Source organism: Motacilla alba, unplaced genomic scaffold (genome assembly GCF_015832195.1).
Source record: "Motacilla alba alba isolate MOTALB_02 unplaced genomic scaffold, Motacilla_alba_V1.0_pri HiC_scaffold_28, whole genome shotgun sequence".
Taxonomy (NCBI): Eukaryota; Metazoa; Chordata; class Aves; order Passeriformes; family Motacillidae; genus Motacilla; species Motacilla alba.
In genome coordinates, this window is record NW_024037374.1 from 4,140,123 (window position 1) to 4,199,385 (window position 59,263).

General features: G+C 52.0%; 3 protein-coding genes across 3 annotated transcripts; all 3 read right to left on the minus strand.

Moving 5' to 3' along the window:
• Nucleotides 1–5,864: 5,864 nt before the first annotated feature.
• Nucleotides 5,865–10,333, minus strand: LOC119696279 (NUAK family SNF1-like kinase 2). The gene is made up of 3 exons (XM_038126004.1): nt 10,328–10,333; nt 6,790–7,101; nt 5,865–6,584 (listed from the first exon to the last, which is right to left on the minus strand). Exons 1-3 carry the CDS (start codon nt 10,331–10,333, stop codon nt 5,865–5,867), a joined length of 1,038 nt encoding a protein of 345 aa, XP_037981932.1.
• A 20,965-nt stretch (nt 10,334–31,298) lies between these two features.
• Nucleotides 31,299–33,133, minus strand: LOC119696280 (serine/threonine-protein kinase pim-1-like; the record flags this gene model as incomplete). The annotated part of the gene is made up of 4 exons (XM_038126005.1): nt 32,828–33,133; nt 32,637–32,687; nt 32,065–32,431; nt 31,299–31,399 (listed from the first exon to the last, which is right to left on the minus strand). Coding segments are annotated over exons 1-4 (825 nt in total), but the record flags the coding sequence as incomplete, so codon positions are not given.
• A 3,217-nt stretch (nt 33,134–36,350) lies between these two features.
• LOC119696281 (TOG array regulator of axonemal microtubules protein 2-like) lies at nt 36,351–57,762 on the minus strand. Its single transcript, XM_038126006.1, has 17 exons — nt 57,632–57,762; nt 57,125–57,168; nt 55,150–55,238; nt 54,356–54,506; nt 53,085–53,246; nt 50,812–50,944; nt 49,050–49,155; nt 48,088–48,323; nt 46,410–46,562; nt 45,121–45,238; nt 44,059–44,162; nt 41,993–42,197; nt 40,599–40,815; nt 39,434–39,520; nt 37,062–37,261; nt 36,814–36,888; nt 36,351–36,356 (listed from the first exon to the last, which is right to left on the minus strand). The coding sequence occupies exons 1-17, from the start codon at nt 57,760–57,762 to the stop codon at nt 36,351–36,353; spliced, it is 2,217 nt and encodes a 738-aa protein (XP_037981934.1).
• Between the last annotated feature and the right edge of the window lie 1,501 nt (nt 57,763–59,263).

Consider the following 59,263-nt stretch of genomic DNA (forward strand, 5'->3'; position numbering starts at 1 on the left):
CAAAGCCAAATTTGCTGCCAATTTGCTGCCAAATTTGGCAGCCAAAGCTACCAAATTACAGTAGTAATGTCATCACTATTTCCCATTATTATTATTTTGTATAGAAATATAGATATTAATATAAAGTTATAGACATGGATATATATATATATGTATATACATATACACACATATATAGAGACATGTATATTAAAAATAGAAAAATGTATATAATATATTCATATTAGTGTCTCATACTATTAGTATGTATATAGTTATTTACTACATGAATGGATCACTTGCACAAATGCATGTGAGCTCAAGATTAAAACCTTCTTCCGTTGCTCCATGTGGGAGCATTGAGCATTCCAACAATAATTGTTCCTTCTGAAGCTGCTGCTTCCAATGTACTGTTAAGAAATTCATCTTGGTCTGCCCAAACCCACAAGTTCTTCTCCTTCTTTCATATGCAAGTTTTGGATTTTGCATTTTAAGACATCCAGGGGTTCAGCTTCTTTGAACCCACTGCCCCACTGCTCACACGGTGCTCCGACCTCAGCCCGCTCCAGAGCCAGCCAACTCCAGGGAAGGGCTTCCATCTGGAATTTCTGATGGGACTGATTGCTCACATTGACATTGAACAGGTGACATTTTGTAGGGATCGGGCCAGACTGGGCCAGTTTGCTTTCACCAGTGGTCACCAAAGACACAGACTCCAACGGAAGGAATCAGTGTCATTTCCTGCAGTTCAAAGCAGCAAAGAATCCCCAAAGGAGCAGCTCAGCAATGCAGCCAACCATCACCACCAAATATTGCCTGCAGTGATTCAGGAAGATCCAGCACCATTTACCCTCAGGCTTTACCATTCCCCAGATGCACACATCAGCTGGGGGAAGCCGTCACAGCCAAGGGCTGCAGAGCCACTCCTGGACACTGGGAATTGCTGCAGGTGCCTCCAGGCACAGCTGAGGCTCCAGCCCCGCTGTGAGAGGGCCCAGCTCTGACAGTGCTGAATGAACAAACCGACAGCACTTCTAGGCTGGGAACACCTGGTTTCATCCTCCTCTTGGGTCCCTCCCAAAGCCTGGCCAGGGCTCAAGGAGGAAGCAAGGGAGCTGACTTTGACCATACAGCCCCAAACAAGGCCAGATGGCAGATTTCATGGCCTTGTCTGGCTTCTAAATACAGAAAGGTCAATACTGGCTTCACTAATGAGCGGATACATCTATCACAGTGCTAATGACCATGCCTGTTTCATTAGTGAGCAGGTACAAAGATAACCTTTGCTTGGAAGGTTCATCCAGAGGTCACCTTTGCCTCAGGGCCTGCTGTTCAGGCCTCACTCAGGGCTGTTGTCCAGGCCTTGGGACTGCAGGGATGAGGTTTGGCTTGACACTGCTGGGTGACCGCTGGACTGGATGAGCTCAGAGCTCTTTTCCAACAGAAAGGATTCTGTGGTTCCATGATTCTACCCGCTGCATTCAGCTAGGTCTATTTCAGCAGCATGACTTTGCTCAAAAAGTTCCCTCTTGCTCAGCTCCTTCAGCTCCTGGTGCTGAGCTGCTCATGCTGAACGAGACGACTCGGAGAGGCAAATACAGTCCATTCAATTCCTCCTGGGACACGGAGAGGGGAAGGCGTGGAAACAGGAGCATTGTTTGCTGTGGCCTCCTCTCTGCCCTTGATGCCTTTCAGCGCTTTGGAGCAGCCAAGAGCTTTCTCCAAGAGTGCAATGGAGCAGCTGTTCCTGCTCCCGGGTCTGGCTCTTCCCAGTCTCTGACCTTGCCTGCTTTTGTCCCTCTTGCTGTGCCTTCTGTTCCCCAGGGCTCGCTGGTTGCTGCCCAGGACTGTGGCACAGGCACAGATCCAGTGGTCCAGACCCTCCTTTCTGTGCCCTTGGAGCTGCCTGGCCACAGCAGCCTTTCCAGCTGGAAGCTCCACATGGACAGGGAGTCCCCAGCTCTGCTCCTTGCACAACCTCCAGGAGCCCAGGGCTGCCATCTCAAGTCCCTGCTGGCACTGAGGGCTCCCAGGTGCCTCAGGCTGCTGTGACACCGCTGCACACGGGAGGGAAGAAGGCCAGGGGCTGTGCTGAAAGTCAGCTCCATCTGCTGCTGCTGCTGCTGCTGCTGCTGCTGCTGCTGCTGCTGCTGCTGCTGCTGCTGCTGCTGCTGCTGCTGCTGTGGGGTCACTTGTGCAGCCCTGGCCCTGAGTCAGGGATCAGATCCAGGCCCTGCTGCTGCTCCCTCGGGATCAGCCCCAATTTGGTTGTTGCAGTCAGGGCCAGCAGAAGCGGTGGCTGGAGCAGCAGGTGCTGACAGTGCCCCAAGCCCCGGGGCTGGAGGGCTCCCTGGGCTGGGGCTGGCAGGGAGCTGCCCCTTGTTCTCCCTGCGCCCCAAGCCAAGCTGGGCCAGGCAGACGTGGGGCAGCAGAGGCAACAGGCAGCCTGCGAGTCTCTTCCAGGCCTGGCTGCTCAGAGTTTGGGCCTTGGAGCCTCACGTGGACAAAGGCAGCTGCTCCTGGTCCCTCTGTGTTGTGCCCGTGGTCAGCAGTGCTGCTCCATCAGTCTGTGCTCAGCAACGAGGAAAAGCCTCAGCCCTGCAGGGCCAGGAGCTGCCAGGCTCTGCCTCAGCAGCTCAGCCAGCAGGAAGGGAGCTGCTCCACACAGGAGCAAAGGACATTCCTGGGATAGGACGTGCTTTCTACTGAAAAGGAAAAAAAAGAGGGAAAATAATGAGATAAATTGGAAAAGATAAAAATAAAACCTAAGTGTGAGTGAAAAAACTTCTGTAACTTTGCATCAAGAGGTAAATGATCTTTTGAAAAAGAGAACTCCGTTATTTCCTTTGTAAATGTGCCGATGGCATGGATCCATCTCACTGACCTCAGCAGCCTTTTAAAAGATTTTGGGCTTTGTTTCCAACCCTGTTATTTTCAATTGCAGTCGAAGCAAGAGGAAATTGCTTTGTGCCCTCCCGGCTCCAAGCAGGACTGGGAATCAAAACTCTGTCAAATCCCAAATCCTTTAGAAGATGACCTTCCTTCTCACCCTGTTAGGAGCTGCACATTCCCCTTGAAACTGTCAGGGATTTCTTAAAGACTCAAAGAAGTCCCACCTACGGCTTTTTGCTCTGGTTTGGACGCGCAGAAGGGCAGTTCTCCATCCCTCAGCTCCAGACTGCACTGCCTCAGGAACACGGCCCACTCGCCAGCTTTGGCCCACTCGTGGCACTTCTAGAGGAGGAAGACAGAGCAATTGCACGGTTCCAGCCAATACAGAAGGAAGAATGGGACAGACAAAACATCCTGGGGAGATGCCAGCGTTTAGATGGGACTGTGGAGAGTTTGGTTCCTTGCCAATTGCATGTGTGTCCCCAGCTGCAATCTCTTGGCCTGCAGGAGAGTCTCACTCACCTGCCAAAGCAGAAAGCTCAGGCGCTGTGCTCGGAACGGGCTCGTCTGATGCAAAGCTCTCAGAGCAATGTGAGGGCAGAGCCAGCCCAGCTGTGCCCAGGGCTGAGCCCAGCAGAGCCCTGGCAGAGGCCAGAGCAGCCTCAGCACCCATGGAGCCCGGCTGCAAGGAGAGAAAGCAGAAACTGCCCGTCAGCCGAGGGCTCCTGTGCCCTCGTCCCAACGCCTGCGGTGCCCAGCCCACGCTGGCCGTGCCCAGAGCTGTGCCCAGAGCTGCCCATCACTGCTGCCTTTGGGAGCAGAGCAGGAGGGCAGGACATGTGCCCAGCCTGCAGCCGGCCACGGCACATCCAGCCCCTCAGCAGCTGCCCAGAGCCAGATGCCCCTGTGCTCGCTGCCATCTCCCAAAAGCTCTGATCCCACCCGGCCAAGCAGACAGGGACCCACCTCACGCCATCCAGGGCTGCAAGAAAAGCTGCTCCCAAACCATGTGCTCAGCCTTCTCCAAGGGCACCAGCCATCCACACCACAGCTGCTCCCAAGCACTTCCTGATCCACACTGGACCACCTAGAACGCTTCCTCTAGAAAAACAAAACACAAATGATCGAAAAGAGACTACAGACAAAAAGGGGAACAAGAATAAAGGGAAAAACTCTTATCTCTGTCAGGGGCTTGAGGAAGGCCCAAGCCCTACATGCTAGGGAAAAACCCAGCCATGGGTGTGAGGGAAGCCCACACTTTCTCTCTTCCCCCCTGCACTGCCCCCCAAAACAAGGCTGATCTCAAAGCAAACAAGGGCTGTGGAGCAGCCCAAGGCCTTCCTTGCCTGCAAAGCAAAGCAGCTGCGCACAGGTTCTGGAGTCCCACCTCTGCTCCCACCATGGGGGCTTGTTTGTGTCGGCCTGGCTGCCCCAGCCCCAGCCCCAGCCCAGGCCACGGTGGGTGCTGGGGGCTGTTGGCAGGGCCAGGAGCCAACTCCCATTGCGTAAGCAGCCCAGCCCATCCGCCCAGCCCTGCCAAAAAGCAGCTGGGCAGCCGACTGAAGACTTAGTTGCATCTGCCCCAGCAAAGGGGGAACCTTTGCTTCCCAGCCAGCCTGGGCAATGCCCAAATCTGGGAGCATTTCCCTAGGGGTGGACTCATCTGAAAATTCCCTGTGGAGTTTGGCTTTGAAGAAGGTGCCACAATCAAAGTCCATCACCTTCAGCTGCTGGGGGCCAGGTTGAGGAAGAGTTTGTCATCCTTGAGGCCATCCTTGAGGTCATCCTCGCTGTCTCCAGCAGCAGCAGCAGCAGCAGCAGCAGCAGCAGCAGCAGCAGCAGCATCCCCACGTGGTACAGCTTCTCCAGGGGCTCCTTCTCCTTCCCTGGGCTGAGAGCAGGCTGTCAGGGCTCTGCCCTGGGCCCCAGCTGTCAGGGAACCAGGACAAGCAGAACCAGCTTGGATGGCGGCCACCAGTGCTGGGCAGAGCAGCTCAGCTGCAGCACAAGGGCTGCGTGTTGCCATGCCATGACCCCGGTGCAGCGACACAGGCAGCACAAAAAGGTCTGGGTTCCTTTGCTTCTGATGGCCAAGGCATGTGTGCAGCTGGAACTTACCAGGGCCCTGGATCCAAGTGTGCCTGTGGCTCTCTCCCTTCTTCTACGGCGGAGGAATACCCTGCACCCAAGGATCACAGAACAGGTCTTCTAATGAGGGCCTGTCCAAGAAGTGCATGCATAAACACCGCCTGATCAGATCTTGGCACGCTGGCGAGAGAAACCACAAACTGCCGGTCAGCTAGAGCAGGCTCCTGTCTGCTTTGCCCCACTATTCCCATGCCCAGGCCATTCTGGATGCGCTCAGAGCTGGGCCTAAACTTTCCCATCAGCTCTTGGCTTTGGAGGAGAGCAGGACATGGGCCACCTCCTCAGCAGCTGCCAGAGCGCGATGCCCAGGAGCCCGCTGCTGCCTCCCAGCACGGGTATTCCCCCCGTGCGCAGAGAAGAGGATCCACCTTGAGAGAGCCGTGGTGGCAGCGAGAGCTGGCCCCAGCTGATGTTCCGGCCCCTCCTGAAAGGGTGCTTCCCGCAGACCATCTGGTGCAGCAGGATGCCCAGCGTCCAGATCGTTGCTGCCTCGCCGTGGTACCGGCCCAGGCGGGTCCATTCCGGGGGACTGTAGGACAGTGTTCCTATGGAATACAGATGGAGTTCAGCAGGGCGATGCTGCTGCTCCCAGAGCCTGGCCCCAGCACCCCTGGCCGTGCGGGGGCTGCATCAGTGGCACACAGGGTGACCACTGCCCTCTCGCCAGCACCTGGGACTCCAAGTGTACAAACTTAGGGTTGCAAAAGAAGCCAACCGGGTGTCGGAAGAGGGCAGTGGAAGCCCTGGCTAGGCCTGACCATGACATGCAAAGGAAAAACCCACTCAGTACTGGGGAAAAAACATGCCCTTATCCTCCCTGCCTGCATTGCATTGCCCCAAAAGTATTATGAAGCCAGGCAAACAGGGCGAGTGCAGCAGTGGGAGCCCTTCCTCTCGCCCGCACTCCAAACGGGCTGGTGCATTGGTGCTGGCTGCGCCTCTCTGCTACCCCCACCCACGGGGGTTTTTGTCAGCCTGGCTGCCCCAGCCCAAGTCCAGGGCAGAGTGGCTGGCAAAGGCTGCCAGCAGGGCTGGAAGATGCCTCCCCACCCAGCCCGGCTCAAAAGCAAGCCAGCTGGAGGCTCAGTCCCCTGCCTGGCAGCAAAAGGGAGAATGCCCGCTGCCACAGCCAGCTTGGGCTGTGACATGTTGGGCCATGAGATGCCAGGAGCGGGAGCACAGCCCTGTGTAGGCTCACCTGCAAAGTAAGTGTAGGCTGTGTCTTGCAGGTAGGTGCCACAGCCAAAGTCGATCAATTTGGCCTGCCCGCTGGCCAGGTCAACCAGGATGTTCTCTGGCTTGATGTCGCGGTGCAGGACCCCGCAGCTGGTGCAGTGCCGCACGGCCTCCAGCACCTGGCGGAACAGCTCCCGCGCCACCTCCTCGCACAGGAACCCCCGTGCCCGAATGAAACGCAGGAGGTCCTGAGAGCGCTCTGGCCGCTCCAGCACCATCACGATGTTGTTGGGGAGCTCGAGCCACTCCAGCAGCTGCACGACACCAGGGAAGCCGGTGGACACCTTGGCCAGCAGCACGATCTCCAGGGGTGCGCTGGTGCCGTCGGGCTGCGGGAGGAGCACGATGCCGTCAGCGGGGGCCGATGCCGTGCCAGGCCTGGGGAAGCCCTCAGCCAGGCCGGGATGCTCTGCGCCCTGCGCTGGGCCCACGCCCGCTCCCCCTCCAGGCGTCCTGGCGCCTTCCACCCTGCCGGCCGCCGCCTCATCCCCGCCCGGCACGGCCCGGCTTCTGCCGCTGGCCCCGCTCACTCACCAGCTCGTCCCAGTGCCGGATGCGGTTCCGCGGCACCCTTTTGATGGCCACCTGCAAGCCAAGGGCAGCAGCGGGCTCAGCTCGCCGCCCGCCCTGCCGAGACCCAGCCTCCTCCTCCTCCTCCTGCTGCGCCTCGTCCTCCCCCTCCGCGCCCTCCTCCTGCGCCCGCCGCCGGCCCCGCCGCTCACCGGGGCGCCGTCCGAGAGCCGCGTGGCCGAGAAGACGCTGCCGAAGCCGCCGCGCCCCAGCAGCGAACCCACCCGGTAGCGCTGCAGCAGAGCCTCCTGCGCCTTCCCTGCGGGCGGGACGCGGCTGTCAGCGCTCGGCCCGGGGCCAGCAACGGCCCCCGAGCGCCCCTCAACCGCCCCGGGCCGGCCATCCCCAGACGTTCGCTCTTTGGAACGGGACACGGGAGGCTCGGGGCCGGCGGCCGCGCTGCCGAGCGGCGCAGCTCGGGCCGGGGAAGCCGCAGCCGAGGCGGAGGGAGCGGCCACGCCGCGTGTGTCCTCCGCGGGCTCCGGGAGGGGCCGGGGCCGGGGCCAGGCTCGGGTCAGGCGGAGCCAAAGGGCGGCGATGCCGCCCCAGCCCCAGGCGCTGATGCCCGCCCAGCAGCGCCACCGCCAGTACGGCCAGAGCCGGGCGGAGGCGAGACCGCGGCGGGACGGCTGGGGCCGGGGACGGGGCAGCCCCGCCCGGGGCCGGGGGCGGGCCGGGGGCATGGCCCGGCCCGGCTGGGGGAGAGGGAGGCGGGGAGAGGAGAGGGACGCCGGGAAACGGACCCCGCGAGAAGGGTGCCCGGCAGCGGGAAAGGGAGGAGAGAGAGAATGAGAAAGAAAAAGAGAAATAAGAAGATTGCGTTAGCCAATCTGCTTCTGCCGCCGCTGCTGCCGCCGCTGCTGCCGCCGCTGCTGCCGCCGCTGCCGCTGCAACTGAAGCACCGGGGCCGTTTGTCCCCGTGTCCGTTCCCCGCTCGCCCCACGAGCCCCACGGCCGAGCCCCGCGCGCCCGGGGACAGCCCCTTAGTCTGTCCAAACACGGCAACTTTGCAGCGTTGAGCCCAGATGCAGAGTCCTGACTCCTGCCCACTGGCAGAGCAATCCCCTCGGTGGCTGCTGTGCCTTGTCCTTGCTGAGGGACAAACACTGTCAGGGCACATTCCTTGCTGGAGGATTCCGACCTGAGCCAAGCACTGCACTTCCATCTCCAGTGTTGCTTTGCAGAACAAACAGGGGGAGGAAAACTGTGTAGCTCATGGTATTTGAGAGTGTCTAAAACTGCCAAGTCACCGATCTGAGAGGTGAGGTGCATTTGGAATGAATGGGATGGAGAAGTAGTGCAACATGGCAAGGGGAGCCTAGAAATCAATGGAGGAAACCATCTTGGATGTTTCTTTCATTCTCATTTCACTTCTGGAAAGCTGTTTCCAGGAATCTTCTCCTGTCAGCTCTTCTCAGAAACCTCTCCTGGAGAACAAGGTGGAGCTGCTGTCCCAAGATTTGCCAGCAGTTGCAGCTTCCCTTGGCTTTGCACACTGCACGGTGTGTGCAGCAGGACTTTTGCAGCAAAGCAGGACAAACGTTTGGAGCACTTGACATGCCCTCTCTTTTCCTGGTGGGCTGGGGAGTTGTGCCACTGCTGAAGTTTTCATTGTGCCTGCTTGTGCTGGTTTTGGGCAAAGTTTGGGAGGAACCCTCCAAAAGGGGTCTGTCTAGAAAGCAAGTTCAAGCAGCCCCTCCCCCTACTAGTTCAGGAGAAGACTTCCCTCGAGAAAAGTGGAAGCAACCTGTTTATTTCACAAGAAAAGTATTGACAAGCCTGAAAAATGAATAATATTAAATGAAACGTCTCACAGCTCTGAAGAGATGGCAAATTCAGCAAGTCCATTTTGTGGCTTGTAGTTGGCTCACTCGGTCTCTTCCAAGTCCCTCTGGCGCTGGAATGCGGCGTCCCAGACCTCGATGGGCCACAGGTGAGAGCTGCCGGTGTTTTTCTGGGTTTTCAGTCCAGAGCATGTTGAAACAGTTCCAAGAAAAGCAAAGTCACAGTCTGAGGAACTTCTCTGCCTAAGCTAGCTAAAAACCAAGTTGCTAGACCTGGGCTGTGAAGGCACCGGGAAATTTCCAAATCTGGGCACTTGCGGTCCCTGCAAACACCAGGTCTGGATGGTGCTGGAGGCAGAACCTGGAGATTTCCAGCTTTTGGCTTTCAGTGCCAGTCATTTGCCGGCACTGGGCTTGGGCTGTGCCGGCACCAGGAAGTTTTCAGATCTGGGCGCTGGTGCTGCCAGCAAACAGCAGATCTTGGTCGTGTCGTTGCCAGCGACAGAAATCTGCCAGACTTGGGCTCTGGCAGAACTGGGAAGTTTCCGAATCTGGGCACTGGCAGTGCTGGGAAACTCTGGGTCTGGGTGGTGACAGAGGTGGCAAAGGAAAATTGCCAGATTGTGGCATTTTTGCCAGAAAATTGCTGCACTTGGGCTGCATGGCTATCGGGAAATTTCTGTATCTGGGCACGGGCAGTTCCGGGAAACACCAGATCTGGGCCGTGACAGTCCTGGCACCAGGAAGTTGCTGGGTTTTGTCTTGCTTTGACAGAAAATTGCTGCACTTGGGCTGCACCACAGCCAGGAAATGTCCGGATCTGGGCACAGGCAGCGGCAGCAAACACCAGATCTGCGCGGTGCTGGTGCCAGTAAGAGGACGCTGCCCTTTGGCTTTGGCTTTGCTTGCCAGAAAATATCTGCATTTGGGTTGTGCCAGCACTGGGAAGTTGCCAAATGTGGGCACGGGTGGTGCCAGCTAACAGCAGATCAGGGCAGTGGCGGTGCTGGCACCAGGAAATTGCTGGGTTTTGGCTTTCTGTGCCAGAAAATTGCTGGGCTTGGGCTGTGGCGGCAGTGGGAAGTTTCCATATCTGGGCGCTGGCGCAGCAAACAGCAGATCTGGGTAGTGCTGGTGCCAGCACCGTGAAGCTGCCGGGTTTTGGCTTTCTTTGCCAGCAAATGGCTGGACTGGGGCTCTGCCAGCACCGGGAAATTTTCCGATCTGGGCAATGGCAGTCCAGGTCTGGGCAGTGACAGAGCTGGCAACGGAAAATGGCCAGATTTGTCTTTCTTTGCCTGAAAAGTGCTGCACTTGGGCTGTGTTGGAACAAGGAAATTTCCAGATCTGGGCACTGGTGGTGGCAGCAAACACCAGATCTGGGCGGTGCCAGACCCAGAAATGTTGGAAATGAATTTGTAGAGAATTTTTAAGGTTTGATAGAAGCCTTATATAGTACGTATGCAAGGACGTTTCCAAGAAGGTTTATATAGTAGGTGCAAGTACCAGGAAGTTGCTGGGTTTGGGATTTCTGTGCCAGCAAATTGCTGCACTTGGTCTGTGCCAGAATAGAGAAATATCCAGATCTGGGAACTGGAAGTGCCAGCAAACACCACATTTCCAGAAGGACTAGATCTGAATCCCTCCCTCCCTCCCTCCCTCGTTTCCTTCCTTCCTTCCTTCCAGACTCTGTCCAAAATTTCTCTCATCTGCCTCACGATCATCGTGAAAAAGGCAGAAACCGGGACCAGCGAAAGAGGATCCTCTTTTGACATGCTGGTTTGGTGGGAGCGTGCCAGGGTGCTCAGGCCTGGAGCAGGGCTTCTGGCCTGCTGAGCCATTGTTTGCAGGTGTGTTTGCTGTATTGGAACACTGGACCTAGTGAAAGGAGAAGGGGCACCTTGACCTTTCTTGGCCTGTATCTGCTCTGCGACAATGGCCTGGAGTTTTCCACCCCCAAGCCTGGCTGGACTCTTTTCTGGAATGACCTTTTGGTGGTCTCCACAGAAGACCCTTCATCTACTGTACAACCCCCGTGGCAGATGGACTGAGATGGGAGAAGCCACTCCCTCCAAGACTGAGACATGAGACCCCTCTATGGAAAAGACTCCTTTTCTCCCCAAGGACTGAAACCTCTCAGCTGGGAGGGGAGGGGGGCAGTGTGTGTGGGGGAGAACAGCTGATCAAACGGAGATGTTTGCCTGCAGGTAGTGACTACTGAACCAAGAAAACAATGGCTCTCCCCCACTGCTGACCAGATGAGATCATAAGACTATTGTGTCTTTTTCCCCCCTTCTTCCCAACTTTCAATAGAAAATTCTAATAAAAACCCTCGAGTCAGCTAGCTATCTCGAGATCTCCCCAACGTGAAGGCGACTCCTCGACTGGATTTCCACTGGACTGGACCTCGAAGAATTACATCGCCTCTACATTGGTAGATATACCTATTCCCTCTCTCTTTTCCTTTCCTTTCCTGCAGGGTTTCTTTCTTTCTCTCTCTTTCTCTCTCTCTTTTCCCCAATCCCCTCCAATGCATTTTGCTGTGATTATTCAATAAAGTACACTGATTTTGATTGTTACTGCAAACCCCCTTGCCGTGTTGGTGTTTTGTACCCTGAGATCAGATAACAAACCATCACAATCCTGTCCGTGAGGGTGGATTGTGACACTTCCTTCCGCCCCTTCCTTCCTTCCACCCTCCCTCCCTTCCTCCCTTCCTCCCCTCATCCCTCCACAAGGTTCCCCCACCCTCCCAAAATCCCTGCCACTTCACCTTTGTGCAACACTATCCAAGACCCGTGCCCACAGGCTGTGAGGGTCAGCCCCCGATCATTCCTTGGTCGATGACAGGATCATGTGACAGGGATCCCAAATGCCTCGCTTCAGTGCCATCCAGAATTGTAGCCTCGCCTGCAGCATCCCAAAGATGGACTAGCCAGCTAATTATGGATTCATCAGATCGTCGGGTGTAATCCTTCCTTAGGCCACGGAGGTCCTTCAGGGAAAAGGACTCAATATTGGCTTCTGACCTTGCGCCTCTTGCTCTGACTCCTGATTTTATGTCAGGAAGTGTTGAAGGTCCTTCTCCTGCATCATCATCATCATCCACTGGTCGATCGGTCTTGTCTGTGCACTTTCCACTTCTAGTGCCAGTAGCAGCAGCCATTGGTTGATGCTTATTGTCTGGTTTGGCTGCTGGCTTAGGCTCACTGTCTGGTTTGGCTGTTGGCTTCGAGCCTGGGATGTTGTCTGTAGCCTGAGTGACTGGGATAGCTGTTGATTTATCTCTCTGCGCCCCTGCCTCTGTCTGCTGCCCCAGATTATCCAGCAGTGTGCGATAAGCATATGCCAGGGCCCAGCTCACTGCAATGATATTTTCTCCTTAGGGTCATCATGGTACTTCTCTCTCAGGTATTTCTCTATATGCAACAAACCCAGTGGAAGACTATAGAACAAGGGATCCAACACCTGAGAGAAATGGCAGTGGCAGAGATTATCTTCTCAGATGACATAACAACTAGGAATCTCGACTTGGTACCACGCACGTCTGTGAGGTGGCGAAAACTCGTACGACTTGGGCCACACGAATATGCTTCTGCTTTAGCCATAATGAAGCGGGATGACAGGGATGAGACCGTGCTTGATATGGCAAAGAAGCTCTGAGCATATGCAGATGCTGTACATGGCCCAACACACGCCAGAATCGCAGCGGTGGAGACACGTCTGCAGAAGTTAGAGGACAAGATAGAGGAGAATCATAAGAAGCTCAGAGAGGAGATTAAGAAGACCTTCTCCAAATCTCGGCAGTGCAGATCAGAGGTTCTGGTACCCAACACAGACATTCCCCAGATGGAGAGAGAAGGTACACCCCACGAGCTGAGCTGTGGTTCTTCCTGCGGGATTGTGGAGAAAACATGAGGAGATGGGATGGAAGATCTACTGCTGCTCTGACCCAACGGGTGCGTGAATTGAAGGAAGACAGGGCTCAGAGAGGAAGTTCCACCAAAAGGAAAGCATCTCCAGTCGCCCATAGCCGAGCTGCCAGGTATGATGATGATGATGATGACATGTCCGATCCCCTTGAAGGAACCTCCAAGACATACGTCCAAGGAAAGAAGGATAGCCAGGCTTAGAGGGGCCCTGCCTCTAGCCAGGTAGAGGCTAGGGAAAACCGTGTTTTCTGGACTGTGTGGATTCGTTGGCCTGGCACATCAGAACCACAAGAGTATAAAGCTTTGGTTGACACTGGTGCCCAGTGCACATTGATCCCATCAAGATATGTGGGGACAGAATCCATTTCTATTGCTGGTGTGACAGGGGGATCACAGGATTTCACTTTGGTGGAAGCTGATGTGAGCCTGACTGGGAATGAGTGGAAGAAACACCCTATTGTGACTGGCCCAGAGGCCCCATGTATTTTGGGCATAGATTATCTCCAAAGTGGGTATTTCAAAGACCCAAAAGGACTCAAGTGGGCATTTGGGATAGCAGCTGTAGCGACAGAGGGTGTCCAGCAATTGAACACCTTGCCTGGGCTGTCCGAGAATCCATGTACAGTAGGACTCCTGAAGGGAGAAGAGCAACAGGTACCAATTGCCACTTCCACAGTGCATCGTCGACAGTATAGAACCACTCGAGATGCGGTGATTCCCATCCATAAGATGATCCGAGAGCTGGAGAGCCAAGGGGTGGTCAGCAAGACCCACTCACCCTTTGACAGCCCCATTTGGCCTGTGCGTAAATCTGAAGGAGAATGGAGATTGACGGTGGACTACCGTGCATTGAATGAAGTGACTCCACCAGTGAGCGCTGCTGTGCCAGACATGCAGGAGCTCCAGTACGAGCTGGAGTCCAAGGCAGCGAAGTGGTATGCCACTATCGATATTGCCAATGCATTTTTCTCCATTCCTCTGGCAGCAGAATGCAGGCCTCAGTTTGCCTTCACCTGGAGGGGAGTGCAGTACACCTGGAACCGACTGCCCCAGGGGTGGAAGCACAGTCCTACTATCTGCCATGGACTGATCCAGAGTGCACTAGAAAAGGGTGAGGCTCCAGAACATCTACAGTATATGGATGACATCATTGTATGGGGGAACACAGCCGCAGAAGTGTTTGAGAAAGGAGAGAAAATCATCCGAATCCTCCTGGGAGCTGGTTTTGCCATCAAAAAGAGCAAAGTAAAGGGTCCAGCTCGTGAGATTCAGTTCTAGGAGTAAAGTGGCAAGATGGTCGGCGTCAGATTCCTATGGATGTTATCCACAAGATCACAGCTATGTCTCCACCGACCAATAAGAAGGAGACACAGGCTTTCCGAGGTGCCATAGGCTTTTGGAGAATGCACATTCCTGAGTACAAGTGAGATCGTGAGCCCTCTTTACCTGGTCACCCGGAAGAAGAACAATTTCCACTGGGGCCCTGAGCAGCAACAAGCCTTTGCCCAGATCAAGCAGGAGATTGCTCATGCAGTAGCCCTTGGCCTGGTCAGGACAGGACCAGAGGTGAGGAACATGCTCTACTCTGCAGCCGGGAACCATGGTCTGTCCTGGAGCCTTTGGCAAAAGGTGCCTGGGGAGACTCGGGGTCGACCACTGGGATTTTGGAGTCGAAGCTACAGAGGGTCTGAATCTAACTACACTCCAATAGAGAAAGAAATCTTGGCTGCCTATGAAGGAGTCCAAGCTGCCTCAGAAGTGATTGGTACAGAAGCACAACTCCTCCTGGCACCCTGACTACCGGTGCTGGGGTGGATGTTCAAAGGGAAGGTTCCTTCCACCCACCATGCCACCAGTGCTACATGGTGCAAGTGGATTGCTCTTATCACACAGCGCACCCGTATAGGTAAACTGAATCGCCCTGGGATTTTAGAGGAAATTAAAAAATTGGCCCGAAAGTGAAAATTTTGGTGTCACAGACGAAGAACAAGATCCAGTGACACGTGCTGAAGAAGCTCCACCGTATAACCAACTGCCCCCAGAGGAAACACGCTATGCTCTTTTCACTGACGGTTCCTGTCGCGTCGTAGGAGTGAATCGGAAGTGGAAAGCAGCTGTATGGAGCCCCACATGACAGGTTGCACAAGCTATCGAAGGAGAAGGTGGATCGAGCCAGTTTGCGGAACTCAAAGCTATACAGCTGGCCCTGGACATTGCTGAAAGAGAGAAGTGGCCAAAGCTCTTCCTCTACACTGACTCATGGATGGTAGCCAGTGCTCTGTGGGGATGGCTAGAGAGGTGGAAAGAGGCTAATTGGCAGTGTAGAGGGAAACCAGTTTGGGCTGCTGAAGAGTGGAAAGACATCGCTACCAGGGTGGGGAGGCTACCTGTGAAGGTCCACCATGTGGATGCCCATGTCCCCAAGAGCAGAGCGAATGAGGAGCACCAAAACAATGAGCAGGCAGACCAGGCTTCAAAGATAGGAGTGTCCAAGATAGATCTAGATTGGGAACATAAGGGAGAGTTATTCCTAGCTCGATGGGCCCATGATGCCTCAGGTCATCAGGGCAGAGATGCCACCTATAAGTGGGCACGAGACCGAGGGGTGGATTTAACCATGGACAGTATTTCGCAGGTCATCCATGACTGTGAGACGTGTGCTGCCATCAAACAGGCCAAGCGAGTGAAGCCCCTATGGTATGGTGGGCGGTGGTCCAAGTACAAGTACGGGGAGGCCTGGCAGATTGACTGCATCACACTGCCCCAGACACGCCAAGGCAAGCGCTACGTGCTGACCATGGCAGAAGCCACCACAGGATGGTTGGACACCTACCCTGTGTCTCATGCTACAGCCCGTAACACCATCCTGGGCCTTGAAAAGCAGGTCCTTTGGAGGCATGGTACCCCTGAGAGGATTGAGTCAGACAACAGGACTCATTTCAAGAACAGCCTTATCAACACCTGGGCTAGAGAACATGGCATTGAGTGGGTGTACCATATCTCCTACCATGCACCAGCTGCAGGCAAAGTGCAGAGGTACAATGGACTGTTAAAAACCCAGCTGAAAGCCTTGGGTGGGGGATCTTTCAAAAATTGGGAGCAGCATTTAGCAAAGGCCACCTGGTTAGTTAACACCCGAGGTTCCACCAACCGAGCAGGTCCTGCCCAGTCTGAGTCCCTGAATATAACAGATGGAGATAAAGTCCCAGTGGTACATGTCAGAGGTTTCTTAGGGAAGATCGTGTGGATCAATTCTGCCTCAAGTACAGACAAACCCATTCATGGGGTTGTCTTTGCTCAGGGACCAGGTTGCACATGGTGGATAATGCAGAGAGATGGAACAACACGATGTGTACCTCAGGGAGATCTGATTGTGGGCTGAGAATGATATGCAAATATTACTGTTTGTTGGATGTTACTGCCATTGTCTGTACATTAAACCATACAGACATGAGGTAGAAAGAAATGTGTAAGTGTCAAAGGTCTGAGCAAGTGAAAGATGGAGAAGGAAATGGGTAGGTGTCGAAGGTTTGAGCAAGTGAAAGATGGAGTTTTGAGTGAGTAAAATGAAAGTGGGGAATCCTGCAGCTCTGTGGTATGGGGCCTGGATTCAGTGGTCCGGTGTGGGGATGCTATGAGGGCATGATGGGTATAGCTTGTAATTTTTGGGGGGTAACAGATGGAAGTTTTACTTGAATAAATGCATGATGTGTGGTATGTTGATGATACGGGGATAAGGGGTGGAATGTCCTAGGGTGACGTTATGATGCTTGTATCCCCATTTGTGTGTTCTGTTTATGCTGGATATTATGTTCTGTGCCTTCAAGACTGGCTCTGAAGAGCGAATGTTTTGTTTTGGGTTTTGTTATCAGCCCGCTCCCCCACGGCTGGCGGGACACAGAGACAGGGAGTACTTAGCGCAGCTTTTGCTTTTTGCTGTGCTTTTTGCTTTGCTCTTGCTCTGGCTTCTGCTTGCTCCTGCTTCGCTCTTGCTTTTGCTTTTGCTTCTGCTCATTAGTTAGTTTAGCTAAGCAGTCCGAATTTTTTTTTTCCTCTGGACTGTTTTTTTTCCTTTCCTTTTTTTGGAGCTACTCGAACCTGCTCCGGACTGGGACCTGGAAACACCGAGAGTTTGCACCTTGTGGCTTGCAGCAGCCATCCCCAGCCGGAGGGACTGACAACAGAGCAACCACCCGCCAAGAGAGACTTTCTGAATTTGTCATCCTTTTCAGAGTGGTGAAGGAGTGTTATCACCCGGTATTGTTCATTCTGTGTGCTGGGGGCTGCTGTGCCTGTTAAATAAACAGGTTCTTTCCACTTCTCTTTGAGGAATCCTTCCAAACTGGTTGGGGGGAGGGGCTGTGTGGGTTTGCTTCCTGGAGGGGCCTCCTTTTGCAGGTTTTCTCCCAAATTTGCCCTAAACTAGGACACATATACATAGTCTCCAGGTTGTACGTCATGTACTGGTGCATCAAGCCCCATAGCCCGAGTTCCAGCCACATATTTTTCGATTGCTCTAAGTTGTTTATTTAGAGCGATCACATAGGAGGTTAATGATACATCCTGGGTAGACATTCCCTTCTGCACCCCATATGGTCTCCCATAAAGCATTTCAAAAGGGCTCAGCTTTTCCTTAGTCCTGGGTTTGGTTTGAATCCGCAGTAGTGCTAATGGGAGGGACTGGGGCTGTGTCCCAGTCCCAGCCTCTTGTCCCAATCGTACAATTTGCTGTTTGATCAAATGATTCATTGTCTCCACCTGACCACTTGATTGTGGGTTATATGGGGTGGGAAGTTCCCGGTCTATGCCCAAGTATTGACTAACCTGTTGCACCAACTTTGCAATACAATGTGGTCCTCTATCTGAGGAGACTGTGGCTGGGACTCCAAAGTGTGGTATGATTTCCTGTACCAATATCTTAGTTACCTCCCGAGCTTTACAAGTCCTGGTGGGGAAAGCTTCTGGCCATCCTGAAAAGGTATCGGTTAGCACCAGTAAAAACTTATACCCACCTTTTCTTGGCAATTCTGTGAAATCAATCTGCCATTGCTGCCCAGGTCCATGCCCTTTTCCAATCTGGCCAAGTTTTGGTTTGGGAATATTCTTGGGCTTGGTCTGGAGGCAAAGGTCACACTGTCGAGTCACTTGGGTGATAGTGGCTTGTAAATGTAATATCAAACTCAATATTTCCACATACTTTTGATCATTTACCTCCAGAGTCATTTCCCCATTTTTAAATGTAATAGTTGCCTGTAATTGTCCCAGCAAATCTCGGCCCAAAAGTGGCTCAGGGGAGTTGGGCATACATAGAAATTTGTGGATCCCCCACTGCTTTCCCAGTTTGTATTTTAGCGGCCTAAAGAAAAATGCCTTTTCAGTTTGGCCAGTTGCTCCTGTAACTATAGCATAATCATCCCCTATGGGCATCAAAGCTGTATTTAGAACAGAATACGTTGCCCCAGGGTCGACTAGAAATTTTACTTCTTTTTCTGTTTCCCCCAGCTTCAGATTTACAACCAGAGGGGCTGCTGGGGTAGTCTCCTCCGGTCCCCCCTAATCCTCCTGCACATGGGCAACCACCCCTCTCCTTGGATTCCTTTGACCATTCCGTTTCCATTCTAGACAGTCCCTCCTCCAATGGCCCTGTTTCTTACAGTTTGCGCATTGATTTCTCCCTAATCGAGGAGGGCCTTGCCTGGCTGGTCCCTGCCCGCTTTCACGGTTTTCTCTCCGCTCTTCCTGCACTATTGCTATTAAGTTTTTCATCCCTCGTTTATACTCCTCTTCCCTGTCGCTAAAGACCCTCCAAGCCTCCCCCAGTAAAGTTTCCAAATTCCCTGCATCTTCTTCTCGGATTTTTTGGAGTTTACGCCTAATATCCCCCGTGGACTGTCCCAAAAATAGATTAATTCGTCGTTGTATCCCCACATCTGATGCAGGGTCTAGTGGTGTATAGCGTCGCATTGCGTTTCTTAGGCGGTCCAGGAACTCTGTGGGGGATTCCGAGGGTCCCTGTTTAATAGCATATAGAGCTGACCAATTTATAGTTTTTGGCATTGCTCTTTCCACCCCCAATAGAATCCAATCCTGATAGTTCTTCAGCCTCTGTCTTTCTTCTGGCTGGTTTGGGTTCCAGCCTGGCTCCTGAAGTGGAAAATGTTCCTTTACGTCCACTTGTTGTTGTCAAAGTGGTCTGCTACCAGGTCCCCTGCTGTTTTTAGAACCAACTGTTTTTCTGTTTCAGTGAATGCGTCTAATAACAATTGAATATCACCCCAGTCTGGATTGTGCTGCTTCCTAATGTATCTTAGATGTTTAGCAGTGTTTACTGGGTCATTTCGGTAATCTCCCGCAACCCTTTCCCATGCTTCCAAATCAAGGGTGGAGAAAGGCACCTTAACCAATCTCTTTCCTCTGCCTGGTATCACGGAAAGGGGCCTGCAGTATTTGCCCTGTGGTTCGGGATGCAACTGGGCTGCTTGGAGGGCTTGGAGCCGGTGTCTTCTCCAAGGGAGGAGAAGGGGCAGGAGTGGGAGCAGTAGGAGGAATAGGTGGAATAGATGGAACAGGGGGTGCAGGGGGGATAGGTGGGATAGATGGAGATGGAACAGGAGGTGCAGGGGGGATAGGTGGAACAGGAGGTGCAGGGGGGATAGGTGGTGCAGGTGGGATAGGTGGTGTTGATGCCCCTCCCAAGTCTCCACCCCTTTCCCCCTGCCCTCCCAAGAGAGGGCTACATAGGTTGCCTAGATCTTGTTCTTGTTCCTCTAATGCTGCACGATAAACTTTATCTGTCCTGGTGCATCTCTGTCTTATGCTACAGGCTGAGCAGCACCGTTTAAGTTCTCCCATTTTGCTTCTGTTTTCCTTTTCAAGAGCCAGACCAAGGGAGTCAGAGGGGGACCTGATACCACAGTCCCTTTGCCAATCAGGCTTATTTTGGAGAGAGAAGAACATATCACAATAAGAAACCTCTTCCCATTTCCCTTCCCTTCGTAGAAACAGCATTAGCTGTAACAGGGTATTATATTCCAATGAACCTGTAGGAGGCCATCTTGCCCCCTCCTCTAGGCGACATAATGGCCACCAATCAGAGCAATATTTAATTAAACTTTTTTTATTTTCCGTGCCCCCTTTGCCTGCTATTTCTTTCCAGTGTGCTAAGACACACCCGAATGGGCTGGCCTTGGCTACCTCCTTACTCTGTCTCACTCTCATTATGTCTTTTAAGGCAAGCTTTACTTATGAGTCACAGATTAAAACAAAAGAAAACCCTCCTTCTGTTTTGGTTTCTTTTTTGGTTTTGTTTTTGTTTTTTTTTTTGTTTTAAAAAATTTAATAATAAAAATTCGAATGATAATATCAATAAAAATTTATAGCTAATCAAAAAACAAAAAGATTGACTAGTCAATCAAATACCCAAATTAAAATATTAATAGCCAAATTAAAATATTCATGTATCAATTAATAGATCATAATTAACCATTAACTTTTAAGGGTTCAGTCTAAACCACTGGGGAGAAAAGAAAAAAAATTATATAGTTCTTCTTTTTAACACTGAGGCTGTGCCACTCCTTTATCTTTTCCCAATCTTCTTCAAAAACATCCTGGGTTTCAGGGACGAGGTGGCTTTTTCCACAGATCAAATTCACTATTTCACACCTTGTCTGTTCAACTCTTGGGTTGTAATAGCTCAGTAATTCAGGAGTGCATGCACGACACGTGGATCTCCTTTTCTATGAAATGCAACACCACCTCCTCGGACACTTTCGACATCGGAGGAGAACCCAAGCTGTGTGCCAGCCTGGTTCCCAGCAAAAGGTTGTCAATCCACACACGAAATGGGGAATCATCCCTTCCAGACCCCACCTCAAGGGGTTCCTAAGTGCCCGTTCAACTGGTGGTTGCTCCCAGTCAAAGGCTAGATAGGAACTTGTTGAACTGCTGTATATTCCTCCCAAAAACACGTTGTCTCTCCCTCCGTCCTCCCGCTCTATGACCACCCAGTTCCCTTCTGGGTGCAGGGCCTGACTTGGTTCAAGCTGAAACCACCTGTGTAAAGCCTCTCTGGAAGGCCGGGCTCTCTCGGCCCGGGCTTCAAGTTCTGCAGCCACTGTGGGGATTCACTTCTCCCTTGTTGCAAGAACCAATCAGCAAACCCCGTAACGCAAAGGATCTCCCCCAGGAAAAGCTTTTAACACTGAGGGCAGTGTTATTGCACAACAAACGCTTGAGCCTTAGTGCAGCCCGGCTTACTGGCTACCTCTAGCCAGTTTCTGCCCCTTACCAGCCAGAAATGCGGAGCTTGCAAATATTACACTCCTACCAGCTGCACTCTCAGCTAGCAGAGAGCTTAAAGCAACTCCACACAACTCCTACCAGCTGCACTCTCAGCTAGCAGAGAGCTTAAAGCAACTCCACACAACTCCTACCAGCTGCACTCTCAGCTAGCAGAGAGCTTAAAGCAACTCCACACAACTCCTACCAGCTGCACTCTCAGCTAGCAGAGAGTCTAAAGCAACTCCACACAACTCCTACCAGCTGCACTCTCAGCTAGCAGGGTTTTAAAGTAACTCCACACAACTCCTACCAGCTGCACTCTCAGCTAGCAGGGTTTTAAAGCAACTTTGCAAAGCTACAGCTTGTGTTGTCAGCCCTTAGGCGGTTCCTACCCTTCAGGGCCCGGTCTGAGCGCCCCCCGTGCCGCGCTCTCGCCGCTGCCCGGCGCCGCAGCCCGGGGCCCCTCGCCGGCGCTGCTGCCGCGCCTGCGCGCTCCAGCGCCGCCGCACCACGGCCGCGCTTCCTAGCAACGCCGCTCCGCGCGCGCGCTCCTTAGCAACGCCGCCGCGCCTGCGCTCTCCGGCGCCGCCGCACCGTGTCCGCCGCACCGTGCCGCTCGCAGCCGCACGCACACACGAGCACACGCGTCTGGGCGGAAGAGAGCAAACCGAAATGGGCATTTCTCCCTCCCCGAGCTGCGCTATCAGCTGCGGACCCCCACCGCCGCCGGCTTCACCTCGGCAGGCAGTTTGCTTGCAAGCCCCCTGGGCAAAACTAGGCGCAAAGACGTCTCGATGCGACTTACTAGAGCCCAAGCTTAAAAAAGAAATTAATACATACCGCTTCTGTCCGCAGTCGCAACGGGCTGTGCTCTGCTCCCCGCAGTGTACAGCCGAGGCGCAGAGACCCTTCTCGGGAAAAAGCCCCGCCGGCTCCTGAGGGCGTCTGCTCCCAACTGGAGCCGCGGGTGAGCAGAGCAGTCCCTTCCTGGTCGCCAAAATGAAGCGATACGCGGAATAAATAAACTCCACGACCAGATATAGTTAGGAAGTGGGTATGTATGTCAGCGCCCGGCACAAGTGGGATAGCTCCCGTGAAGACTTGTGCCCCGAGCTTCAGCCTGTCCCACATCTTTATTCACAAAGGTGTTCCATATGCAGTGCACTGCACAACTTTTCTATGCACATTCAACCCCTGCCCCCGCCTGTCCTCGCCTCGTATGCTAATCAGATCCACGCCCTCCTGGGCATGCGTTCTTTGCTGTGGTGGCCGCACGGGGGTCTCTGGTGGTCTTCTGAGGCTGAAGGCTGTGGTTTTCCTCATGGCTGAACTTTTGAACTTCTCTCCTTTGTGCATGCGCTTTTGGTCCCTCGGTGCTTAGGAGAGTATGTCTGTCGGGCTTAATTAGCTGGGAGAATGAGGAGTTCCTTTATCTGGGCTTTTTGTATCTCTTGGTCTTCTCTGGAATTGTTCTTTATGTAAGAAACTCCAGAAATTTGCATTTTCCTATGCCCTTTGTACCATGGTAGAGGTTTCTTAAGTAAGAAGGTTAAAATTCAACACATAGTTCTACAGGCTACATTTTAAATGCTTAATTCAAGTGAACTCCAAAAATCTCTGTTTCAGGTGGCCACGGAAAGCTGGCCTGAGCCCATTGCTCAGGGCTGGTGTCACTGCCCAGAGCCAGAGGGGATCCCTTGCTGGGGCTGGTGCCACGGCCACCTGCCCTGTGCCGCGCTGGCCGCTCAGGCACCGCGGAAGCGGCAGCAAACGCCAGGGCCAGGGCCAAAGGCCAGGGCAGCCAGACAGAAAGGGGCAGTGCTGGGCACTGTTTCCATGGCAGCCGTCACTGGGGGGGACACCTGGCTCACCTGTCCTGGCAATTGCCATGGAAAGCCCTGGCAGGGACTGACGGCACAGACACTGGCACTGAGAGCCTGCTGGGCCGGGTGCTGAGCACAGCGCTGAGCACGCAGAGATGGTTTTGTTCTCGCTGAGCTCCAACAGAGCCAAGGCCTCTCCTGCCCCTCGTCCAGCCACGCTGGGGAGGGGCTGGGGCTGCGCGGGACGTTGGCAGGGGACACAGCCAGGACAGGTGACCCCAACTGACCCCGGGGATACCCCAGGCCATAGGACATCATGCTCAGGGTATAAAGGGGGGAGAGGGGGACAAGGAGGAAGGGGGAAATTTTGCAGTGAGGGCTTTTGCCCTTCCAGGGAACTCGTAGGCAAGAGGGGACCCTGTTTCACCAGTGGGCAGCGGCAGTACCAAAGACACAGAAACCAAGGAGTTGTGTCAGGAATTGTGTCATTTACATCATGCACAGCTGCAAACAATTACAAAAGGAGAAGCTCAGCAAAGCACATCATCATTAGCAAAGAATTACAAAAGAAGCTCAGCAATCCATCCAGTCATTACTACCAAAGATTGCCTGCAGGGATTAAAGAAGGATCCATCAGCACTTACCCTCAGCCTTTACCATCCCCCAGATGCACACATCAGCTGGGGAAGGCAAGGACTGGAGAGCCACTCCCAGACACTGGGAATTCCTGCAGCTGCCTCTACCTTTGCAGGCAAGCAACCCCACTGTGAGAGGACACAGCTTTTACACTGTTCAACAAACCAGCTGACATCACTGCCAGTGCAGGAACATCTGGTTTCATGCTCCTGACTGGTTTCTCCCAAAGCCTGGCCAGGGCTCAAGGAGGAACCAAGGGCATTGACTTTGATCCTTCACCCCCAAACAGGGCCAGATGGGGCCTTGTCTGGTTTCTAAATACGGAAAGATAAACCCATGTTTTATCAAGGAACAGATTACACTTGGTAACAATGCTTCCTCAATGAGTGGATACAAATATAACATTTGGTTGGAAGGTTCATCTAGAGGTCAACTTTGCCTCAGGCCCTGTTCAGGCCTTGATCCCAGCCTGGTCGGGCCTTGCTACTTTGATTGGTCCCACAACGAACCACAACCTTCGTAACCATTCTTTCCATAACACAGTTCAGATTTACATACTAGGCATAAAGGCATCTCCTCTTGTGCTTGAATTAAGTGCTGTTTCATTTCATCACTCAGAGCTCTTCACGTTCCTTTGAAAACACGCCGAAAGAGTTGCATGCCTCTCTTTTCTCCAGACTGTCTCTTTTAAGACAAGTCCCAGTCCTCCACTTCCCGGCACAAAGCGTCACAACAACTCTACCATGGAGTGTTAGAGTGCACACCAAGGGCACACGCTGCAACGATGACAGACCCTGCCACAAATGCATTGCACAGCAGCCTCCAGTTTGGCAGCCATGAAGCCAATCGCACCAAGAAGAATTTTCTTCTTGCTGCCAATCTTCTACTGCTCTTTCTGTCAAGGGGATTCCTGACTGTTGGCCTTCAAACCCATCACTGGTAGCAGTGCAACGCTCCTGTCCCATGATAGCCCAGGTTCCTCCTTGGCCCGCAAGCAGATAATCCAAGGCCACGCGGTTCTGTGGAGTCCCCGTTTGTGTTTGTTGCAGCTCACAGCATGTGCTGTTGGACATTTGAACAGTATCATTTGCTACTTCTTCTACTAATCCATTCAGCTTCTTCATGTAAACTCCACAGCACAGGGCAGCACACATGGGGCACAGCATGAACCAGAACCTTTTGCTTTCTGAAACCCCAGGCACTCCTTGGCGGGAAAAATGTTCTCTGGGCCCGAACTCTTCCTTGTGGTTGCTGCTGCTGAAGGGCCCTACATGGTGGCCCTGCAGCCCAGAGGGGTGGAACACTGACACCGACCAGCTCCAGCAGCCCAAGTTCTACTGACATTGGCAGTGATGCTAAAGCACAGAAATCCTCTCACACTATGGCCCCTGTAACTAGAACAGGGTTTGCTTTCTCCTGAAGGGAAATCTTGGTGAATCCTGTCAAAGCCATCATTGCATTCCTGTGTGCCACAGCACAGTTCTCTTGAACTGTGCCTTCACTGACAGTTACGAGTCAGAGCCCATGGACAGAGTTCTGGCCACCCCACAGGGTGGGCCCTCCAAGGGAACGCCATTCCTCCCAACTGCAGCTGAGAACAGCAATTAGTGCCACGGAGTACTTTGCCTACCCTGATCTTTGAGCAGAGCACTTGGCTGCAGGCACATATTCCCATTGTTCCTGCCCAGGTTTCAGGATTCAGTGCTGTCTTTCCTAGGAGCTGTTCCTTCAGCTGCCTCGGGAGGGCCTTTTGGCCTCTGCACCCACACTCTGGCTCCATTATTAGGACTGCTGGATCCAAACCCTTCATCTCCACAAACGCTGGGGACTGGAGGTGGATCTCCTTTTGCACAATCATTCTCCAAATTGCAAGATCAATAATTGTGAGACCTGCTCACGGGGTTGAACAATGCAATCTTGTTCACTATTGTTCAACTGAATGACTGACATTTCTCCTTGATACTCTGCATCAATTCCTCCTGCCATGACATGAACGCTTTGCAAGGCCAAGCTCCAAGCCAGCAGTTACCAAACCCAAGTGTCCTGGAGGAATCTGAATTCCTGTTTCAGTATTGATAGCTCTCGTTTGCTTTGCATTTATCCTAATTATTTCCAATGCATGAAGGTCCAGCCCTGCAGCCTCTGAGGTGCCAGGGCCTGCCAGGGCCATCACAGCCAGAACAATTGCCCAGCAAGTCCAAGTCTCACTGTCCATGGCTGTATTTGCAAATTGGGTGCAGCCGTGCACAGCCAGGGGGTTTCCATTTCTCCAGTGGGCCATTGTTAAGGGTATGGAGCACATCTGGGAGATGGCTTCTCCATGGGGACGGGTTCCCATCTCCTCATCTTTTCAACTGCTCTTTTAACAACCCCTTCTCCCGTTCAACCAATCCTGCAGCTTGAGGATAGTCTGGTACATGAAAAACCCTGCAGTCTCAATCACTGTATTTTTCACAGTACCAGACAAAGCTCTCTGCATCACAGTATCAGCAAACCCTGTAAGAATTGCCAATTCCATCCCTTCCTCCTTTTTTCATTGGATACACTCTCCCAAAGTTTACCACTGCCATTAGGGTCCTGAGCAATCCTGTTCTGTAGGGTATTCAGTGTTACATCCCTGAGCAGCCAAAGCCAAAGCCAATTTTGCTGCCAATTTGCTGCCAAATTTGGCAGCCAAAGCTACCAAATTACGGTAGTAATGTCATCACTATTTCCCATTCTTATTATTTTATATAGAAATATAGATATTAATATAAACAGAAAGATATAGACATATATATATATATATATATATACATATACACACATATATAGAGACATGTATTTTAAAAATAGATAAATGTATATAAAATATTCATATTAGGGTCTTATACTATTAGTATGTATATAGTTATTTACTACATGAATAGTTCACTTGCACAAATGCATGTGAGCTCAAGATTAAAACCTTCTTCTGTTGCTCCATGTGGGAGCATTGAGCATTCCAACAATAATTGTTCCTTCTGAAGCTGCTGCTTCCAATGTACTGTTAAGAAATTCATCTTGGTCTGCCCAAACCCACAAGTTCTTCTCCTTCTTTCATATGCAAGTTTTGGATTTTGCATTTTAAGACACCCAGGGGTTCAGCTTCTTTGAACCCACTGCCCCACTGCTCACACGGTGCTCCGACCTCAGCCCGCTCCAGAGCCAGCCAACTCCAGGGAAGGGCTTCCCATCTGGGAATTTCTGATGGGACTGATTGCTCACATTGACATTGAACAGGTGACATTTTGTTGGGATCGGGCCAGACTGGGCCAGTTTCCTTTCACCAGTGGGCACCAAAGACACAGACTCCAACGGAAGGAATCAGTGTCATTTCCTGCAGTTCAAAGCAGCAAAGAATCCCCAAAGGAGCAGCTCAGCAATGCAGCCAACCATCACCACCAAATATTGCCTGCAGTGATTCAGGAAGATCCAGCACCATTTACCCACAGGCTTTACCATTCCCCAGATGCACACATCAGCTGGGGGAAGCCGTCACAGCCAAGGGCTGCAGAGCCACTCCTGGACACTGGGAATTGCTGCAGGTGCCTCCAGCCACAGCTGAGGCTCCAGCCCCGCTGTGAGAGGGCCCAGCTCTGACAGTGCTGAATGAACAAACCGACAGCACTTCTAGGCTGGGAACACCTGGTTTCATCCTCCTCTTGGGTCCCTCCCAAAGCCTGGCCAGGGCTCAAGGAGGAAGCAAGGGAGCTGACTTTGACCATACAGCCCCAAACAAGGCCAGATGGCAGATTTCATGGCCTTGTCTGGCTTCTAAATACAGAAAGGTCAATACTGGCTTCACTAATGAGCGGATACATCTATCACAGTGCTAATGACCATGCCTGTTTCATTAGTGAGCAGGTACAAAGATAACCTGTGCTTGGAAGGTTCATCCAGAGGTCACCTTTGCCTCAGGGCCTGCTGTTCAGGCCTCACTCAGGGCTGTTGTCCAGGCCTTGGCACTTCAGGGATGAGGTTTGGCTTGACACTGCTGGGTGACCGCTGGACTGGATGAGCTCAGAGCTCTTTTCCAACAGAAAGGATTCTGTGGTTCCATGATTCTACCCGCTGCATTCAGCTAGGTCTATTTCAGCAGCATGACTTTGCTCAAAAAGTTCCCTCTTGCTCAGCTCCTTCAGCTCCTGGTGCTGAGCTGCTCATGCTGAACGAGACGACTCGGAGAGGCAAATACAGTCCATCCAATTCCTCCTGGGACACGGAGAGGGGAGGGCGTGGAAACAGGAGCATTGTTTGCTGTGGCCTCCTCTCTGCCCTTGATGCCTTTCAGCGCTTTGGAGCAGCCAAGAGCTTTCTCCAAGAGTGCAATGGAGCAGCTGTTCCTGCTCCCGGGTCTGGCTCTTCCCAGTCTCTGACCTTGCCTGCTTTTGTCCCTCTTGCTGTGCCTTCTGTTCCCCAGGGCTCGCTGGTTGCTGCCCAGGACTGTGGCACAGGCACAGATCCAGTGGTCCAGACCCTCCTTTCTGTGCCCTTGGAGCTGCCTGGCCACAGCAGCCTTTCCAGCTGGAAGCTCCACATGGACAGGGAGTCCCCAGCTCTGCTCCTTGCACAACCTCCAGGAGCCCAGGGCTGCCATCTCAAGTCCCTGCTGGCACTGAGGGCTCCCAGGTGCCTCAGGCTGCTGTGACACCGCTGCACACGGGAGGGAAGAAGGCCAGGGGCTGTGCTGAAAGTCAGCTCCATGCTGCTGCTGCTGCTGCTGCTGCTGCTGGGGTCACTTGTGCAGCCCTGGCCCTGAGTCAGGGATCAGATCCAGGCCCTGCTGCTGCTCCCTCGGTATCAGCCCCAATTTGGTTGTTGCAGTCAGGGCCAGCAGAAGCGCTGGCTGGAGCAGCAGGTGCTGACAGTGCCCCAAGCCCCGGGGCTGGAGGGCTCCCTGGGCTGGGGCTGGCAGGGAGCTGCCCCTTGTTCTCCCTCCGCCCCAAGCCAAGCTGCGCCAGGCAGACGTGGGGCAGCAGAGGCAACAGGCAGCCTGCGAGTCTCTTCCAGGCCTGGCTGCTCAGAGTTTGGGCCTTGGAGCCTCACGTGGACAAAGGCAGCTGCTCCTGGTCCCTCTGTGTTGTGCCCGTGGTCAGCAGTGCTGCTCCATCAGTCTGTGCTCAGCAACGGGGAAAAGCCTCAGCCCTGCAGGGCCAGGAGCTGCCGGGCTCTGCCTCAGCAGCTCAGCCAGCAGGAAGGGAGCTGCTCCACACAGGAGCAAAGGACATTCCTGGGATAGGACGTGCTTTCTACTGAAAAGGAAAAAAAAGGGGGAAAAAATGAGATAAATTGGAAAAGATAAAAATAAAACCTAAGTGTGAGTGAAAAAACTTCTGTAACTTTGCATCAAGAGGTAAATGATCTTTTGAAAAAGAGAACTCCGTTATTTCCTTTGTAAATGTGCCGATGGCATGGATCCATCTCACTGACCTCAGCAGCCTTTTAAAAGATTTTGGGCTTTGTTTCCAACCCTGTTATTTTCAATTGCGCTCGAAGCAAGAGGAAATTGCTTTGTGCCCTCCCGGCTCCAAGCAGGACTGGGAATCAAAACTCTGTCAAATCCCAAATCCTTTAGAAGATGACCTTCCTTCTCACCCTGTTAGGAGCTGCACATTCCCCTTGAAACTGTCAGGGATTTCTTAAAGACTCAAAGAAGTCCCACCTACGGCTTTTTGCTCTGGTTTGGACGCGCAGAAGGGCAGTTCTCCATCCCTCAGCTCCAGACTGCACTGCCTCAGGAACACGGCCCACTCGCCAGCTTTGGCCCACTCGTGGCACTTCTAGAGGAGGAAGACAGAGCAATTGCACGGTTCCAGCCAATACAGAAGGAAGAATGGGACAGACAAAACATCCTGGGGAGATGCAGGCGTTTAGATGGGACTGTGGAGAGTTTGGGTTCTTGCCAATTGCATGTGTGTCCCCAGCTGCAATCTCTTGGCCTGCAGGAGAGTCTCACTCACCTGCCAAAGCAGAAAGCTCAGGCGCTGTGCTCGGAACGGGCTCGTCTGATGCAAAGCTCTCAGAGCAACGTGAGGGCAGAGCCAGCCCAGCTGTGCCCAGGGCTGAGCCCAGCAGAGCCCTGGCAGAGGCCAGAGCAGCCTCAGCACCCACGGAGCCCGGCTGCAAGGAGAGAAACCAGAAACTGCCCGTCAGCCGAGGGCTCCTGTGCCCTCGTCCCAACGCCTGCGGTGCCCAGCCCACGCTGGCCGTGCCCAGAGCTGTGCCCAGAGCTGCCCATCACTGCTGCCTTTGGGAGCAGAGCAGGAGGGCAGGACATGTGCCCAGCCTGCAGCCGGCCACGGCACATCCAGCCCCTCAGCAGCTGCCCAGAGCCAGATGCCCCTGTGCTCGCTGCCATCTCCCAAAAGCTCTGATCCCACCCGGCCAAGCAGACAGGGACCCACCTCACGCCATCCAGGGCTGCAAGAAAAGCTGCTCCCAAACGATGTGCTCAGCCTTCTCCAAGGGCACCAGCCATCCACACCACAGCTGCTCCCAAGCACTTCCCGATCCACACTGGACCACCTAGAACGCTTCCTCTAGAAAAACAAAACACAAATGATCGAAAAGAGACTAGAGACAAAAAGGGGAACAAGAAAAAAGGGAAAAACTCTTATCTCTGTCAGGGGCTTGAGGAAGGCCCAAGCCCTACACGCTAGGGAAAAACCCAGCCATGGGTGTGAGGGAAGCCCACACTTTCTCTCTTGCCCCCTGCACTGCCCCCCAAAACAAGGCTGATCTCAAAGCAAACAAGGGCAGTGGAGCAGCCCAAGGCCTTCCTTGCCTGCAAAGCAAAGCAGCTGCACACAGGTTCTGGAGTCCCACCTCTGCTCCCACCATGGGGGTTTGTTTGTGTCAGCCTGGCTGCCCCAGCCCCAGCCCCAGCCCAGGCCACGGTGGGTGCTGGGGGCTGTTGGCAGGGCCAGGAGCCAACTCCCATTGCGTAAGCAGCCCAGCCCATCCGCCCAGCCCTGCCAAAAAGCAGCTGGGCAGCCGACTGAAGACTTAGTTGCATCTGCCCCAGCAAAGGGGGAACCTTTGCTTCCCAGCCAGCCTGGGCAATGCCCAAATCTGGGAGCATTTCCCTAGGGGTGGACTCATCTGAAAATTCCCTGTGGAGTTTGGCTTTGAAGAAGGTGCCACAATCAAAGTCCATCACCTTCAGCTGCTGGGGGCCAGGTTGAGGAAGAGTTTGTCATCCTTGAGGTCATCCTTGAGGTCATCCTCGCTGGCTCCAGCAGCAGCAGCAGCCCCACCTGGTAGAGCTTCTCCAGGGGCTCCTTCTCCTTCCCTGGGCTGAGAGCAGGCTGTCAGGGCTCTGCCCAGGGCCCCAGCTGTCAGGGAACCAGGACAAGCAGAACCAGCTTGGATGGCGGCCACCAGTGCTGGGCAGAGCAGCTCAGCTGCAGCACAAGGGCTGCGTGTTGCCATGCCATGACCCCGGTGCAGCGACACAGGCAGCACAAAAAGCTCTGGGTTCCTTTGCTTCTGATGGCCAAGGCATGTGTGCAGCTGGAACTTACCAGGGCCCTGGATCAAAGTGTGCCTGTGGCTCTCTCCCTTCTTCTACGGCGGAGGAATACCCTGCACCCAAGGATCACAGAACAGGTCTTCTAATGAGGGCCTGTCCAAGAAGTGCATGCATAAACACCGCCTGATCAGATCTTGGCACGCTGGCGAGAGAAACCACAAACTGCCGGTCAGCTAGAGCAGGCTCCTGTCTGCTTTGCCCCACTACTCCCATGCCCAGGCCATTCTGGATGCACTCAGAGCTGGGCCTAAACTTTCCCATCAGCTCTTGGCTTTGGAGGAGAGCAGGACATGGGCCACCTCCTCAGCAGCTGCCAGAGCGCGATGCCCAGGAGCCCGCTGCTGCCTCCCGGCACGGGTATTCCCCCCGTGCGCAGAGAAGAGGATCCACCTTGAGAGAGCCGTGGTGGCAGCGAGAGCTGGCCCCAGCTGATGTTCCGGCCCCTCCTGAAAGGGTGCTTCCCGCAGACCATCTGGTGCAGCAGGATGCCCAGCGTCCAGATCATTGCTGCCTCGCCCTGGTACCGGCCCAGGCGGGTCCATTCCGGGGGACTGTAGGACAGTGTTCCTATGGAATACAGATGGAGTTCAGCAGGGCGATGCTGCTGCTCCCAGAGCCTGGCCCCAGCACCCCTGGCCGTGCAGGGGCTGCATCAGTGGCACACAGGGTGACCACTGCCCTCTCGCCAGCACCTGGGACTCCAAGTGTACAAACTTAGGGTTGCAAAAGAAGCCAAACGGGTGTCGGAAGAGGGCAGTGGAAGCCCTGGCTAGGCCTGACCATGACATGCAAAGGAAAAAGCCACTCAGTACTGGGGAAAAAACATGCCCTTATCCTCCCTGCCTGCATTGCATTGCCCCAAAAGTATTATGAAGCCAAGGCAGTCAGGGCGAGTGCAGCAGTGGGAGCCCTTCCTCTCGCCCTCACTCCAAACGGGCTGGTGCATTGGTGCTGGCTGCGCCTCTCTGCTACCCCCACCCACGGGGGTTTTTGTCAGGCTGGCTGCCCCAGCCCAGCCCAAGTCCAGAGTAGAATGGCTGGCAAAGGCTGCCAGCAGGGCTGGAAGATGCCTCCCCACCCAGCCCGGCTCAAATGCAAGCCAGCTGAAGGCTCAGTCCCCTGCCTTTGCCTGGCAGCAAAAGGGAGAATGCCCGCTGCCACAGCCAGCTTGGGCTGGGAGATGTCGGGCCATGAGATGCCAGGAGCGGGAGCACAGCCCTGTGTAGGCTCACCTGCAAAGTAAGTGTAGGCTGTGTCTTGCAGGTAGGTGCCACAGCCAAAGTCGATCAATTTGGCCTGCCCGCTGGCCAGGTCAACCAGGATGTTCTCTGGCTTGATGTCGCGGTGCAGGACCCCGCAGCTGGTGCAGTGCCGCACGGCCTCCAGCACCTGGCGGAACAGCTCCCGCGCCACCTCCTCGCACAGGAACCCCCGTGCCCGAATGAAACGCAGGAGGTCCTGAGAGCGCTCTGGCCGCTCCAGCACCATCACGATGCTGTTGGGGAGCTCGAGCCACTCCAGCAGCTGCACGACACCAGGGAAGCCGGTGGACACCTTGGCCAGCAGCACGATCTCCAGGGGTGCGCTGCTGCCGTCGGGCTGCGGGAGGAGCACGATGCCGTCAGCGGGGGCCGATGCCGTGCCAGGCCTGGGGAAGCCCTCAGCCAGGCCGGGATGCTCTGCGCCCTGCGCTGGGCCCACGCCCGCTCCCCCTCCAGGCGTCCTGGCGCCTTCCACCCTGCCGGCCGCCGCCTCATCCCCGCCCGGCACGGCCCGGCTTCTGCCGCTGGCCCCGCTCACTCACCAGCTCGTCCCAGTGCCGGATGCGGTTCCGCGGCACCCTTTTGATGGCCACCTGCAAGCCAAGGGCACCAGCGGGCTCAGCTCGCCGCCCGCCCTGCCGAGACCCAGCCTCCTCCTCCTCCTCCTGCTGCTGCGCCTCGTCCTCCCCCTCCGCGCCCTCCTCCTGCGCCCGCCGCCGGCCCCGCCGCTCACCGGGGCGCCGTCCGAGAGCCGCGTGGCCGAGAAGACGCTGCCGAAGCCGCCGCGCCCCAGCAGCGAACCCACCCGGTAGCGCTGCAGCAGAGCCTCCTGCGCCTTCCCTGCGGGCGGGACGCGGCTGTCAGCGCTCGGCCCGGGGCCAGCAACGGCCCCCGAGCGCCCCTCAACCGCCCCGGGCCGGCCATCCCCAGACGTTCGCTCTTTGGAACGGGACACGGGAGGCTCGGGGCCGGCGGCCGCGCTGCCGAGCGGCGCAGCTCGGGCCGGGGAAGCCGCGGCGGAGGCGGAGGGAGCGGCCATGCCGCGTGTGTCCTCCGCGGGCTCCGGGAGGGGCCGGGGCCGGGGCCAGGCTCGGGTCAGGCGGAGCCAAAGGGCGGCGATGCCGCCCCAGCCCCAGGCGCTGATGCCCGCCCAGCAGCGCCACCGCCAGTACGGCCAGAGCCGGGCGGAGGCGAGACCGCGGCGGGACGGCTGGGGCCGGGGACGGGGCAGCCCCGCCCGGGGCCGGGGGCGGGCCGGGGGCATGGCCCGGCCCGGCTGGGGGAGAGGGAGGCGGGGAGAGGAGAGGGACGCCGGGAAACGGACCCCGCGAGAAGGGTGCCCGGCAGCGGGAAAGGGAGGGAGAGAGAATGAGAAAGAGAAAGAGAAAGAAGAAGATTGCGTTAGCCAATCTGCTGCTCCTGCCGCTGCTGCCGCCGCTGCTGCCGCTGCCGCTGCAACTGAAGCACCGGGGCCGTTTGTCCCCGTGTCCGTTCCCCGCTCGCCCCACGAGCCCCACGGCCGAGCCCCGCGCGCCCGGGGACAGCCCCTTAGTCTGTCCAAACACGGCAACTTTGCAGCGTTGAGCCCAGATGCAGAGTCCTGACTCCTGCCCACGGGCAGAGCAATCCCCTCGGTGGCTGCTGTGCCTTGTCCTTGCCGAGGGACAAACACTGTCAGGGCACATTCCCTTGCTGCAGGATTCCGACCTGAGCCAAGCACTGCACTTCCATCTCCAGTGTTGCTTTGCAGAACAAACAGGGGGAGGAAAACTGTGTGTAGCTCATGGTATTTGAGAGTGTCTAAAACTGCCAAGTCACCGATCTGAGAGGTGAGGTGCATTTGGAATGAATGGGATGGAGAAGTAGTGCAACATGGCAAGGGGAGCCTCGAAATCAATGGAGGAAACCATCTTGGATGTTTCTTTCATTCTCATTTCACTTCTGGAAAGCTGTTTCAGTTTTCCAGGAATCTTCTCCTGTCTGCTCTTCTCAGGAACCTCTCCTGGAGAACAAGGTGGAGCTGCTGTCTGTGAGATACAAAGCTGTGTTTCGTGTCAGGTACATACAGGCAGCATGTGTGCTTGTGATTGTGATATGTGTGGAAACTGATCATAGGACAATTAAAGGATGAATTCCAAAAAAATAAATGAGGGAGTAAAACATGGAAGAAGGCCTTTGAACTTATCCTTTGTTTGCAATTAACTTTTATAGCATCCGAATTAAAGCTTTAAGGATGTTGCTACTGGACAGGAATTTTTTGCACGTAGCTAAGGATTAAACAGCTTTGCAATAATAACCTTTTGAAGTATAATTTTAGAATATTGTTTGTAGTAAGGAACTTTGAAAATATAAATTTTGAATATATGTAAAGAAAATATGCTTATCTCAACACCTTAGCAAAACAGTAAAAAGCAGCTTGAGAAAGGAAGATGAACATCAACCCAAGGATTGATAGCTTCGACCAAGGGAAGCTGGACATCACTGCTATGAGATTTATAGTCTTTGCAATTAAAAGGTGGGCCCACATCTGGAGTCTGGACCGCACCAGCTGGGAGACCTCTTTCTTCTTTCGGAAGTCGGACCCCACCATCTGGGGACACTCCTTTCTGGGGTACATCCTGAGAAAACTAACTCACAATAGTGTATAGAATTGTGACGTAAAAATTAGGAATAGAAACTGCTGAAAAAAAGCTTATGTGTGCCCCTATAAATATCTGTACGCCCCAACCATCGGTGTGCAGTTGGAGGGAAAACTTCCCCCACTGTACCCAGCGCTGTTTTGCTCATACTTTACCACCTTAATTAATAAATTGATTGCTGCTTGAATATTGGCCTAGTCAAGCTTCTTATTTATAACATGCTCAGCCTTCTCCAAGGGCACCAGCCATCCACACCACAGCTGCTCCCAAGCATGTCCTGATCCAGACTGGACCACCTAGAACGCTTCCTCTAGAAAAACAATCATGAAATTGTTGAAAAGAGATTAGAGACAAAAAGGGAAAACAAGAAAAAAGGTAAAAACTCCTTTCTCTGTCAGGCACTTGATGAAGGCCCAACCCCTACGTGCTAGAGAAAAACCCACCCACAGGTGAAGGAAGCCCATGCTTTCTCTCCTCCCCGCTGCACTCACCCCCAAAATAAAGGTGATCCCAAAGCAATTAAGGAGACTGGAGCAGCCCAAGCCCTTCCTCGCCTGCAAAGCAAGGCAGCCATGCACAGGGTCTGGAGTCCCACCTCTGCTCCCACCATGGGGGTTTGTTTGTGTCGGCCTGGCTGCCCCAGCCCCAGCCCCAGCCCCAGCCCAGGCCACGGTGGGTGCTGGGGGCTGTTGGCAGGGCCAGGAGCCAACTCCCATTTCATACCCACCCAGCCCATCCGCCCAGCCCTGCCAAAAAGCAGCTGGGCAGCCGACTGAAGAATCAGCTGCACCCACCCCAGACAGGGGGAGCCTTTGGCTCCTGGTCAGGCTGTGCAATGCCCAAATCTGGGAGCGTGTCCCTGGCTGTGGACTCTGCAAATTCGCTGTGGAGCCTGCCTTTGAAGAAGGTGCCAAAGTCCATCTGTGGTGTTACATTTTAGTTCAGTGGTATGCTCTGTCTCACCCCTGGAAAATGTGCGGTTTGTTCCCAGCCTGTGATCCTCCCCTGCAGTGTCATGTATCCGTAATCCCAATGGCCCAAGTCTTTTTCCGCGCCCACTTTGAATCTCCCTGTTAAAGCTGTGCGAGGGAGACGGAACTCTCTCTTGGCCCTTTCCTCCCTAAGCTCTCCCTCTCTCCCCATCCCTCCCCCTTCCCCCCTCCTGCCACAGAAACCATGCTGTTCCCGGGGGTGGGACCCCCAATCAACCCTCATCTAATTAGCACCCTTAGAAGCCGTGTGGAGTTTCCTTGCCTGCCTGCTGCTACCAGCCAACATACAGCTTAGCGGCCCCGGGGGACCCCTGGGGCCCCTTAAACAAACAGCAACAATCTTGGCTTATTTAAATTTATTTATTTACTCTTTTTCGTCATCAAAATAAAATATATACAATTAAAAATATGTGATCAAAATTTAAAGATACAATCAAAACACATGCACATATGTAACTATCAAGCCTAAGGCATAAATCCTATTCTTCAAATGCTCTTCATCCAGGCAGCAGATTCTTCCTGAGCTTGGAGGAAAAAGAGCTCTTCTGGATGGGAGGCAAGGACTTTGTGGGTAAGGGAACATGGGAATTGTCCAGAGAAAACTTCTCAGTAAGACTGTAACCAGTCAGATCTGCAAAATGGAGACACAAAGTAGAACAGAGGCCATGATGCAAACCTAAAGCAGCTAAAGCTCCATATTTCATGGGACAGACTTCCTGCACACTTCCAAACAGCTGCACAGGGAAAAAGGCTCCTGCTGGCACTCACGGGAGGCAGGCCAGGGCAAAACCCTGACCCACTTCCACAGAGCTAGCACAGGAACACCCTGGCCTCTGGGCTGCCCTGGGACAGCAGGGAGCCCAGAGCCCTGTGCTTTCCAGGCATGGCTCAGCTGCACATGCCCCCTCCTGCTCCTCTCCATGCCCCACAGCTCAGCAGCCCTACAGCTCCACGGGGCACTGGCAGCAGCCCAGCTCATTGCAGGGGGCACAGGCAGGGCACAGCTGCTCCCTGGGAATATGCACAGGCTCTCTGGGCTGCCACAAGACCCTTCCTCCCACCAGAGATTGGCCCAGCTCCCCCCTCACCTCTGTGTGAGGCTGAGCCATGATCGCCTTCACCTTGTCCTCACTCTGGAGTTGCTTCAGGCCCCCCTGCCATGACTAGGAAGGGCGATGGAGAGAGCGGGGGCAGATGCACACCCGTCCTTAGTATTCCGTCATTTTTGGCACAGCTAAAAAGGCAAATCCGCAGGTGTCCAACTCAGCACTTCCTCAGCTTTCTGGAGAACATCACGCCTTCACCAGCCCAACATTTTGGAGAGGCTTTCCCGCACATGTGGAGGCTTGCTGGCAGCACATTTCTTCAGCTTGGTGCCCATCCCCTTGTAGAGGGCAGAGGCAAGCTTGGTGGCCACAGTGCGGACATTGGCGCTTCGGACAGGCAGCGCCTTGTTCTCCAGGAAGGACCAGAGCACGGGCAGGGCGTAGCGCTGGACCACTTCAGGGCTGCTGGCATAAACCCACTCCACAAGCACTGCCGGGAGAGAGACACAGCTTCTTAACCACCAACCTTAATGCCAACAAGGCTCTCCCTCTGCTTTTGCTTCTTGCAAGCCTCTCTGGCTAAGTTCAGCAAAACAGCACCCAGAGCCCCATGATCCAGAAACGGGCAAAGCAGCTGATCATCCTTGAAACAGAGCCACCAGCCCCTCAGGACTAATTTCTCCAACCAGAGCCTTGTTCCTGTGGCAGACTTCGTACCTTTACTACATTATTTCACAATTTCTTTCTGCATGAACAATGAATGAAGTGTCAAAGTGCCTTTTATTCCCATTAAGAAGGTGTCTAAACCCACACTGAAGATTTGCAAATGCACCGTAGAGAGGAAATGGAGAGATTTCTAATAGAAGGGATGATTCCATTTTTGTAACGTTGATGTCAAGTGCCAGATGTCTCATCTGGCTCTTCCCTTTGCTCAGTGGCACACAGCAAAGGGCAGTATTAGAACACACCTCAAAACTCCAGCCCACCAGCGATGGCTGCTGCTTGACAGCTGGATTAGAAACATCAGTGACTAGCTGGTGTCCTTGGCAGAAGGCTTTTGTGGCTTCCAACAAACAGCTGTTGCAAACCTCAGGGTGTCTTAGATAATTACCCAGACCCCATTGCTGTGGCATTTGAGCATCTCCACATTTTAATGCCACTTCCCCTCCCCATGGTAATGGCCTTTTTTCTTATAATGTCCACTGAAATATAGGGGCATAGAGGGAGAAAAATGCCACACACGAGACTGAAATTCAACCAAACCACAAGTGTTTTCTCTTATTGTCTCTGAAATCTGCTCTCTGCTCATTTTCTGAACTGAACTATATCAAACACAGAGAAAAATTTACTACCAACAGGCTTCTAGCATGGCAGATTTGGCTGAGAGATCAAAACCTGAAATGCTCTGGAGACCATTCTTATTTTCTGATCAGGCATCATGTTATCTAGCAGCCATTTAATATTCTGTGGTGGAAGAGACTTCCTTTTCTCTATGCTGGTAATCCAGCAGCAGTCATCAACATTGAAACAGCTCCTGAAAGTACCCAAAACCAATTCTGCTAAGCGGGAAAGGGTTATGGTACCCATCTTAAAATGGGAATTCATTTGAGTTTAAATGTAATTAAAGACATCGGTGACTGTTGAACATGAGGAACAGCTGTCTGTTCCTACTCAATCTCAGAGAGAACATCTGCTTTTTCTGAAGTAGTCCTAATTTATGGTTAATTCCTTTATTTGAAAAAGAGATCAAAAGAACTGCAAAACTAAATTGCCTATTGCTGGAGATGGACTTTATTCAAATGCTCTTTAAAGGGCCTTTGACATTCCCAATGGCTGAACATGCCCTTTTGAGATTCCTAATGAAGACACAAAGTGTATTAAACCTTGCATTCAAAGATGTTGGCCTAATTAGCAGTGGATTTAGCCCCAGTCAAAGCAAGGCTATCAATCATCTTCTCTACTGTCTATTGAGATGATCATTTTTCCATTCCTTGGCTATTGCTGACATAGCAAACTCCTCTGAGGAATCAATTATCAGCTGCATTTGTAGCATTTTGGACAGTGCTGACACAGGCAGACACTGTTTGCACACCCTGAAATGCTCAGTCCAATGCCACTTTGACAGCACAGGCAGGGAGCCTCAGCACTCTGCTTCTGTCCCTCTGCCCCCAGAGGCTGCCCTGCACTGAATCCGTGCCTCTAATACATCTGTTGAGTTTTCACCTAAGCTGTGACCCCCAGGCTCTGCACGGTTCAGCCTCCAAACTTTCTGAGACAAAAACAAGAATTCTCTGAGAATAAAACTGATCCCCTGAAGCAGCATTTGCCACCATTTTCCCTACAAGTCACAGATGTCCCTGAGCTTCCCAGAGAGGAGCCAGCTGGGGTATTTTTAGCCCCTCCCTTTCCTGGAGCTGGGTTCTGGAGCTGAGATGCCCCAGTGAGAGCTCAGCCCCGAGGCCGAGCGCCGCCCCCATCTCAGATGCTGCACAGCTCTGCAGCAGCCAGGGGAAACCTGCCAAATACACCTGCCATGGGTATTGGGCACGAGGGACAAGCTCAGCACCTCCTGATTTGGAGGAGCTACTCTACTGTCTGTTCACAGGCATTCCCTGTAAAGACTCCCTGGGAAGACCTCTTGGCTTAGGAGGGGAGGCCGTACCTGTGATACGCTCGGTGACATCCAGCAGAGCTTGGCCACTCAGTTGATTCCATTGGTAGCTGAACTCTTTCAGCAGTGATACTTTATCTACAAGTGAAACACATGTTTCCGCTCACTCTTCTGAGGTCATAGGAGAAAGGACAGTGGGGAGGGAAAGGGCAGGGGCAGCCCCATTTTATAAAATAAAGTACATTTCTGCTGATTTTTTAATCCTTCTCTTCTTCCCTTCCAGCCTACAGGGCAGGCTTTTAAATTCCAAAAGAAAAGCTCTCCTTTCACATTTGTAAATCCAAACTTGTCTGCTGTACCAGGAGCTATGTTAAAACATTTCACACCAGGGACCTCAGGAGTTCAGTCACATGTAAGCAGTGAAAGGCTTTTGCATCCCAGAGCAAAAAGGAAGAAGCCCATACTTGGGACACAGAAAGGCACTGAATCAGGCAGTTTGGGGGTTCACAGAGCAGCTGGGGAGGAGAAAGTGGAAACTCCCCTTGAAGACCTGCCTCTTCAGCACTCCTTTTTCCAGGCATATTTCCCCAGTGCGGCATTTTCAGAGCTGACATAAATCTGTGTGGCAAAGGAATTTAGAGCAGCCCTGGCCTATGGAGTTGTTTGCTACAGCCATCTTGCCCCATGCAAAACAACACGTGGAACAACATTGACAGCTGGGTTTACACCTGCTTGTTATAAAGAAATGAACTGGGTGAATCATAAGTTCCCCTTTGAAAACAGAAGACAAAGAAGAAAAGTGGAAAATAGGCAGCTAATGCCTATAATGTGGAGCCTTCCAGGTGGCTGCTCTGCAGAAGCTCTGGGGGGTCAGTGTCCCTTCATGCCAACAGCAAAGCTATTCATCTGGGAGGTCAAACGGGGCCCAAGCAAACTCCAAAACCCGCTTTGCCTCTGAATTGCAGCAAAGCTGTAGTCTGGAACTTGCTCTTCAGGCAAGCAGCACAGAGCCAAGGGCTCCTGGGACTTTTGGGAAAGGCTGGTCACCTTCAAGCCTGTTGGGGGACTGGGGCATAAGGACTGCACCTCCACAGCTTCTGCTGGATGCCAGCTGGAGCGTTCCACAGACAACAGCAGCTATCAAGGCACTCAGCGTTCTCTTGTGTGGGAGAGACAGATGCAGTTGAGCAGAGTCCATGCCAGGGCTCAGCCTTACCTAAATGAGCAATGGCTTCTTCCAGGGCTTTCACAGCTGCGGCACGAACCCTGGGATCCTTGGAGTTCAGGTTCTTTGTTATTCCTTCCACCAAACCGATGACCACCGGGTTCAAGGCACCTTTCAGCACGCCTGTGATTTCAGCCAGCACGTCCAGCGCCTTCTGCTTCACTTTCTTGTGGCTGTCAGATATTCTCAGGACAAAATAATCAAAAATCTGTGAAGAGAACAAACAACATGAAGGCTGGATTCAAATGTCCTTGTTTGAAGAGTGCATGTAGCAGTCAGCAGTGTAAAAGAGGAAAGTGATCCTTTCTGTCAGCTCAGCACTTGCTTGCACAATTTCACTGTTTTCCTGGGGGCCACTCACTGGGATGGTGCCACAACCTCATGCCGGTGGAAAGATTTTCTTCAGGTTTTAAGAGGTTTGGCTGGGGACAGAATAGTTCCTATGCTATTTCTCTCCATTGATAAATCATTAAAACAATTCCATTTCTTAATGCTGAAGACAACCTCTGCTTTAGAAGGGTGGAAGCAGATGTTTACAATGCCTGGTTTTCTATACAGTTGCTTCAAGTACTGAGGCCAATTAGGATTTTGCCAAATCTATGGCTGGAGGAGATCTAAGTTTTCTTTTGTTTGTCTCAGAGGCAGTGTCGGGAGAAGTTCAGGGCTCTGATCAACTCTTCCAGGATCCAGACCATTTCTCTAAGTAACAGGTAGACTTCTGAAATTCAATGTGCTGTACAGCTCTCATTAGAGCAGCTTCAGTCCCCTGACAGCCACATCATCAGGCACCTTTTCCTGGAAAAAGGGAAAAAGCAGCTACTGGGAGGAGAAGGCAGAGATTAGTCCTTAGCTGTTTTCCTCTTTTTCCAAAGAGAAAAAAAGACCCCCCCAGCAAGGGTGAGCACTGTCTTTACCAAGAGGAATAGGAACAAGGATGGAAATGAGTAGCCAGAGTTGTAGCTGTGCAAGACAAGATGGAGTATATAGAAGTATTCTTTAAAAAAACAACTGGGTTTATAAACCAACCCAGCCTGATCCTTCTCTTCCCTATGCAAACCCATTTTTGGTCTAGAGAATAACTGCCATGCCTTCAGTGGCAGGATTCCCTCCACTTAACCCAAGTGGGAGTAGGAGAGAGCAGCAGTTACACCAGCAGAAAATTCTGTCCTCTGATGAACAGCATCAACAGGCACCTGCCAGACAAACACAGCTGGACTGAAATAACTTGTCCTGAAGCCTGAACCTGAATTAAATTTGTCTGGGTAAGAGGGACCAGCGTGTCCCAAACAGCCAGGATGGAGTGCCAAGACACACGGAATTAACTTCACAGCTACAGGCTCAGGAAAGGAGCTGAAGGAAAGGAACAGTGAAGATACCCTACATACTTGGACAATGTTAGTGGAGATGAGCTGGGGGCTGGTTTTACACAGGTCTTGGAGGAGTGCCACTCCTTCCAGCCGTGTCTGAAAGCCCTTGGCTTCCAGGAGATTGTAAAGCTTCTGGAGCAGCTCCGTTCCTTCCACAGCTGGAGGTAACGTGACCTGGGCTTTTGCACGGTGTAGGAGGTGTCCATCAGAGGTAGATTTCACCCTGGGAAATAAAACCAAATGAAGACCTGTTGGTGATAATTATCATAGCATGGCATCCCCATCATGGAAATAATTACCATTGACTCCATGATTCCAGAAGGCTGATCAATCCCTATATTATATTATATTATATTATATTATATTATATTATATTATATTATATTATATTATATTATATTATATTATATTATATTATATTATATTATATTATATTATATTATATTATATTATATTATATTATATTATACATATTAAGAAACTCATCGCCCTTGCAGACAGTCTGATGCAGACACACCAGATTGGTCAATTGAATCCAAACACCATCACCAGTGGCCAATTAAGAAATTACCCTTTGGCAAACAAATCTCCATGACACATTCCACATGTTCACAACAACAGGTGCAGCAAAGGGAAGATAAGACTTGTTTCTCTTTCTTTTCTCTGATCTTCTCACAGCCTTCCCCAGGACAATGCCTGGGAAAGTTGTGCCTGCTGCTCTCTGTGGAGAGAGCTGCAGCCACAGGTAATACCTTCAGTTAATTGTGAGCAAAACATCTTCAGCAGCTTTCCTAATTATGTGATTTCAAGCTGGAAAATCATGAGGCTCTGAAGTGCAACGTGGACCTCATGACAATCACTAAGGGAGACAATCTGCAAGTAACATTCTCAGCAGTGCTCACTCAGGAAAAGCAAGGATGAGGTGCATCTGATCTTTCTTCAGATGGCTGCCAAGGCACACAGGTCACATTGCTTTGTGGAGAAAGACAGACACTACTTCCAAGTTTAAATGCCTCCCCATATGGGACGTGTGTGTCTTATAATAAGGAAACTCATCACTCTGGAGAAGTGTCTCTACAACCAGGCATGACAACCTGGAGAAGTAGCTCGGATGCATCTGAGCAGATAAACAGGGCCGTATTTGAAAGATTCAGAAAATCAGTAACGGAGATAAAACCAGAAGCCAGACACCACAGAACTACACTCACATTCCATTTGCTTCCCTAGAGACCAGATCCACAGCTTAACAACGCCACTGGGAACAATTCTCCTGGATCAACCTGTCTCTTCCATGAGCATGGGAAGATGCTAGCCATGCTACGGAGGCATGTGGTCACTTTCCTGCCACTGCTGAGCATGACAGAGCTAAATTAATCCCCTCTGTTATCAGAGGAGAACAGGTACAAGTAGCTCTGCAACTGCCATGAAGAGAGAGCAAGGAGCAAATTCCTATCTTAAATGCTGATTGCAGCACAGCACAAAATAAACCAAACATGCTGTCCATCAAGCAAATTGTAGGAAGGACAGGAATATCAGGACAAAAAGTCCACATTGAGACACCTGTTGACTGATGTTGCTCAGGAATTGCCTTGCTACTCACTACTCAAACTTGATACTGTTTGAGGGTAAGAAATCCATGATTCAGCCAGGCCAAACCACATGGATGAGAACTGCATCTCTGTGGAATGGCATCTTGCTTCTAGGCTGAGACTTCTCATCCAAGCACCCATCTGAAAAAGACTCCACTCAGATGAAAAAAAAGGCCCTGGTTGAATTTACTTGTCCCAAGTCAGGCAGCAGAAACGTGGCCCTGTCACAGCCTCCACAACACTGCCCTTGCCACTGCACTGGATCGTCTGAGCTGCAACCAATGGGTGCCTTTTTGTCTCCCAACTTTGTGAAAACCCCTCCAGAGAAGTTGTGTTCAGCCTAATGCAGAAGTAGACATTTTTTATCGTAGAGCATTTGTAGGGAAAGGAAACAATCTGTGGCACTGGTCACCTCTGCCAGAAGGATTTTCCTGAGGAAGAGACATGTAAAGCTTGTCATGTGGCTTTGTCACATCTGACAAAAGTGCTCAGTACCGTTTACGAGAAGACAATGTGGCCTGGGGCTTCTTTGAGCCATCATTCCTCTTCTTCACTGGCTCCTTGACAGATGGGCATTCACCCTTCTGGTTTTCCATCCCCTACAAGGACATGGAGAGACCCCATCAATCTTTAGAGTACAAAATAGGAAATTCCCTGTTTAAAACACAAGTTAGAACCAGGACCACTGCTACCAAGGCTTAGGGAAACATTTCCTAACTTACAGATGGAAACAGACCAGAGATTCAGATGCCAACTCTTTGTTTCCAATAGCCCAAGGCAGGTTATTGGTGCTCCCAGACTGAGCAGCAGTCTAAAATCCCAAATTCCTTAGTCTTGAGTACAAATGGGAATAATGCAACCTGGCAGGCAACGAGTGTTTATAGAGGAATCAACAGAAAAAACTGGACTCTTTGGGGGTTGGCCCATTGTGTTGGAAGTCAATTTGGTTCAAGACTCACTCTCCCTGTGCCTGCACAAAGGCATGCTCCCTTCTATAATGTTGATCAAAAAAATTAAATCCCCCCCCAAACAAACAGAGGATTTTCCACTGGATGCTGCTGAATTCATCAAGCTGCTTCCAGCTCCACAGGGCTTGACAGCAGGGCAGTATTCCCAAAAGAGAGACAGTAATTGTAGTAACTAGGATTGACTTGGCCATCTTTTGTAAATTTGGAAATTTTCTTGGTACCACTATTTCCAGTGTTTTTGCAAAGACTCTGTTATCTTCAGAAGCACTGTTCTCACTTAATTGCTTTACTGGGGGCAGAGTAGGGAGAGCGTGGTGGGGGCTTACACTTAAATGTAAACCCATTTTCTCCTCTTTCCCTTTCCTCTTTGTGACTGATATTGGAAATATTCAAAACCCCACTTTTTCTCTAATAGTATCAGTTCCTTTGTGGTCTGCAGGTGAACAGGCTGAGGATTAACAGCTCATTCCCAGGAGCAAAATGATTGAGCAGAAGAGGAATGAGATCAAGACAGATTGGGTATGTTTGATCTCATATTAGCAGTGGCAATGCTTGCACAAAGGAGACATTTCTCCTGCCAAGCACTTACTTTCTTCTTAATTCTTCTCAGAATATCTTCCAGGTCACAGGTGGCAAGAGATTGTTCCAAAAGCATTTTGAATCTTTGATGATTGAGCAACATCTTCACCATCTCCTGTCCATAATGCCTAAGGAAGGATGGAAGGAAGGATGGAAGGAAGGACGGAAACAAAAGAAAAGTGAACAAAGGAAGAGTGTTAACAGAAGAGGCTGATCCCTTAAACTCATCTGGTGCACTCCTTGCATCAGAAGGCGTTACCTACTCAGCAAAGAGGGAGATTTACCTCCACTTGACACTGCTGTCACAGTGCTGTCAGCTGAACACAAGAGGCAAGAGGAGAACGTGGAGCAACAGAAAAATACCATTTCACTCTGAAACTGTGCGTGGGCTTCAGTGGCATCAAAGGATCCCAGGGAACAAGCAAAACGCATCTGCTTTGCTGTCAGAGCCTATTAGCAGTGTCTTGCTGCCATTGCACAATATTTTGCCTTTCTTGAACTGGCAGGGAAGCCAGGACAAAACACCTCATGCATCCTAGTGATTATTCTATACTATATGTAGGCACAGGGGCAGCTAGTTGCTCTGGTGCTCTTGGCAGCTATTAATGGCAATTTAATAATCAAAGGAAGGGGATTTTGGTGGTTTGCGTTGATTTTGCCACTAGGAAACCAGTTTTCTTCAAGAAGAAATTTGGAGCTTACTGAGCCACAGATACCAGCATTCTAGAAATCTGCAGAACATGTTCAGAAAGACTGAATATGTTGGCTAAAGACCCATGAAATATCTCTAGGAAAGTCTGAAGTTACTGAGAAATGGATGTTTGGGATCCTTCAGTGATGAACATTAGCCAGCCCTTTGGCTTTGTGCATCTAAGGCCACACAAAACTGTTGGACTGGCTCATCTGAGCTCTTTTGATCTCAGTAAAGAATCCTTCAAGCCACAGGAAGCTGGCAATGCTCCTTTCTGCTGGCCAACCTCAGGTTACCCAGTACAGCCATTTGCCCAGGCAACCCAGAGCAGTGGTCACAGCACCAAGGCTGGCAGAGCTCTAGGAGCATTTGGACAATGCTCTCAGGCACATGGAGTGACTCTTGAGGCCACTGCACATGAACAGGAGATGGACTCGATGACCCTGATGGGTCCCTTCCAGCTCAGCATATTCCATCATTCCATGACCCTGATTCACACAGTGAGGTAACTTCATAGTTCCTTTAGTTTCCACTCTTTTGTGGTTTTACCTTTATAGGCAGACACAAAAGGGTTTTCCTGCTTTCGGAGGGGAAATGAAGATCATTACCTTGTGTCCTTGTGACAGTCCTGAGCAAGCTTCCCTGCCACGTGTGCCAGCCGCTCAGCCCTGGGGGTGCCTGCGAGCTTTGTGACTCCAATTCTCTCCAGCAGGGACAGGAGGAGTTTGGCCGCACACTTCCGCACCTGGGCGTGGCGGCTCCTGGGAAGGAGAGAGCAAACCCTGGGGCACAGGGAGAAGGAGCAACAGCAGCACAGGCCTTGGCCAGAGCCTGCTCCCTGTCCTCGCTGGGAGAAGGAGGCCTGGCTTCTCCCTGCAGCTTTAGACACCTGCAGAAGGTTCTGTCCTCAGGGAAACACAAAGTTAGCATTGTACAGAAGGCCTGCCTGCAAGGAAGAGGGAGGGATTCAGTCTCCCTGCACCATCTGATACTCCATTTCTTTCACAGTATTTACTCTGAGAAAGATTAAAGAAATAGATTACATTGAGAAATTCTTTAGCAATTAAGGACAAGTCATGCTGAGCCATCACAGGGCACCCACTACACAGAGCTGCAGCAGGATTGAGGCTCTTTCCACCCATTTATCCCCAAATCTGCAGAGCTTTGGAAAAAAAACAAATGCAGGGAAAACACCCTGTGGGCCGTGAAGTTGCAGAATATCCAGCAATGCAGCTTGTTTCTTCTGTGAGGCTTGGCAAGGGATACATCTGAATGTTTTACCCTATTCCAAAGCTGAGGAAGGGGTGGCAGACAGTTTAGCCATGGTGTCCTGTTCTAGAGAGTGTCTCTTGAGAACTATCAAGCCCAGCACCAACATTTAAGGCAGCAGTTGCTTCAACTGTCCCATGGCAATCAGCCTGTGAAGGTGCCTTTACAGTGATTCATCATCTCAAGGCTAACATGAAACATCAGTTTGAATAGAAAGTAGAGTTCTGTGGCCAGGACAGTCATACAAGACTCCTTTTGGCAGGAGCTGCATCTGCTGTGCAGGCTGTGCCACCCCCAGCAGATTGTCCCCCATGTGCTCCACGCCCCAGCAAGCACCCTCTCATTTCTCAAGGTAATGGCATCATGAGGAGACATGGTTTTCCCAGGGCCTCTGTGGTTAGCGCTGTGAAATACCAAACACTGCTCACAGCTGCAATTGCAATTGTCCCTCTTCCCACAAAAGCACAAGGCTCCATCCTCAGCCTTTGCAGGCACTTTCACTTCCCCAGCGGTCACCACATCTAGGAAAATCTGACAGACTGGGAGAACTCCAGGAAGCAGCAGGAAGCTGAGTCAGAGGAGCTCTAGTTTGGATAGCAGGAAAAAGGTTTTTCACCCAGAGGGTGGTTGGGCACTGGAACAGGCTCCCCAGGCCAGTGGTCACAGCACCAAGCGGGACAGAGTTGAAGAAGCATTTGGACAGCAATCTCAGGCACTTGGTGTCACCCTTGGGCTGTTGTGTGCAAGGCCAGGAGCTGGACTCCATGGTCCTGATGGGCCCCTTCCAACTCCCCATATTCTACAAGTCTGGGATTCTGAGAACTAACAGGCTGCAGGAGGGCAGAAATAGGTGACAAGAGGAAAGAAATGAGGTTGATCCGAGAGTCAAGCCACTGAGTTCACAGGAGACACAGGATACAGGACCCTTCCCTTCCACCATTCCCATTCTGTCTCTCATCCCTTCTTCCTCCCACACACTAGAAGGTGAAGAATATCACTAAAAGAAGAAGAACCTACTTGACTCCCATGTCCATGAGGGCAGTCATTGCTCGTGCAGGAGTCACAGTCTCCACCATGATCCCCAGGGTCTGACTGGCTGCTTTCTGAACAAATTCTGGGGAGTTTGACACCATCTGGAGAAGGACCCGAGCAACCTCATCCACCTCAGAGTCCATCTCCTTCTTCAAGGTCACAAAGAGCTCTCCCAGAGTGACGATTGCAGAGTAGGACACCTTGGAACGGAGGTTGGTCACCTGGGCAAGTCATGAGGGGAAACATAAGAACCACCTTGAAAAGCAAGCCAGTTGCCTTCAACAGAAGTCCCAGAAAAAGACAACACATCCCACTGTGTCCAGAGGAACATAAAAGTACAAGAAGAGCAGGAGAGCACAAGCACAGAAAGACACTTACTCTGGCACCAATTTCTGGCCTCAGACCTGCTGATTGCAGGCCTAAAAACAAATTTCCCTAAAGTGTTCTACTTAACTCTCCTAAAATGTCCACAGCTTTGATTTTAGGCCCTTTGACTAGCAAACTGAAGCAAGGGCTGCTTTCAAATCATAAATGCACAAGTCATAAAGACAGAAGAGTCAGGTGCTCCTGTTCAAAAAAGCAACACCAGCAGGTGAAGCACTCAGCCAGGAAACACAAAACACTGGCTCAGGTCTACAGACTAATTTGCAGTCTTGAATTACAGCTTGGGCAGAGACTGGGACTCTGGCAAATAACCTCATCAGTGTCTCAGTGTCTGCATTTGCACATTGCATTATAAAGGCACCACACTCAGAGGAGTGTCAGAGACCAGTAAATACAGCTACATGGAGCCACAGATCCTACAGAGAGCTGACAGACATCAGAAACAGAAGGTCTAAAACCAGAAATGAAGGCAGACCCTGAGCACCCATGGAGATGAACAAGCACATACCTACTCTACACACCGTGTATCAAGTGTGGGGGACAATTCAGAACAATGTTCTCACCTGGCTGGTAACTGCCAAGCAAACGTCACGAAGTCTACACAGCAGGACCTCTGAATGGGACCCAGCCAGGTGTCTGATCTTGAAGAGTCCCTTCTCCTTCAGCTCCCTGAAAGGCAGAAGATTGATTTTTCTCTCCACCAAGGCAGCACCCCTGAAATTACCAGCCTGGCAGCTCAGTCCAACAATGGGAGATGCTTTTCAAGGAGTACTTAATGAAATCGTGGAATGCGTTGCCCCAGGATGCTGTGGCTGTCAAAAGCATACACAAATCCAAGAGGCAAATAGAGGGGTTTCAGAGTGGCATTTAAGAAGACAGCCTTTCTGAAATCTCTGGCACATGATGCCCCTCTGTTGCTGCTTCCTAGAAGCTGTGAGACCGGGCCATGCTGCTGTTTGTTGTCACCTCCCTGTACCTGTTCCTGAGACACAGTCCCACCGGGCTGTTATTGGGGCATTTTCCTTCTTTGTCAGCCCCAGCAGGCAGGGCAGCAGGGAGAGTCTGCACTGGCACTCTGCAGCTGAGGTTCCACTCTATGATCTAGGCCTGTCACCCCCTCCACTGCACCTCACATATTCCCCAAAAAAGCAGCAGGATGTCCCAGGAGATTCCACCCCTGGGCAAGAACTGTTGAAAGTCTGGCTTTTCCCAAAAATCCCTACCTAAAAGAACCCCCACAACAGCAACATGTTATTTAAAAGCTGCAAGCAACTCTGTCTCTCAGCACTTGCTTTGTGCAGGCCCTCAGCTACAGGAAGGTATGTGAGGCATCAGGGCTGCAGCACAGGGCTGGTGACCGATCCCACGGGCACCCCTGAGTGTCACCCGGACCCCCCACACCTGCAGAAGCTCTCTGCACCTCACAGGGCACCAAAGAGAAATGGGGAAGAGAAAGCAGAAGAGAAAGGGCAAAACAAAGGTGACAGCACAAGGAGATGCATGGTGGCAGATTTTTCCTGCTTATCCCAGTGTGAATGGAGTCCTTACCCCTGTGAGAATGAAGCATCCACCAGGGAGTGATCAAAAATATATCAAAAAGAAAACCAATATCACCTAACATTTTAGTTATCACCTCTGGGCCTCCGTCTGCCTGTGTATAATTTTGGGACACATTGTATTGACAAAACCTCTCAGGCCCATGTGAAGCAGTGAGAAGGAAAAGTAGCATTCCAAAAGTGCAAGATTCCTAGAGGATTTCATTTCTTTTTCCTTCCCTTCTGCCATGAGCCCTTCAGGAGTAATGACAGGCTGAGGGACTTGAAAGCACAACTCAGTCCATTTCTCAAACAAAGGAATTCCCTGGAGCTGATTCTGGGACTCCCACGCAGGAGCTCAGAGGGAGACCCTGTCCCCTGCCATTGCTGGCAGCAGTGGGAGCAGAGAGGAATCTTACTCAGTCCCACTGGGCCAGAGGCTCAAGGCACCCAAATCTCTACACTCAAAACTTCTGCCATCCTGCTTCTGCCTTCAGCCAGCAAATCATCTCATTCCAGAGCTTTTCTCTTCCCTCAAGGTTTCCTTTGCAGCTCCATGGAGCAGCAGGCAAAGCGAGGAAACAGCACGGACCTGCTGCAGCTGGAGCACTGCTGCAGACCAAGGCCAAGAAAAGGCTGCTCTCAAATCTTTATCCTCTGCCTGCTCTGCAGTGGTTTCACCAGCGCCCTTTGGCCCTCTGGGCTCTCGGGGCTCAGAGGCACTAGCAAGACACGCTTCTAACCTGCCTTCATGCCAAGAGGGACACAGAGTGAACAGGGCCTTTCTTACCAGTCATCGCTGCCGAGCAAGGAGAGTGCCTCCAGCAAGGACTGCTGTGGATCTGAAGAGGCCGTGTCCTTCTGCCCATGCCCACGGAGCGGCTCCTCTCGGCGCTCGGCACCAGTGGCCGTCTGCGAGGTCACTGCAAGGAGAGGCTCAGCCATGGGCGCTGCAGCCCCGGGCAAGGCACCCCGCCATGGAGCGGCCTGCAGCCCCATCTCCCAGCCAGGGTTTGCGTGCTGCAAAGTGGCACTGGGTCAGAGACTTCCCTGCTGGCTGGCTCCTTGGGCTCCTTGCTTTCTCCCAGCCCCTCCCATGCTGGGCACAGCTCCAGGCTAAACCTGACAATTGTCCCCGCAGCGCCAGCTCCCAAGTGCCACAGGTACCACAGCCAGCGGCAGGTTCCTGCGGCCGCAGAGCTCCCGCTCCCTGCGAGACAGCGCTGACCAGCAGCACTTGCTACCCCGGAGGGACCCCCTCAGGTGCCCCTCTTGCCTCAGCGCCCTGATTTCCCCCAGCCCTGAGGACAGGGGCACTCTGCAACTCCCTGAGGAGAGACCTGCAGCTGCCTGGAGACAGCACCAAGCCAAGCCTGAACAACCCAGCCCTGCTGGCCTGGCTGAATCCCCACGGAGCAGCTACCAGGGAACTGCCATACCTGACCCTTCCCACCTGACAGCGCCTCTGTTTCCTTTGACTGCAAAGATTCTAGACAGCAGGCAGCTGAGTGCACAGACATTTTAGCCTGCTCTTGGAAAGGGAGCAGTTTTTGATTTTGTTCTTTCCAAGCATCAGGAATCTTTACTCTTTCAGAGGTACACACTGCCAGTATTTCAAAGATGTTGAGCTGAAATGTATTTGCCATCTAACGGATGTGTTTGCAAACTCAGCAGTTTCTAAGCTTTCTCTTGTGGAAAAATTCAATTTCCAGACTAGACAGTTGACAAAAAAAGCCTTCCAAATGCACTCTGGGGATAAAAATATGCAAGTACAGATCCACACTTTCAGCAGACGCACTCTCTTGTTAATCACTTGACCTGGGTTTGCCTTAACTGAATTTTTTGGTAATGGAAAAAAAGTTTACAAGTTATGAGAAAAATCTGGTGATAAATGCATTTCTTATGAAAACCATGTGTCATCAAAAAGCACTGTCAATCAAACATTTCATCTTGTGCACTCAAAAGCTCATTGTCTAATGTGTAGATGAAAACTTGAGCTGTCTAAAATGATGGAGCACAAATATTGCACAGAATTTAGATGAACAGCTCTAGACTCTGTAGGGTTTTTGTGCTGCCTTGCATGTTCTCACAAAGCATAGAGGAATGACAACATCAAAAATATTCAGAGGGGAGCTAATCTGGATGTCACTGAGGTACCCCAGCCACTGACACCAGTGATGTCACTGCAGATGTATGGAGACATACACATCTAGATTCACTTTGAATGGAGAGCCACGTCAGGCTAGCTCTGGTCAATTCTGAACAGGGAAGTAGCATCACTAGAAAAGAGCATTCAAAGTAGCATTCCTAGCTCCCTTCGTCTTCTCTCACCCTACTTGGGATCACAGCACAGGCAGGCTACCCTCAAAGGAGAGACAAGAGCCACTAGGGACTATCTGCTGTCTCTTTACTGCAGGCAGCAAACAGCCTGGGAGCAGCAGGCAGCCCCTCCTGGCTCTCATCTGCTGCACACGGCTGCTGTATTTGCTGGGTGACACAGGAGGCACTGCTTGTTCCCTCTTGGCACTGCAGGCTGTGGGATGGTGGCAGCGAGGAGCCATCGGGCACTTCTGGGAGCAGCAGCACGACTGCACCAAGCCGCTGACTGCCCCGCAGAGACAGCCCTTGCTGGGATAGCAGAAAAGCCGGCTGCAGAACTGGACAGCAGCACAGGCAGAGGGCCCAGATGGTGAGTGAACAACTGATCGTGGTGCTTCTTGTAGGTGCACGCTGAGCACACCCTGGCAGACTGCCCTGCAGCTCATGCCTGCAGTCGCATCTGCCTCCTGGCACCAGTGCTGTAGTTTGGACTGTCAGGATGGGCAAAAGTCAGAGCTTAGGCCTTGACCCCTGCTTTATTCAGTTCAACTTTCCAATGGATCTCTAAGAACCAAGTGCTCCAGTACTACCAAGCTGGAGTAACTCAAAAGTAGATTTGCTGTTCATTCTCAGGACAGACTATGGACCCAAGATCCCAGCTGTGCTGGCTGAGGCAGGAGGCAGTTGGTGCTCCTTGTGCAAGGAAAAACCCATGTGGAAAAAGCTGCCAGGGAGCAGGCTTACCTGAGGAGCCGCGTGGGAAGCTGCCATCCCCATGGATGATGGGCATACTGGGCAGTAAGGGCATGTTGTCCTGCTTCCTCAAGACCTTCTTCTTCAAGGCACTACCAGGGTGTTTCCTCTGCCCTCTAGAAGCTGTGCCATCGACAGGTGGTAGGCTAAAGGCTGCAGGGACCAAAGAGGAGCTTGTAAGTGGAGAGTGCTGGACAGGGTGACAATGGAAAGGGCCAGAAAACTTGCCAGAGCTAGGTAACATCTCTTTGTTATCCCAAAGAACTTCAAGCATAACAAAGGACTACCACTTTATACCAAGTACAACACTAACATGGGACAATGATCACAGAATCCTAGAAGAGTTTGGGTTGGAAGGCACCTTTAAGCACCATCTAGTCCAACCCCCATGAGCAGGGACATCTTCATCTAGACCAGGTTCCTCAGAGCCCCATGTAAGCTGGCCTTGAACACCTTCAAGGATGGAACAACAACAGCTTCTCTGGGAAAACCCTTCCAGCTTTTCATCCCCGTTCATTAAAAAATAAAAAAAAATTCCTTATATCTTATCTAAATGTATCCTCTTCTAGCTTCAAACCAAATTGCAGTGATGCTTCCCCTAAGAAACAAGGCAACCCAGTATTGCTTTGCTTTTGTTTTCCTGTTCCAGAGCCTGGCTGGGGAAGTTACCAAATAAAAGTGCATTTAACCTTGGGTGATGCCCTTGGGTTGCCACCTAAGGACCCCGCTGCCACCCTCGGGCAGCGCTCACAGCCCTGCAGTCAGAGCCCCTCAGCTGGGATTCAATAGGGAACACTGCTTGCTCCTGGGGATACATCAGAAGCACTGGCTTCAGCACAGCTCTACAGTGCCAGCTCCTCAGCAGGGAGTGGCAGGAGAAGGATCTCTGCTGTTTTCATTAGAAGCACTTGAATTGTGTTTCTTCCAGGTTGCACCCTGGTTGAAAAGCATTCTTTTGGACTCCCCTTCCCTGGAGGCTGCTCTCCAGGAGAGAGTCTGAAGCCCCAGTGTACTTTGCAAGACAGAATTTTCTACTCTCAAAGACTTTAGAGGTGAAGGGGGGAAGCTGATATTCTGTTACTGACTCAGTGAGGCCATGGGCAAGACACTTCATGCCTCTCTAGTTTTCTTTGGGAAATGAAAAAAAATCCTCTGCAAGCTTCCACTCAGATGCAAGCCAAACAGCTCCCCAGTCTGATTGCAACACTGTGCAAAGGGCAAGCAAGTGGTCAAAAAGGACCACAAGTGTAGGCACCACTTACTTGCTTCAGCTGCATCCCCAGGCTCGACTGTCTCAGGAAGAAGCTGCGAGGATGTTTTCCTTTGTCTCCTTTTCTTCATCTCTCTCTCAAAGAGCTCTGCATCCTTCCGCTCTAAGTTCTTCTGAGCCAACATGCACAACGCAGCACGGATCTAGGTGCAATGGAAATACATCATGGACTGTAAGCAGAGACACACAAAGCAGACACACCATCTCATCAGGAGCACAGAGTCCCTAGAGTGCCATAGGCTCAGTGCAGCTCCATACACATTCCAATAGTTTCAGAGGAATGTCTCCCGTCCTCACCTGGGCAATTACACACAGTGAGGTGTCATGAGAAAACAAGTTGCAGAAACACTGATGTTAATGAGCAGAAAACTTGAGAATGAGGGGGCTGTGAGACACAGCCAGAAAGGTAAACCAGGAGTAATCAAACACTGCCATCTTCTTTTGCAGCCTTGCTTACACCCAACATTAGAATCTTTGCTTCTCTGCTTCCCAGGATGCACTTTGCCCACGTTCACTGATGGGTAGCTTGCTCTGTCATTCCGAACTTCTCTAAAACAGCCTTTGCACATAAAGAATGCTTCTGGCATGACCTTAGTACCATCTCCAAACCAGGGACCTTGGCACCACTGGAAACAGCCAAGCAATTGCTCTGTAGCTGTCCAGTATATTCCCAAGGGAATCCCCATCCGCCAGGAGTGGAAGATTATGATTGTCCGTGACATTTTGGGCCAAGCACTAAACAGCCACTGGAAAGGAAGTCTGCTCATCCCTGTCCATATCCCTTACCTTTCCAAAGCCGTCCCTCAGGTCTTTGTCACTCGTGAGACCAGGACTGGTGGGATGATCTGTCTCCTTGGCCTGGCTCAGTCGGAGGCCTGGTAATGGAAGCAAAGGTTCCTGTAAATCTCTGGCAGACTTCAGGCCCCCAAAAACACATTGCTGGCCAACAGGCAAGACAGGTTCCAGACTGCAGAGCTCTCAAGACACAGAGATTGTGATTGACAGCAGCAAGGTACAATGCCTAGACCCTGTCCCAAGGGATGGGCTACTGGCAGCAGACATGACATTACTCTGTTGGCCAGCAGACTGAAACCTGCTGCATGAAGAAGGCCTCAGCCCCTGGATGCTGGAGAGCCTCTGTGTCTGATAGAGAAGGGCAGAGATGGGGATTGCTCTTGACAGAGGTTCTTATCTGCCCTTATTCTTATCTGCCCTTATTCATGCTGATTTTAGTAAACATCTTCTTTTGGGTCCTGAAAGTCCCAGGTTCTAATACCTGTATGCATTGAGATCAACGTCTTCTTCTCTTTGTTGGAATATTTTAGAGCACATTCAAAGAAAAGCTTAGCATTGCAGGAGTGTTACCCAAACATGAACTGTGTTCTTGACACTAGATATTCATTTTCCTCAAGGATTTTCCTTCTAAACTGTATGAGACTGGGCCACTTTTGGGCCAGCCTAACTAGAGGCTGATTTTCTAACTGCAAGTAGAACAGTGGAGCTCATTCTGAAATACTCGCCAACAGAGCTGTTAGAACTAAGAGAACTAATTCTTTACATGGCTTCACCGAGGATAAATTCACATGGCAGCCAAGCAGTTTGAGAGGAATACCTGTGTTAAAACTGGATTCCTTCACCCTGTAGAATGCTTGGGTCAGTAATAAAAGAGAGACAGCTCAGGATTAATGAGATAGGTATTTTCTAGTCCAGAAATAGTCCAGAAAAAAGGTCCACTTACTTACTGAGCAATGCTATTCCCTAGCTGCACATCAGCAATTAAGGAGTCATTCCAAAGGGGCCGTAGCCAGGATTTGGCAGAACTAACCCTGAGCAAAGGGACCAGGGGATCTGATCCCTTTTTCTGCATCAGCAGAAGGACTTCTTCAAGTCTCATCTCTCCTATCATGACACGCCCAGAGATGGCAAAGGAACAACATCAGTGTCCTTGAGGCTTTCAACTTGAAAGCATTGGCTGACCCAGATGCACCAGAGACTGCATTTTGTCTGGCACAGTTCCACTTGCCAGGGATCAGGCAAGACAGGGAGGGAGGACAAGGCAGAAGGCATCTCCTCCCCCAGCCTCAGCCTGCAACACTGACACAGGCAGAGAGAGCCGGGCAGGAGATTTGTCATGCTGAACCTGCCATAGGTGGCTTTGGGCTTGTGCTGTCACAGGATGACAAACTCAGACCCTGCAGAGGATGCATCCATTTGGAAGGCACTTTATCCCTAACTAGAAAATTTATAAGGACATTCTGTCAGAGGAGGTGGTCCTATTTCAGCCAAGACAAAACCAGGCAATGTCCATGAATCTCCTTCACATCGCAGAGGCTTCAGCTCAGAAACTGCCCCAAGGAAAGGTTTTTTGCATCAAAAGCAGGAGGAAGGAGTGGCAGCATTTCTCATTTCATGCAAAAGGCCTTCTTTTTCCCTACTAATTGTGACACTAGAAAGGCTGCAGGGAGACAAAAGGCATGGGCAGGATGGAGAGGAATGTTTCCTTTCTCTGCACTGCATTTCCAGTGCCCCAAGGTACCACTGCAGCTCCTGCCACTCAGCACTAGTCACTGGAGGAATTTTCACAGCACCGCCAGACAACACTCCCAGGGACTGGGCTCTGGGAGAGTCCACCGAGCCCGTCAAGGAAATAAAAGGAATTTAAAGAAATGTTTAAAAGAATGGGTTTAACCAAGCTTTCCAAATGTGACCTCCGAGTCAAGACTACAATGGTCATTTTAGGACAGACATGCTCTGTACCTACCTGCATCTTCACAGTTCTCTTTGTTTTGGCTGCTGCATTCTGGCCTGGAGAAAATGGAGGACAAAAGAACATGTGAGGAGGTAGAAAGAGAATGGAGGGAATGGGAGTACCATGAAAGGAGGCAAACCTTCTTAGCATGGGCACTATGATGAAGGAGGAAATGCAACACAGAAACCCAAGAGGATACAAAGCTAATTCATTGTCCTTAAGCTTTCGGTTGCTGGAGTCACACAGAGCTGGCCAAGCTCTGTGTGAAACAATGGCCAAGTCCAGCAGAGGACCCTTTTTGAGGTGCTTTGAAGCCTTCCTCCCACTTCCCCACCACCACCTCTGCTCTTGGGGCATTGGTGTTGCCTTTGACCTTATGCTAGATCATCATAGATGGGCAAAATGGTGAATACACAGAGGTTTGCCTAAATGCATGGGACACCTGATGGGCAAAATAACCACACGAGACAGGAAGAGAGGGGTGAACAGCACACTGCAACAGCAGACACCATGGCTTACCTCATCTCCTGGGACTCCTGGCATTCCAGCTGCGGAGAGCTTTGCAGAGACCCCGCAGCACTGCCAAGAGGGGGACTTAGTGCCTTGCGTATGGGGGGGATCAAAGGTGGTCCCAAGGACCCCTTCTTCATATCCCCTCCACTGGAATACAGCAAGGAGGTCTGCAAAGAGTAGAACACAGTGCTCAGATCAAGCATCCAGCCTTGCCCCCATTCATGCCTCAGGATATTTAGACAGGCATTTAACTGGGCCCTGGCAGGAAAGGACAAGGCAAACTGATGGAGCAGCTTGGCCCACGATGGGGAATGCAAAGGGAAGTGGTGAGGGACAGCCCATGTCACACATTTGCCACCTCTCCCCGCATGCTCAGTTCTCTCCAAGAGTGGCTACGTTCCCAGCTGGCATTCACGTGTTTGACATCTAGATGTTCTCAGGTACCACTACCTCCACTGGCCTTTTGGACAGCATGGGAGTGGCTTTAGATCACTATTCTCTCCCTGGCCCTAAGGTGCCTAACAGCCAGTGCTCATCTCCAGCCAAGTCCCCACCAAGCCCTTCTACAGGACGTCAAAACCTGCTTTTCTCAAGCCCGCCTTTCTTCTGCTGCTGCCCTTCCTTCCTGCAGTTCCCCAGCAGCCTTTGAGCCCTGATGCTGCTGAGCTCTCAGGATGCTCGCTGCTCTCCAGCTGCCACACATCCATCATCTCAGGCTCCCTGGCTTTGAGGAAGTTCAGCAGAGCTCCCTGCCCTGCTGCTCTCTGGAAGGTCTCTGCCTGCCCAAGTTCCTCCAGGGCTCCCATGCCATAGCCAGCAATGGGGGTGGAGGCAGCAGGGGCAGATGCACACCCTTCCTTCGTATCCCATCATTTCTGGCCCAGCTAAAGAGCCAAACCAGGACCTGTTCATACTCCACTGAAAGGGTCGGTTCCTGTCAGGGATACACTGGGCCTTTTCTCAGCAAGGCTGAAATCAACTACCAGAGCCTTTGACTGGACATTCTCTCCTCCAAAACTGTTGTTCATCTGCCTCCTCCAGCTCCCCACGGCAAACCCAAAACAGCTGCAGGTCCTGGCACTGCTGCCGTGGTAATCGTGGGGCTGGGCTCTGGGCTGCTCTCCCCATGGCCACCTCCCATCCCTTCCCTCTCAACAAAGCCCTGCCGGAGCACACAGCTGCCCAGAAGCTGACAAAGTCTAGAAAGAGCATCAGAGACAACTGTGCTGAGGGCACGGCTGTACGGCTCAAAAGATGAGACAACCTGGAACTGACTTTGCAGGACTGCCTCTTCCAGCAAAAATCTTTTTTCATCCAAACCAGACACAGCTGACAGAAAACACCACCAAGACATAGACATGGTTCACAGATACCCATAGGTTACTAAATCGAGAAGGACAGCTTGTCCAGAGTGGACAACTTCAGCAGCTCTGACTGCTTGTTGGTGTTTTCTCAGCCATAAGACAGAGGAGGAACCACGACAGAGCCCAGAATCCATTCAAAGACCTCTCCTCTTATTGACAGGCGCTGAGGACGTGAAGTCTGCACTACACACCCACTGCAGAGACAGCCTGAAGCGCAGGGTCCAGCTGAGCTCTGCTTTGGCTCAGCTGCTTCCCTGGGCTCACACCACAGGGA

What these genes read in the sequence shown, in the direction of transcription:
- LOC119696279 (XM_038126004.1), bottom strand. An exon ending in TCCGGCACTGGGACGAGCTG is followed by an intron (nt 6,585 to 6,789) that starts GTGAGTGAGCGG and finishes CTCCTCCCGCAG; the next exon opens with CCCGACGGCACCAGCGCACC.
- LOC119696281 (XM_038126006.1), bottom strand. Translation starts at nt 57,762, where the DNA reads ATGAAGAAGGGGTCCTTGGGACCACCTTTGATCCCCCCCATACGCAAG. An exon ending in TGGGGATGCAGCTGAAGCAA is followed by an intron (nt 53,247 to 54,355) that starts GTAAGTGGTGCC and finishes TGGTCCCTGCAG; the next exon opens with CCTTTAGCCTACCACCTGTC. An exon ending in TCTCCACTAACATTGTCCAA is followed by an intron (nt 40,816 to 41,992) that starts GTATGTAGGGTA and finishes TTCTCTTCACAG; the next exon opens with ATTTTTGATTATTTTGTCCT.